The 72,089-nt window shown below is 37.3% G+C and overlaps 1 protein-coding gene across 1 annotated transcript; it reads left to right on the forward strand.

Moving 5' to 3' along the window:
- Positions 1-10,216: 10,216 nt before the first annotated feature.
- TRHR (thyrotropin releasing hormone receptor) lies at positions 10,217-52,856 on the forward strand (the record flags this gene model as incomplete). Its single annotated transcript, XM_081266805.1, has 3 exons — positions 10,217-10,354; positions 10,822-11,689; positions 52,449-52,856. The coding sequence occupies exons 2-3, from the start codon at positions 10,901-10,903 to the stop codon at positions 52,854-52,856; spliced, it is 1,197 nt and encodes a 398-aa protein (XP_081122931.1). The 5' UTR covers positions 10,217-10,354; positions 10,822-10,900.
- Positions 52,857-72,089: the final 19,233 nt, after the last annotated feature.

Below are 72,089 nucleotides of genomic sequence, written 5' to 3' on the forward strand. Positions count from 1 at the left end.
AAGGAAGCACTTCAAGTGTGAGCAGATGAACAGGTGAACCTTCATACTGAAGGTGAGAAATCACTCTGTAACGTGGCCTCTTAAGCTATACCCCCCATTTTCTCCTGCCATTTTTTAAAAATATTTTTAGTTGTACATGGACACAATACCTTTATTTTATTGATTTTTTTAAAATTTTTATGTGGTGTTGAGGATAGAACCCATTGCCTCACATGTGTGAGGTAAGTGCTCCACCACTGAGCTACAACTCCAGACCCCACCATTTTTTTTTTTTTCACAGAAGCTTCCCTAGAAGACTGGAGAATTTAAGAGGAAAATATAATAAAATATTTCAAAAATGTTTTGCTTTAAAGGAAATTACTCCCAAGATTTTATAAACTAAAAATCTGCCCTAACATTTTTTTTTTAAATATTGCCAATTGCTAAAGTGTGCTATTTCACATTTTGGCAGATGTTCTTTACCTATTCAAATAAACTACCATTTCCCATCTTGGTCACTCCAACAAGCCCTCATCCCATCTACCTTCTCCAAAGGTGTCTACCACCTGTGGAATTGTCAGAAAGCCTTTCCTCAAGGGGATGGATCCATTCTGCACCCCAGGGCTAGGATGATCTCATCAGTAATACCAATAATCCAGTTAACAGTACCAACCTAAAAATTTAGTGACTGGATTTTTTTCACAACTACTATTTTACTTTTTAAAAAAACCTGACATTAATCTTCTATGCTCTCTTTTCTGTCTTAAGATACTACCTAAGTCAACATGGATAAGAAGAAGGTGGTTTTATTACAATATTATTTGTTGTATGAATATGTGACTGAATCCTTAAATAATTGACTTAAAATGTAATTCATAGATTAGCTTTGATGAGTGATAGATGCATAGCAGGAACTCAATCCAGTACAGGTACGTAATAAAAGCTTAATATATTTACTACTCAACACAGTGAGATTGTGATAAATAAAAGTGGCATTATTAAATTTATTAGAATGTCATTTAACACATCTAAAGTGATATATAAATTATAACATATCTCTTGCTCTATCCAATGAACTTTTTGGTGGTTTGGTTAACACACATCTCTATAGAGACTCTAGTGTCACATCACCAAGAAGACATCAAATTACTTAGTTTCAAAGTGCATGATTCACAAAGTGATAGAAACAAAAAAGAAATATAAAAACCCACAGTTATCTTTGTGTATTCTACATTGTTATCTCATTAATTGATAGAACAAGTGGGCAGAAAAATCAATAGGGATACTGAATACTTAACACTATCCATCATCTTGAACTAATCGATATTTATAGAACACGCCAAGGCAGAACATATGGAAACTTCTCTAAGATAAAACATGTGATAGGACATAAAATAAGTCAATAAATTAAAGAGGATCTAAATCATATAGAGTGTGTTTTCTGTCCACAATTGAATTAAAGTACAAATCAATAACAAAAACATTTCTGGAAAATCTACAAATATATGTAAATTAAATAGCACACTTCTAAAGTCTTAAAAGTGCACTAAAAAGTAGAAAATCTAATGAATTCAATGAAAAATATAACATCAAAATTAATAGAACTCAACTAGACCAATTTTAAGAGGGAAATTTATAATTCTAAAGACTTATACTAAAAACAGAAAGTTTTAAAATCTGGGATCTAAGCATCCAACAAAAGAAATGAATTGAAGCCAAAGAAAGAATGAGAGGAACAATAAAGATCAAATTCATTTGAAATAGAAAGTGAACAGAAAACAATGAAACTAAAATTTGGTGGGTTTTTTTGTGCACATTATTTTAATGAAATAGATCATCCTCTAGCTACATTTATCTAGAAAAAAGGAAAAGTTGCAAAAACTGCTAATAGCAAAGATAAGTAGGAGCATCATTATAGATCCTACAGACATTATAAAGATAAAAGGAAAGCCAGGTAAGGTGATACACGCCCATAATGCTAGCTACTTGAGAGGTTGAGGCAGGCTGAGAGCTAGAAGAGCCTGAATTTGGCAATTTAGCAAGATCCTGTCTCAAAATAAAATTAAAAGGGTGGGATGTGTAGCTCAGAAGTAGAGCTCTTGCCTAGCATACATAAGGCGCTGGGTTCAATTCCAACTAACACACACATGCACTTACACACATGCACATGTGAACACACACAAGATAGATGACTATTATAAAAATTTAATGAAAGTAAAATAAATAACCTTAGGTGAACTGGATAAATTTATTGAAAGATTAAAATATACAAAACTTCTTTTAAAAAAAGACATGAGTAGACCAATATTAATAAAGAAATTAGATTTGTAATTAAAAGCCTTCTTACAAAGAACACAGTGTTCAGATGGTTTCACTGTTTAATTTTATAAAATACTTAAAAAAGTATATCAGTCCAATAAAAATATTTCAAAATCTAGAGGTAGCAGGGAGACTTATCGATTATTTTATCAAGCCTGTATTGCCCTCTTAAAAAAGTACACAAAGGGGGCTGGGGATGTGGCTCAAGCGGTAGCGCGCTCGCCTGGCATGCGTGCGGCCCGGGTTCGATCCTCAGCACCACATACCAACAAAGATGTTGTGTCCGCCGAGAACTAAAAATAAATATTAAAAATTCTCTCTCTCTCTCTCCTCTCTCACTCTCTCTTTAAAAAAAAAAAAAAGTACACAAAGATATTTCAAGAAAAAAAATGTGATTAAAATGAATCATAAACATATATACAAAAATCTTTGGCAAAATATCAGTGAGGGCTGGGGAGGTAGCTTAGTAGTACAGCATAGCATGTGCCTAGTATGTGCTAAAACTCTGGGTTCTACCCCCAGCACTAAAAAACAAACAAACAAACAAAACCAGCATATCTAGTATTATGCGCAAGAATGCATTTGAAACTCAGCCAATGCAATTTAAAACATTAATAGAATTTTTACAAAGAAGAGAATATAATTATATCCATAGATATGACAAACACAAAATTCAATACCCATTCATGACAAAAAAAAAAAAAACTCAAGAAGAAAAAGAATGAAGAATTTCCTTAGATTAAAATGGGGCTTCTGAGTAAAAGTTAGAATATACTTATGGTAAGAGACTAAAGTTTTCCTCTATTACTGGGTTCAAGAGAAGAGTGCACATTCTTACCATTAGTATTGAACACTGTAGAAGAGTTCCTGGTCAGTGTGATGAGACAAGAATAAGTAAATCAAAGGAAGAGATTGGGAAAGAAGTTTAACTGTTCTTATTAACAGACATCATTACCATGCACATAGATTATCCTAAAAATTCTCTTAGAGTACTGGATATGAAGTCAATATATAAAAATAGTACTGTATTTTCATATACTAGCAGTGAAGAATGGGAAGCTAAAATTATACACAGACACATGTACATATAAACATATATGTAATTTAATATCCAAGTGTGAAATATTAGGTAATGTTACAAAATATGTTTAAGACCTGTGCATTAAAATTTATTATTCTTGAGAAAAATCAGAGTACTTCTATCTAAATGGAAAAGGATATTCTTGTAGTGGATCAGAAGAATTAATATTATAAAAATGAGAAAATATTTCCACTAACATTTTACATGTGTATATATTAAAAGTTTTATTAATGGAAGTTTCATAGAAAACAAAACCTGGAAACAATACAAATATACAATGACAAGTGAATGAATAAACAAAATATGATATGTCCATAAATGTATGCAATGGAATATTATGCAGCAATAAAAGGAATAAATTACTGATTCTTGCAACAACTATTGCATGAATATATTTTAAATTAGTTAATTGAAAAAAGTCAAACACATAAGAATATACACTATGTAATTCCACTTGGTGAAACTCTTCAAAGACAAATATAATCTAGAGATGGAAGGCTGAAGAATGGTTACTTAAATACAGAATTGTTCAGGGGACAAAGAACTGACTGGGAAGAAATATAAGAATGCTTTTAAGGTGAGGGAAACTTTCTGTATTTTAATTGTAATAAGACTAGAAAAATTATAAAATTATACACTCAAAAATGAATTATTTTTGCTGTTTGTAACTTGAACTTCATTCAAGTTGCTTTTTTAACAAATTAAAAATATGCATTTATTTGATTCTTGGCATTTTCCTAGAGCTCTGAGAAGCAGTGCATTGTAGGTGTGTGTCTGCATACACAGATATATCTATAACATAATAAAAAATAAGAACCGACGTGATTCTGCAATCTGCATTTGGGGTAAAATTGGGGGTTCATAACCCACTTCAATCTAATGTATGAAGTATGATATGTCAAGAGCTTTGTAAAGTTGTGAACAACCAATTAAAAAAAAGAAAAAATAAATTAAAAAAAATAAAAAATAAGAACAGGAGAGCAATCATTGGTCAAATACTATGTTGATGAGTTTAGTTGAGGGGGAAATGTTAAGGTTTACAGAACTATTCATGTAGGGATAAAAATTTGAATTTCAAGTTTTCAGAAGCCAGAGTAACAAAACATGATCAGCCAGAAAAATTAAGTATACAATAGCTTCATTGTAGTAAATGTCCAAATTACTTGAATTTTTAAAATTAAGCTTAAATAGTATTTCATAAAACATGCAATAAATCAAAGTAATCGAGAGCTCCAAAATCAGACAATTTGACTAAAATTCTACTTTTTTTAAACTTCTGTGTAGGTTGGATTCCCACATGACACTTTAGGGAAACTTTTATAAACAGTGTTAACCCTTCCTGCACACGCTGTTCATCTGCCAGGTAACAAACAGTACATACTGCAGAATGAAAGCAGTTACGTACGTGTGTTGGTTCATTTTCATTTTTAAGTTGAGTTCTGATGTGCTTTGTTTTCATAGAAGATCCTTTTTTCTCCTCAAACATGGACACTAGGCAATATAAAAGTATATACATTAGAGAGATGGTAAAAGTAGCTTGTGTCCAAAGCAGGTATTGACATACAGCATTTTTACCTTTCAGAGTAAATGAGACTTCATGGCTTTTCCAATAAGCAAAAACAAAACTTTATAATCCTATTACATAGAGCATTTTTCATTTGTTGATCAAAAGCTAGCCAATTTTCTCTGGCTAATATCTCAATTTCAGTAAAAATTAATTTTGACATTTTTCCTATTGAGTTTGCCAAATGCCTCCTTCTTCTCCAGGGTCTGTGATAAAGCCTACACCTGAGCAGTGGAAGTTAAGGATCCTTCATCTAGTATCTAGGTGACTCAGCATCAAATCCTGTGTTGACATTGTTTTGGACTTCCAGAACTCAATTCACTGGGATTGAGATTTTGATCATGGTTTCATTGTCTGCTCCACATTCAGCTTTTCTAAAACCTAGAAACTAGCATAGTTCATACAACTTCTCCCAGGCACCCTAGTCTTGTGCCAGTGCTCTCTGTTGCCATAGTTTTCAATGCTGTCATCTTTTGAAATCTCAGCAAATTACTTGCACCCAGTTCATCTGCCAGGTAACAAACAGTACATACTGCAGAATGAGCCCTCTCACATACCACATACCATCAATTTCTCATCTCCAAAACAAATTTAGCTGATTTGACTTATTAGTTTTCAACTTTTATTGTACATACCAAGAATGGGCTTACTTCCTAACCAAGAAGAAAATCTGTGAGATGAAACCAAGTATCTGTGGTGAAATCTCTCCCACTGATTCTGAAATTCAGACAGGGATGAGGAAGCTGAAGATAAAGTAAAGTAAGTGATACAAAAATACAAGGGTCTATGAAAAGATTCAGTGGTAATGTTTTAATGCAATATTTTTTAAAAACAAAATTAATACAGAATAATCCATAGTAAACAAAATATATAAATGTTAAGTAAAGGACCAGTACTTAGAGCCTGTGGCAAAAGGGAAAATTTATAATACCGAGTCTATCTTTATTTAAAATTTTGATGATTTATTCATCATAGACACTTTTACACTAAATTTGATACTTTAAATTTTTTTCAACAAAATATTAATCATCTTGATTACTGAGGTTTTTGACATCCTCCTAAATTTTGTCCTCTCCTTATACTGGTCTGTGTCAATCAAACCAGTGTCTAAGCCAGATGTTTTATTATCAGCAGATTTCCTGATCCTGGGGCTGCTTGAATGTAATTAATATTTTGTTTTCTGAAAATCCCCCACCTGTCAAGCCAAGCCAATCATGATAGTACAAGACAGAGAGTGATAGAAGATCAAGTCAATTGCTTTTGCCCAAAATCCCTGTCTCTTTCTCAGGCTCTGATCCTAGAAAATACACCTATACACAAAATATGGAGGCAGACTAGGCTGATATATGTATTTTTAAAACTTCTCTAAGAGATTCCGATTGATCATTGCTCCCCAAACCCTATCAGAACCACTAAGCTATATCATTAAGTACACTTCTACTCAAAGTGTAGTCCGACAGCATCAAACATCACCTGGGAATTTATAAAAAGTACTTACACTCTAGCTTCATTTTTGATCTACAGAAGCATACAATTGGGGGTAGTGGCAGGTGTCTGGGTTTTAAAAAGCTCTCCAGGTGATTCAAACAGATGCAGACCAAAGTGTGAGAAATGCTGATAGTATGTTATAATTTGGATCTGGAATGTCCCCCAAGGGCTCATGTGTTGAAGGTTTGGTTCCCAATGCAGCAATATTCAGAGGTGGGGCTTTTAGAGAGTAATTGGCTTATAAGGGACCGGATTTCATCAATGGATTAATCCATCAATGGATTCAGAAGTCAACCAGCTATAGGAAGGTGATAGAATGGAAACTTGAGTAGGTGGGGCCTAGTCAGAGGAAGTAGGTCACCAGGGGTGTGCTCTACAAGGGTATATTCTGCTCCTGACCCCTTCCTTTTTGCCCCCTAACCACGATGAGGTAAACAACTTTGCTCTCTCTTGCCCTTTTACCTGGAACCAATGGAGTCAGGAACTGACAATGGACTGAAACCTCTCCCCTGGGGAGGAGTGGTGGTGGAGAAAGGGGATGTCCTGGATGGGCATCCAAAGACATTCTTACAGGGGAGCCTGTGAAATCTGATGTTCTTCTCAATGCCAGCCTAGGGGTATGTAGTCAAGAAGGCCTATGCAAAGGTGCAAGGTCAGAGACCACAGGCCTTAGAAAGTGGATTTGAAAAGTATAGGCAATGTTGTGATTTGCCATCTATATATAGTTCTAGGTGCAACTTACCTGCTTTTTTTCAAAACAGATACCCCATGACCTTTTTTTTCCAAAGAGGCATTTAATCTAGTCAGAAATACTAAAAGACAGAGACCATAGTTGGCTAAAATTTAAGATATTATTGTGAGGAAAAAGAATCTCAACTCAAATGTAAAGTTCATTCAAATTTTACCCTATTTTGGTGTGGTTCATTGAATATAGGGAATATATATTAGATATTTCCTAATGGAGGTTTACAAACAAAAACTTACCATAGGAATCCTAATTACTTAGAAAATATAATTTTGCAAAGTTCATGAAGTTGGACCATAATAAACCGGCAAGTCTGGGAAGGTAAAATCAGAAATGTGACCTGTCCAGAGTGGAAAGCACAAGAAAAGGAGGAGGAGGAGGAGCCAAGGTCAGTGTCAGTCACCTTAGCACAAGAGAGACTAGATACCTGGCCTGGGTGTCATCAGTGACTCTCATCACATTGTTACAACTCTGCACGGCCAAAGTAGAATCATAAAATCACCCCTGCAATCCCCAAATCCTTGCCTTTTTCCACAGCTGAGACTTGTACAACCTGTCACCTCTAACCAGAATGTCTTTTCACTCTCCCCACATATCAGAAGAGCTATGCTTTCCTTCAAGACTGTCCTCAGGTGTTGCCTTGCTTGGGAACCCTCTCTGTCCCTCAGTTCACTGTCTTCACGCCTGATATGTGCCTTCCCTTCATAACCAAACCCTCTGAGCATGATTTTAGTTCTGCTTCTCTCAACATTCATGATTTATCTGAAGATAAACATGAAATTTTATGTCCTACTGCCTGGACATTAAAGTGCATAGTAAGAGCTTAACTACTGTGCCTTAAAAGAATAGAGACCCATAATATTAAAACAGAATAAAAGTGCTGAAAAAATCAGTAAAGAAGATTTGAAGTAGGAGTGGAATTGAAAAGGCAAATAGCACTGTAGATGTTCACTCTGCTCATCTTTTTTAATGATATGTAGCGTAGAAATCAGACCATACTACTTAAGTGGCTGAAGGTTGATTAAAATCGCTGGGAGAATGAGAAGGGAAGATATGATTTATCAAGCAGGACTTTCAAGGGATATTGTGAGTTGGAGGCAGTAGGGTCAAGGGGAAGTAGGGAGGTGATGCCTTTATTGTAGGAAGTATTTTTTTTTTTTATTCCAACTAGCAGAGAATTAGGCAAGAAGCAACTATTCGGAGTAACCTCTGTCCTCTAGGCCATGGGGAATGGTAAAGGGGTATCCATCTCCAGTCACAGAAAGTCAGGAAAAGTTCTACTTAGAATAAAAGAATTTGCATTTGGCTAGTATCCTCCCTTGATTCTCTCAGGAACATGGGTATGATACAGGGGCCATGCTCCCGTGGCAACAGGGGCTTGGTATGCATGTCAGCCTGAAGCTAGCATGTATGGCAGATAAGAGGGAGGTGGCTTGGTGTGAAGAAGATAGGAGAGGACACATTCTGTCTTCTACAAAGACCCCTACAATCTCAGACCCTCAGCCACTACTCAGCCTCAGGTGACTGTTTCTAAGCAGGAATGAGGACCCATGAAGGCTAGACCTTTCCAATTTTATGAGAAAAATTCTAATTTAGTATTCAATTTCTATCCCAATTTTTAAAAGGTAAAAAATGATCCAATTATTTTAAATCATATTGAGCCTGTCTTGTGCAGGCCAAACATTACATGTCTGATGTGACTTACGGGTCATTAATTTATACCTACAGATAATATGGAAGAAGACATGGGTACCCAAGGATTACTGTGTAGTTCAGAGGGTAGGAGTCACTTGATATGATCCAGAACGTCACCTTCTCTCTTTACTATCTGACTTGAGATTTTTTTTTTTTATATTGTTAGAGTCCTGTCTACTCAAAATGGACTCTTCTACTGACATCTTCTAGAGGGAAGAGCATCTGAACTTTTTTAAAATAATCAGTTCACCACACAGGAAATCTTGCTAAGGGATATTTTCATTGTAAGTTCAGATAAAAGTAAATGAACATTAATATTTGGTGCATTCAGTTGGTGTCTAAAGAAAAAAGACATGTTTTCTGTGCTTCATGAAAAGGTACAGATTTGCCCATGGGCTATTTTAGAGAAATAAAAATACAGCCAAATTACACTATTCTTTAAAAAATGGATCTATAAAGTTCCATTTCAGACATGTGGTAACAGAGTGACACTGGGCTAGAATTCTATTAGATGATTTTCCACCTAGAATTAAATCAAGACAAACCATGGCCAGGTATTCATGTGCTTGGTAGTCCTGAGGATCGAAGAAAGGGGAAAGGCACCCAGAGCAGTTAGAGCCAGAGCTGAAAGCCAAACTCAACATATCATGTGCAGGTTTCAATCGATGCTTTTAGCTTGAATCATTTTTTTAAAATTATAATTTTATAATCCTCAGAAGATTACAGTGGGAATGGTTTGAAATCAATTTTAACTCATTTTCCATTCATACAATATTAGAAGAGAGAGCTGATTTTACTGATTCCATGGAGAAACATTCTCAGAGTTTCTATAGTAGAGAAAAAAGCTGGTTTCGGTGCAGACAGATATTTCAAGCTTCAAGGGCTGTGTCTAGACTGAACAGGTTTTGCTACCCCCCCCCGCCCCAAATCCTGTCAGGCAAGGAATGGGATGATATTTCAGGGCAGCTCAGGTACTGGAGTTTCTGCAGAACTTAGAGGATCAGCAACTACAAGACAAGCTGCTTCCGGACCCCTTGCCTGTGATTTCAGCCTTTCCCATTGAGAACTGTATTACCAACACACTTAAAAGTAAATCCTTCAAGAGGAGAAGATTATAAATCAGCCAGAACTGACAGGCACAAGTGAGAGAGTGTGTGAGTGTGTGTGTGTGTGTGTGCGCGCGTGTGCGTGCGCGCTCATATGTGTGTTTGAGCCAGAGCGCGTGTGAGCTCTCATTAGGGGACGATCTATGATTTGACAGCCTAGCGGCTGCTCCTGCTGCTGCTTCTGCTGCTGCTGCGTCTGCATGGTCTGTCATGAGTTGAAAAGGGCTGCGAGGGTTGAGAGGAACTGCAGCTCTGAAGGCTGAATGCTGCTAAGTGGTCTCCCTGTCAGTGTAGAGGAGATTTTCTGCAGGATTAGAAACTTGGACCTATTACCACTTCATCTACCCGGAAAAGCAGGCAGTGCGAGAGAGGAAAAGGTAAGAAAAGAAATTATTCTCTGTTGAGTGTGGGGGACGGGGGACATGGGAAATTGTAGTTTTGAAGCCTTACTGTTGTATACCAAAGAGATCTTAACCTCTGAGAGCAAGCGAGGCCACAGCTAAATTCCTACCGAGCTTGACCCTGGAGCTTCTTGCCTTCACACACCCCGTACCCTTTCTTCTTTATTATACTTTTCCCAAGGATGTGCGAGGTTTCTTTGTATTTATTTTTAGCTAGCATATATTGTTTAGTTTTTCTCTTGGGCACTATTTCAAAACAGGGGGCTTTCTCTGTTTCCTTTTTCTTAAGCATTTTCCTTGATAAAGAGGAAACTGATCCTACACTAGTTGCAATAAAAGAAGTTTTCCAAAGTGCATAGGAACCCTGTGACTGTGGGAAAACAAGGTGAAAGGAGAGGGAGAGAGAGTTGCCTGTGAATGAACATGTACATAACCTTTCACAGGGGCTAGAACCACTGCCATAAAGGTGGACGCTGAAAGATGTTTTAAGAAGTGCTTCAGAGAAACTTCAAGCCAGGAAAGATGGAGAATGAAACAGTAAGTGAACTGAACCAAACCCAGCTTCAACCACAAGCCGTGGTGGCCCTAGAATACCAAGTGGTCACCATCTTACTTGTGCTCATTATTTGTGGTCTGGGCATCGTGGGAAACATCATGGTGGTCTTGGTGGTCATGAGAACCAAGCACATGAGGACCCCCACAAACTGCTATCTCGTGAGTCTGGCAGTGGCCGATCTCATGGTCCTGGTGGCTGCCGGCCTCCCCAACATAACAGACAGTATTTATGGTTCCTGGGTCTATGGCTACGTCGGATGCCTCTGCATTACTTACCTCCAGTACTTGGGAATTAATGCATCCTCCTGCTCGATCACAGCTTTTACCATTGAAAGGTACATAGCAATCTGTCACCCCATCAAAGCCCAGTTTCTCTGCACATTTTCCAGAGCCAAAAAGATCATCATCTTTGTCTGGGCTTTCACCTCCATCTACTGCATGCTCTGGTTTTTCTTGCTGGATCTCAACATTAGCACCTACAAAGATGCTATTGTGGTGTCCTGTGGCTACAAGATCTCCAGGAATTACTACTCACCTATTTACCTAATGGACTTTGGTGTCTTTTATGTGGTGCCAATGATCCTGGCCACTGTCCTCTATGGATTCATAGCAAGAATCCTATTCTTAAATCCCATTCCTTCTGACCCTAAAGAAAACTCGAAGACATGGAAAAATGACTCAACCCATCAGAACAAGAATTTGAGTTTAAATACCTCTAACAGATGTTTCAACAGCACAGTATCTTCAAGGAAGCAGGTAAGCAAAGCTGAACCTCCAAGTCAATAGAGGAAATGAGGAATAAAGTTCCTTGTGAGATGGGATCAACTTTGCCCTACTTAGCTGATGGGAAACCAAAATGCAATCATGCAAATGTTTCACAGTGTAAGCCTCTGCTTTACATATTAAATCCATCTCTAAAGCAAATGGAGATCTAAAAATAGATGGGGGAAAATTCAATAGCACACCAGTAGATATCAGTTCAGGTACTATTAAGATATAAGGAACTGTTAATAGAAACTCTAGAAATCCACCTTTAAAATATTTGTGCCTCTATGGAAATGTTATCAGAATATTTGGGCCATTTCTGGCTTCTATAGGAAAAAATTCTATTGCATGACAAAGGATTAACTTTAAGAATTCTATTGCACCACAAAGTTAACAAGAGAGTTTAGAGAGTAATTGAGTCAAAATAATGAAACTTTTCTTGCTATTCTATAGTTACCCACAACTGAGATACATAACTGAGTCATCTGGACATAATTTTGTTCATCTTCCTGGGGGGGGGGGGGTGTATTCTCTTACCTTTTCCTCTAGATCCCTCCAAGGTGTCCCAGGTTGCAGAAGCTAAAAAAGCATTTTGTTCAGGAAATGTTCTAACAAAAGGGCCAACATTAAGCTGAATTCAATATAAAGAAGTAAAATTTTCTTAAATGTTTGTTTTTCTGACCAAGCTTAACTAAAAACCCCTTTATTCTTTCAGATAACCAGAATGCCCATTTTCTTATGACTGAACGTGGTTTTGTTAGCAAATGAGGTGTAACTTCATTACAGTAGATACTATTTATAAGACAATATAAGAATAAAATGTTTTTACATTATGCACACATTTATATATATTTACACAATGGTTCTAAGCACTTACAAACTTAGCTTTTAGATCCTTTCCTTCTTTGTTGAACATAATAAACAAATGATAAACATGTATTGTCATTGCTAAAAGAGAAAACATGAAATGAAAAATACTAGTTCTTTCAAGTGGCTTGAATCCCACCCCACCCCACCCCACCTGCCGATGCCCCTTTCTCTCTCTCTTTCTCCTGCAAGGAATACAGTGTGCATAGATAGAACCTGAGTGTACTTTTTAAAGTACAAATATGGATCATTCACACTAGGACTTCTTAAGTTCTAGGCTAGCTAATATATGAAGAATTGTAACTGAATATATATGCATACATATATATATATATATACATATATAAATACACACTACTAAAATGTAGATGCTTTAGACATTTAGATAGACACAAAATAATTAATAAACTATAACAAAAAAACTTATGCAACATTATAAATGATACTGCAATTCTTGATTCAGATAACATTTATTATTAAAGCCACCCAGATTAATAGAAGACCTGAGCAATTATTTCTAGTTCTTAGATTCCCGTTGCTTTGGATCTAGCAATGCTACCTAATAGGTGTGTTTAGCCCTTTACTACCCCAAATTTGAATAATTAAAACGTAGAAAGATCTGTTGATCATCTGCTCAGACAAATATTAAGAATGCAATAAGAGAGTAAAGAATATGTGCATCTCAATTAGAAACCAAACATGGGTTAACATTTGCAGCAAAGACAGTCAGTGAGAAAATTCATTCATTAGACTCCAATTTATACTCTTGTTATAAATTCTAGAAAAGAAAACGTTTGTCTGGTCTAACGTCCTTTCTTTCAATTACAGTCATTAGTACCTATCAGCATTAATAATGCACTTTAAATTGCTAATTAGGTTACATGTTCACAGTGTTACTTCAAAGCTATCTTTATAGAGGCTGTGTGATAGAAGAAAAAGGTAAAGATTTGGCTCCAAACAACTCCAGACTTAAATGCCAGAATCCCAGTCAACCTATATGACCTTGGAAAAATGGGACTCTCTGAGCTTGTTTCTTCACAATAGCAACATCAGGATCTGTGTGAGGGTCCAGTGAATTATCTTATAAACACACCTAAAGTGGAATAATGACTAACACCTCAGTGCTAATTATGTTCCTTTCCACCTTTTAAAATATCTTGTGCAACTCTATGGGAACTATGATTTGTTCTTTAAAATATTCATTCACTGTTAAAGATTATTTGTTGAGCCAATACATAAACGGTATAGTAAGTTCTCTAAAGAACTTTTCGGAGCATTTGGAGATGTATTCAGAACATTGGGGGTTGTCACCATACCATCAGTGTCAGCAACTAGGAGTGAGGGATGCCAAATGTCACACCATGTGTAAGACAGCCCTGCACCATGATGAAGTGGACCATTATAAATACCAATAACACCCTGGTTGAGAAACACGGGATGACATATAAATCAATAGGAGTGTGTTTAAGTGTGTCATGTAATTCAATCTTGATTATAGATGGGATGGGAGTTTGGATAGGGTGGCAGGGATCATAGAAGTCTACATGGAAGATGTGGCATTTGAAAAGCAAAAGTGAGAGGGAGAGCACTCCATGCAAAAGAGACACGACATGGTGGCTGGATTAAAAACGGTATAGGTTCGAAAAGAGGACAAGAAGGGGCACAAAAAGTAGGGTCAACTTGGTTGACTTTAAATGAATAATGTGTTTGAGGAGACAGTAAAAATAAGATTGAATTGATAGAAATATCTATGAGAGAGAAAGAGAAACCTGGAGGACCCAATCATGACACACACAGAGAGGAATCTGAATCTAATGCAGAAGCAACAAAAGATGTGAGTACTGAGCAGGGAACAGCAAAGATGAAAGTGGTGTCTGAATGTGAGATATCTGACAGCTACAGGCAAAGGCAGTTCTGAAGGCCTACAGGCTGGTGGCAGAAAGACCTCTATGGAGGCTATTAGTAGTGATGCAGGCTTAAGTAGTAAGATCCTCTATCAGGAGAATTTAAATTAAGATATAACCCAAGAGGCATTTCAAAGAAAGAATGAGTGGACTATGAAAACATTAGACACAAAGGATGAAGAGAAGGCAATTCAATATGACACCAGAGTTCCACATTTGGAAGAATGGTGTCACCCTTTGTGAATGAGAACGTAAGCTAGGAAGGGAAGTTAGTTTGGGCCAAAAGGAGTGACCCATGATCTGCATTTTCCCTTTTCTGAAACAGTTCTTTTCTTAAATTTTCGTAAGTTTCAAACCTCTAACTTCTATAACCCAAGGAATTTTAATATTTTTTTCTACATATTTTCTTTTAGGCAAGTTTAATTTACATTTTAATAAATACTCTTCTGGGCCAGGTCTTTCTAACCAAGTTATTAAAGTCTAATATGCATAGCCTAAAGGAGCTACATTTTTAAAAGGAAATAAGAGAGCATTTATCTGTAAAGGACAAATATGAGTTTTTGTTTGCTTATTTATTTTTAACTCACATCCCTCACATAGCAACCCCAGGCCAGAAATCTCTTTCTTCCTCTTTTTTAGAGATTCAATTATATTTTAGGAAACCACCTTAATATCAGGTAAAATCAATAAAGTAAATCACTCAAATTTATGATTTGAAAATGAGTAGAAAAAAGAATTATCTGACTGATTAAATATTTTGCGTTATAATTGGACGTTTTGATTTTGAAGGGGCACAGTTTAAATGACCACATTTGTTATATTCCAGCTCTGTGTATACAATGCCAAAAGATCCCTTAGCTCCGTGAGCATTATGTAGATAAAACATCTCTATCATTGACTGTATAAGTCTGTTTAATTGGTTGGTTCTTTTGGTATTTTGAAAGCACAAAACACCGGAACCTCTTGGTAAAAGACTATAATGTGAATACTTACTTCAATTTGAATATTTGTTTCCACAGGATGCAGGGATATGTACTCAGACTGTCTTAGAGATCAGGTTTCCAATTTTTATTTTCAGTGGAATCTCTGGTGTCTTTTTTCTTTTCTTATAGTATAACTCTAGGGAAACAAGAGCAGTCCTAATAGAGGATCAAAGAACTTATGGCAAAAAATTTATTAGTGGCTTTATTTGACAAATCAATCCTTACAAGTAGCGATTTTTATTCCTATAAAATGCTTTAAAGATTTCTACCCAACTAGAAAGAAGGTTGATAGCCCAAGAAACAAAAACTTCCCTTTTTAAAGCAATATATGCCTTTTTGGTGATGATATTAAATTAACCATGTGTATTATAGAAAACAGAAAACTAGGGAAAAGGAGAAAAAAACAAAAAAAGGCATCTCTTACCCCTCCTCTCAAAGACCAAAATCATTACCACATTGTCGTGTCTCTTCCTGTTTTCGTCGGATCATTTTTTAGATTGTGATAGTCAGAATATAGATACACTTGCTTCCTGCTTTGTCATACAATATGATGGGATTATTATTCTCAAAGAGAACACACAGAGTAAAAGAAACTGATTAGGTCCATTACTCTAAACCTCAGTTTTCTCATCATTAAAATGGGCAAAACAATTACCTCTTACCTCGCAGATTTACTGCTGAGATCAAATAAGACATATCAGAAAAAACTCATATTTGCTCTCTTCCTGTTTAATTAGATCGTCTTCTCTCCTGCCTGTGATCCTCAATGACCCCATCTCGTGCCTTCATGACCCTCTCTTAAGCCATCCCTGTTCACAGGCTGTGCTTGAAGAATGCTGAAATAATGAAATGGCTTGGATTTGTCCTCCCTTTTCATCTCCCTCTAATTTCTGACTACAGTGCTACTTAACTTCTTAAAATCTTAAACAAGGAAAATTCCTGTGGACACAAAGGAAAAGAGCCAGGCTGGTGGAATGTCAGGCAGCAGAGCTGGTATTTGGGAGTACAAAATCCTTTAGGCTGTGTGACTTACACAGCAGCCAACTCCACCTCCATCCTAGGGAACTCCTGCTCCTTGCCCTCCAGGCAGCTTAACCAGTGATGAACTTTTCAAGGCAGAAAGACTGGAGTCTGCAGCATTGGCCCTAAATCAGAGCCTACCCTAGTTTAAGGGCCCATCTTTCATTTTTAACTGTTTTATTTGTTCTGATTGTCTGGGTTCAACTATATCCTTAATAGCATAAAGATCTATACGAAGTTGGAAAAAAAGTACAGTGTTGTCACTTAGCACACAGGTAGCAAAACATGCTATTTTATTTTCATTTATAAAACTTGGCTTTCCACTTTCCAATTCACATCTTGTATAAGGAAAGACTTCTCACATATCCCATAAATTGACTAAATGATAATCCTTTGCAGTAATGTGCTTTGGGTCTTTTGTCTTAGCTGAACAGATCTTGTTTATTCCCAATTTTAGATTTTCAGCTTTGCACCATAATTCTACCGGTAGAGAAAAATAAATTTTCTTACATGGCTACAGAAAAAGAAAACCTGCACTCTTACAGAATTCTCGATTTGGCCACATAAAAATATATCTGAAAACCAGTTAACCTTGAAAATTAGAAACTATTTTATAAAGCATCTCATGAATTCTTCAAAATGCAGATATCCCAAATTCCCGACAGGCAAAGCCTGGGCTGTAACTAACATTTTAGCCTCCTTTGCTCTTTTATAAATAAGCTGAGGGAAAGGTGAAAGGTGTAAAGCTGGAGTTGGGTTGGCATTATGTAAAATTTAACAGTAGGTCATTTAATGTCCTCTGCAATTTTATTAAACACTCATAACTCCAAGGGCACCTGCCCTGCCCTAGGTATGAAGGTTGCAGGGGATATGAAGACAAACTCTTCCCCTGCAAGGAATCCATGCTGGCTGTATCTACTAGTAATCTCTTTTCACAAAAGAGAACATGCAGAGTGAGGGGAGAAGTGAAACGGGAGACAGCTTCATGGAGCACCTGATTTGAGCTGCACCTGTAGAAAAGGGCTAAATGTTGGAAAATGGTAATAAGGAGATAGGGAGCAAAGAGAGGAAGACAATTCAACAGAAAGGAGGAGGAGTAGATGGGAGATGACTGGGTATGTTCAGAATGGTCTTCATATGGTTGGAGTAGATTATGGTAGGGGATTATCTGGGGAGAGAAATCTGAGCTATGCTGTGGCCCCTGCTGTGCACATGCCTGCCCCCTCCTAGCCTTACCTGTACATTCTTCATACTTCTTCTATACACATGTTGACATCAACCACCTATGAGTCCCCAGGACATAGTTCTAGAAAACACATCGCCTGGTCTTCATATGCAATTACCTTTTGGATGTCACGTAATAACATCAAATCCATAGACCTCTATCTCTTTCTCTCTTATTTTACATTCTCAAGCCAGAATCCTGGGAGTCCTTCAAAAGGCCTTTTTTTTTTTTTTTCCCCATTACCGGTCACTCAAATCTAAGCAATAGGCAGTTCTGGTCGTTCTGGCTAATAGTGTTGGTAGCTGACCTGCTTCTCCACCCACACTGCCAGTGCCCCAGTTCACCACCTCTCGCCACCCCATTTCAGCACACAACTTTCCAGCCCCTCCAACTCTAGTTCCTCTCTCCCCACAAGTCATTCTGCATGATGCTGACTGAGGGAATCTCTCCAACACAGATATATATTATCAAAATAATCTTTAGAGTCCCCTGAGACCTAGAGTTTAAACTTCCCATCACAAAGAAGATCTTGGCCATTCCCTACATTTTCAGCTTTATCTTTTCATGGCTCTCTCAACTTACACTTTATGCTCCAGTAACATTGAATGATTGGTAGTTCTCTGAACATGCTATGCTCTCTCAGCTGGAACACCCTTTATCTGGCAAACTCCAAATTATCTTTCAAGTCTCAATTCAAATTATGCCCCATTGCACCCCATCAAGACTTCCCCGAATTTCTCAAGCAGGTTTATACAGCTAAATCCCTAACTCAAACTATATAAGTTAGGTGTTCTTCCTATGCATTCATTGTAGTTTGCATATGTTTCTGGTTTAGTAATTCTTATGTATCATAGTTATTAGCCTGTCTTGTCTTCCCTATACCCACTAGCATCCTTAAGAGTAAGGTCTTGTGTTCCCAGTACCTACTGCACTGAATTTGGTATACACTTGGATCCCCAACATGTACATACCCAGCCAGGGAGTACAGGCTTTGCAAGAACAGGTTGTTAGTCTTCCTTCCCAACTCTGCAGTCAGTGCCATCATGATGCTTGCTTCAAGTTGGCTGTGGTTGGATTATTTACACTACAGAAATCGGTAAATGTAATGATCCAGCCAGCCCTCATTTTTTTGTGGAGAGATGATTGTTAAATATTTACCAGCACACTCCTCTTTGTGTGGTTATATCTCTAACAAGTAATCATTTATATATAATAAATGAAAGATAAATGCCTGCATACTTGGAGGCTTGGTCAAGTCAAAACTGTTTTGCTTCCTGAGAAAAGTGCTGTTTATTTGGGCAATATCTTTATCCTTATCCAGTCCTGTCTTTTTGTTGTTGTTGTTGTTGTTTTCCCTTTCCATCAGTACTTTATTTTTTTTTTGTTTCTTTTTTTTTTATTGGTTGTTCAAAACATTACAAAGCTCTTGACATATCATATTTCATACATTAGATTCAAGTGGGTTATGAACTCCCATTTTTACCCCGTATACAGATTGCAGAATCACATTGATTACACATCCACATTTTTACATAATGCCATATTAGTGACTGCTGTATTCTGCTACCTTTCCTATCCTCTATTATCCCCCCTCCACTCCCCTCCCATCTTCTCTCTCTACCCTATCTACTGTAATTCATTTCTCTCCTTGTTTTTTTTCCGTTCCCCTCACAACCTCTTATATGTAATTTTGTATAACAATGAGGGTCTCCTTCCATTTCCATGCAATTTCCCTTTTCTCTCCCTTTCCCTCCCACCTCATGTCTCTGTTTAATGTTAATCTTTTCCTCCTGCTCTTCCTCCCTGCTCTGTTCTTAGTTGCTCTCCTTATATCAAAGAAGACATTTGGCATTTGTTTTTTAGGGATTGGCTAGCTTCACTTAGCATAATCTGCTCAGTCCTGTCTTTTAACAAGTCCTTTTTGCATTACAAACTAACCAAAGTGCAACTAACCTGTGTGATAGTGATTAAGTGAGTAGATAAGAACTTTTAGGAAGATTTCTCCCCACCACACAGGTCAGGCTGACTTAGAAACATGGCAGACTCAGATAATAATTCTCTTTGTTATAAAAAAAAAAAAAAATCATTCTGTCTTTCTTGTGAGACAGTGTTGGCCAGAGGGATTATGAGGCAGAGCAGAGGCAACCCAGGGAAGGAAAACAATATGAGCACAGGTTTAAAGATGATAATAAATTTATTTGAGTGTCCCATGTGACTAATTTTCCTAAAATGATTTGCACACATCATTTTATTTTTTAAATCTCCAATTCTCTCTGGCTTTCAAAGTCCTATAAAATATTACCCTTTATCATTGTTCTGGCTTTGCTTACTCTTTATCTGTTTAATTTAATAAACATTTTTTAAGTGTCAGTTTCATGCCAAGCACTATTCTGGAGAACCAAATGATAGTCACTATCTTGTGGAACTTACAGTGATATACAAAAGATTGACATGAAAAAATAAGCGGGAAGCCTGAAGTTAGTTTGTAAGGTGTATGGAAGAGGCAACAACAGTGTGGATGACCATAACCTCAGGATGGAGAGCACGCCTCCTATGGAGCAAGACTCACTCCCACTCTTGAAGAAGCATACAAAACTCCCACTCTTGAAGCCAGCATACAAAACCAAGACCTTCACACCAGTAAGTAGTCATTCACAAAACCAAGTTGAGCACAGAGTAAGACCATGAAAGGCCCTGCAAGTCATCTGAAGGCATCTAAATTTGGTTTTTAGGTACCGGGCAACCACTGAAAGCCTTTCATACTCACAATGACAAATGCAACTTGACTCTTGGGAGCTTTGCTCTTAAAATTGTTTGATGGAGCCAGCCCAGAACCAGAGAAACAGGGATGAAGCTATTGTAATCTAGGCAAAAAGCAAGGAAGGCTTGAGTTAGGGGGTAGGTAGAGATGGTTAGGAAGGAATATAGATGAGAAATATTAAGGTGGCAAATTCAGTAGGGTTTAATGATTAATTTGATAGATAAAGAAAAGAGATTTTCCTAAAGGGAATTCTGGATTCTGAACTGGGGTAGGCAGTGGTATTATTAATTATGGCACAGAATACAAGGGAAGAATGGTCTTACCTAATTTCATTTCTTTCTCCAAAATCAAACATATCACCAAGAATCTCCAAGCTCATTTGTACCTTGTGACTTTGCTCATGTAATTTCTCTCTCCTCTTAAAGCCTTCCCCACTCTTGACACTTTCATACTTTTCTAAAATATTCAGTTAAGCTTTCAAGCTCAGCCTGCAATTAGATCAAGAGGTTCCAAGCACTGGACATACACTGGAGGTCAGTTGAGCATGAGCTCTAGAGTCAAAGTTTGAGCTCCAGGACTTCTGGTGTGACAGAACATGACAGAGGGGTATGGCCAAGCACAGCTTCTCATAGTGACCATGAACCTCAGGGCGGGGGGTGGAGTTAAGTGGGGGAGAACAGTATATGCCCTAAAGAGGCATACTCCCAGTGATCTACTCCTTCCAATTAGGCTCCACCTCCTACAATTTCTACCACTTCCCAACAGTTCGTTCAATTATGACTCCATCAGTGGATTGCTCTATTGATGATCCAAACACTTCCCAAAGCCCTATCTCTGGACATTGCCATATTGGCAATCAAGCCTTCAACACATGAGCCTTAGGGGAACATCTCACATACAAACTATAATACAATCTCTATATCTTTGGGTAAGTTATTTTATTTCTTGATTCTTTAGTTTGTTCATAGGTAAAATGGGATACTAATAATATCTATAGGGTTGCTATGAGGAAATACTTAAACACTAAAAAATTCATACTTACTACATGTAAATTACATACTATATTTTAAGTACTATTTATTCATTCCTTATTCATGAAATATCAAAAATATATACTGGTATAGAGGTTATAACAGAGGTAGATTTTGAGCTCCTATCATGTGCTCAAAATTAGCTCAAAATCTACAATAAGAAGTCACACTCATAACAGCAGCTAAATATCATTGACTAGTAGTTTAAATAGATGTTTATTTTTTTAAACTAGATGGTTTAAAAAAAAAAGATTTTAACCCAGCACTCCTGTTACAAACCTTTTATAATTTCAACCTGGAGGGCAAAAACAAGTAAATAAAAATGAGATCGGTGGGGCTGCGGTTGTGGCTCAGTGGTAGAGCTCTCACCTAGCACATGCGAGGTCTTGGGTTTGATCCTCAGCACCACATAAAAATAAATAAATAAAATAAAGGTATTCATAACTACAACTAAAAAATAAATATTTTTAAATGAGATTGGTGGAGGTTAAAGTAAATTTCTTAGAGATGGTAACATGAAGTAAGTGTAGAGATGGAAATGATTTTAAAAAGTGAAAGAAGAGAGGTCATTTCAAATAAAGGGGGAAAGGGAAGAATCATTTCAACAGGAAAAAAAATCTTAGAATTACAATAAGTATATTCTATCTAAGGAAAGGTGGTGGATATAAGTCAATGTTTATTTTAAGAAAAAATAGGAAGTAAATTCAGAGGATATACATGCTGAGATTGGATCAATAAAACCAAGTCACCATCAACACCCACCTTTTTGGTTCCTTCATAATGCCATTGAGCACTGTCAGAGAAATTCACATTCAATAAAATGTGACACTTCACTGTTGAAGCTTCTATTCCAAATGAGTCTTCACTATCTGTGCTATCTATTTGCAGAACCATAATCAGTTCCCTCTTTTCATTTCTTAAGTGTCAATTTCAAATATACCTACTCTCCTCAAATCATTTTACCTGGAATTCTTTCTTCTGAAATCCCTCTCACAGCCAACCTCTCCTTTCTATTACTACTGCCTTAATCCCAGACTCCTTGTTTTTTCCTCTGTACTGTAAGCAGAGTACAAAGTTGTACAGTACAAAGTTGCCTTGCCAAACTTGTGGAAGCTCCCTAACTAATCTCCCTGACTTTTAATCCCATCTTCCAACTCATCTCCCAGAGTGCTGCCAGAATTATCTAAAATGCAAGCCATACCATCACAATAGTATTTGAAAATCTCCAATATTCTTATTTCTTATACACTGAATTCCAAGTCATTATCATGGCATACTCAGACATTTATGATCCTAATTAATTTCCCAAACCCATTCCCCTATCCTCTGCAGGCAATTCCTTCACTGATATACTCTATCATGCTTCCAAGCCAGTGTGTTTACTCCCTAATCTTAACATTCTGTAGCTCCTTCTAGGACTTCCAATCTACTAATAAGTCACTTCTCAAAACAGGTTTTTCTGACTTCCAACTGGCAGGATTTGGGCTTTCTTTCTTGGATTTGTAGCACTTTATACTTTCATATGTATGGTCACGTTGCTGTTAAGAAAAATTGATCAAATATCTACATCTCCTACCAGATTCTACCTTCCACAGTGGCAGAAACATTATCCCATCCATTTTGTGTCCATGATGGTTTTCATGCTGCTTATGAACATAATATTAAGTGACTAAACTAGTAAAGCCTGGGTGTAAAATATAAAGAAAATTAAATGATCAAATAGGACCCTTAAGATTTTTTTTTCAGGGGACTGAAAATGGTGGAATTATTGACAAAATGTTGAAGAAGAGAGTTTAAAGCACTGTCAGAAATATTCATTTAAGATAAGGCATCACATGTGGGAGCTGGAAATATTAGATTGTGAGTGGCCAGCATTGGAGACATGGATTTTGGAATCATTAAGATAATGGAAAGAAGGCATGACTAGGATTGAATTCAGAAAGAGGGAAGGCCAAAGTAACAAAAACTGCAGTCTAGAAAAATTTAAGACTTAAGAGGCTAAAAGAGGATAGAAGACAAGTAAAAATGAAGACTGGTTCCCCTCAGAACATAGCCAGTGGGGTAAGGACAGAGTTTTAGTGGATGTTTCCTGTTGAGAAGGACAGTGAAGAAAAAAAAAGGAGCCAAGAAGTAAAGGAAGATGCAGTTAAAAAAAAATAAGTAGATGTATATGAACCAGAACTCGTGGCCTGGCCACTGGGGTCAAACACCACATTTCAGAGTGGTATGGTGGCATGTGAGAAGAACTCGAATAAATTCAAAGTTGAATTAACTCTGAAAATTAGACAAGACCAAAATCCATATACACAAGGAATAGAATGAATAATTCGAACACTGACAGCCATGTTTAATTGAATACAAATAGATAATATTTTGGAAAAGAAAATATTGTAACCCTTCATAAAGAGCCCTGATGACTTTTGTCGGTGCCCCTTGGATGAATCATCGTGAACATAACTGTAGAGTTTCTGCAAGTGAATGAAGCATGCTGTGCCCTTCCATTCAGAGCCATTGCTGCTTGAGTTTTATGGGGATTTACGATATTGGGAGAATTTGGTGTATTTTCTGCAGGCAGCAGTGCTTAGCTTAGAAAACAAGGAAGTGATTCAGTGAGAGAGGTGGCACCACTGTGAGAGGAGAGGCCAGGTGAATGCAGAGCACTCCATGAATTTTAAAAGATCATTTGTACCGTGGAGTGATCCTTCCACTGCCAGTGCGTGGGAGTGACATCCTGCCATGCTTCCTCTGATAGGAGCTCCACAATGTGACTGATTCTGTTTGGCAAACGTTTGAAAAGTTATGCAGACATAAAATTTGGGTGACAGAGGGTGAGAAAAAGGAATGCACTTAAACATTTGTGGTTTTATCACAAAAGATAGAATGAGGTTTAGATTCGGGACCAATGCATAAGAGAAATATTTCACTAGAGATTATAAAGTACTAGGATGGACCTCCAGGGATTTCTTTAGGAATCAGTTAGGCATCTCTCTCCATAAGTTAAGAGCAATCAAATCAATTCTTCTGTATAGACCCACCACAGTGCATGATGGAGGTGCTATCCTGGATCAAGCTTGGTCTGGTTAACTTGTTACTTTCCCTCTGGAGGGCATTGTTACATGAGAAGGTGAAACAGGAAAGGAAGGAACAGGGAATAAATTCAGGACACATTTGCATTTCCTCACCTCTGATTTAATTGAAAATCTATTATAGACCAGGTATTGTGGTAGGCACTAGTATAAAAAAAAATCAGAAAGTTTCTGCTCATGAGAAGATTGCAGTTTAGTAGAACAAAAACATGGAAAAGTAAAGTGATAAAGCCTTAGAAGAATAAGTGGTATTATAGTAAAAAACATACATTAATGGCTCTGGACCTAGATGGCTTGGTGAGAGGTAGGCAACAGAAAAATATTCGAGAAACTAGGACTCCTAAGCTCAGCCTTGTGAATTAATAGTTATTTTGTAGATGAAGAAGGGAAGGAAGATGGTTTCTGCAATGGAACTCTATGGATGAAGACCAGAAGTCTAGAAAGAATACAATCAGTTCTGAGAACTGCCAGCAGCCCCTTAAGTCTGGGCAGCAAAAGAGGAGAAGAATAAAATAAGGAGAAGCAGGAAATAGATTTTTCTATAGTATAAGATTTTGAGAAGATTCTAAAGGCTATGAAAAGTCATTGAGAGAAGGCAAGGCAAATGTGTCATAATCCAATCCAAGTTTGAGGAAGATCATTCTGTCTTCAATGTAGACAAAGAATTGACTCAACGTTAGTTAGGAGAGGACTGCAACACACACACACACACACACACACACACACACACACACACACACACAAGCAAGATCATGTGAATCATCCTGCAAAGGCAAAATACAATAAAGTAAGCCACAGTGAGGATAGAAAGAAAGACACCAATGCATTGGAACAGAATCAATAGAGTTCCTGTGAGCAGATGTAGAGAGAAAAGAGTCAAAGGTGACACTGGAGCCAATGATAGAAAGTAGTGTGACAGTGGAGAGATTGAATTTTGAAATCTAGTTCCTTGGGGTCAAAGCCAGAGTTGGCCCCTGACTGTATAATGTGGCCAATGAATTTATAACCTTGAGCTCCAGTTTGCATATCTGTAAAAAAAAAATGACAGGTTTTTAGGACTTGATGCAAAAACCTATATAAAGTACATCTCACAGTACCTAGAACATGGTAATAGTAAATGTTAGCTACAGCTCTTCTTAATTGAATAATATAACTTAGCTACACATGGACAATAAGGAGAGGAAAATAGATTTCAATGGAATGGACATGTTTAGTTTTGCCTGTGTTGTATTTTAAATGTCTGTAGTCACCAGGGTCGAGTTATAGATTCATAGCACAGAAAAAAGATCTCCAAACAATTAGTATACAGTTGGTTTGTGGATAACACCAGATTAGATGCTATCACTGAAGAAGGTTTTGTGGTACAGAACCTTGGAGTAGCTAGAATGGGGTGAAGAGCCTGTTCAAATAGAGAAAAGAAATAGCCACAGACGGTGCAAGAAAACCAGGAAAGAAGAAAGCAGAGTCACAGAAACCCAAGGAAGAGACTATCTCAGCAATGATCATTAGAAAATAGTAATGATAAGGACTAAAAACCATCCAAGGGGGCACTGGTGACCTCTGTGGGTGCAGTGTCCTTAAAGTGTTGGGGGAAATAAATCAAATTTCATACAGCTGACTAATAATGAATGGGGAGAAACTGGGAAGAGTAACAGTAGACAAGCCACAGAGAAATAAGGCCAGGCATTCTTGATTGTTTTATTTTGATTTACATAAGATAGAAAAACCTTAGCCTTTTACATCTTGATGAGAAAGAGATAGTGGAGTGGGAAGAATTCTCTGTGGATACACGAGGAAGACTCAGTATTGATGAGGTGTATTTCCTGAGGAGGTGAAAGGGATACAACTCCTCCTCAGTAGGAACTGTGTCTGATTCATTGAGCCATCTGCAGACCCACACAGTGTCTTAAACATGGAAGTATATGTGAAATAAATGTGTGTCATTAAGTAAAAAGATAAACAAGTCAATAAAAAAGCATGAATACAACAGGAAAAGAGATAAAGATGATCCTGGTTGCAGATCAATCTTAGATTATGGGTCAGAAAGTGGCGAGTTCTTACAAACTGGTAAAATGGAGGGTCCTCAATTAAGGGTACTGAGGGTGATGGCAAGAAGAGGGGGCATTGGGAGAGACCTGAGTGTTCATTGTAGGAAGTGAGAGAAGGAATTGATAGATACGCGGATAAACAGGCTAAGTCCCATGGCTGTTTAGAAAAAAAAAAAATGAACTGATGAGGTAGTAGTAAGTGATAGGTTATCCAAATTTCTTAGTGGTTTCTAAACACCTCTCAGTGGGTCTGTTCTGGGACTCATTCTCAATAAACCATATTCAGATGAACCATTTCACTGACCAAAAACTAGCTGGCATTGTCCCTAACTAAGATTGTTTCCTTTCTGCAGCAGTGAATGACACATTCACATCAAGCAGCATTTCACAAGTAACGCTTTCTCCCCCTTCACTGAGACAAGATTCTTCTGAGAGAGGTCCAGACTGGGTCAGATTGGATGGATTACAGCAGGGTGGTTTATTTATTTATTTATTTATTTATTTATTTATTTATTTATTTATTTAATTTGCTAAAAAGTTCAGCCTGAAGTCATGACTCCAGATCAATCGAAGCTTTGTGCCTCAATAAAACTTACTCAAAAACACTGTGAGCAGTACCAGCTCACAAGCGGTAATTCTTTTCCACAATTTTGAGCCAGGTCCCTCCTTTATCAGCATTCCCAGAAGACACGTCTGATGTGCACAATCTGTTTTTTCCTTCTGCTCTAATACCTTGTTTTGGTTTTTTTTTCCACTTTATCTTTGGAGAATTCTGGAAGTACACTTAGAAGCAATTAGTCTTGGGGAAAAAGCAACACACTCCATTTTGCCCACAGTTCTTGACTTCACTTTGCTATTGACTTTACCTCAAAGGAATGTGGCATCATGGGGTCCAGATTCTTTTAATAAATAGGGATCAGCAAGCTCAAGAGTGCTTGAAGCCTCCTACATAAGCAAGCATGTTGGTTTCTTTGTGCTTCACCAAAACCTTTGAGAGCACTAAAGGCAAAAGGCAGAAAGGAGCTCTCTCTCCATGCACTGGTCTCACTTCTGCATCACGGGATGTTTGTTTATTCCCGAGGGGTGCTCTCCAATCTAAAGGAGTCTGTGTCAGCCACTCAAAATCCAATGCAGACCCAAAAGCCAGACAGGTGGAAAACTGCTATTATCGACCGTGGCTTTTAAGCTAATGAATAACAGTTTCTGTTCCTGGATCCTCCTCAACTTCACCCTTGTCCTCAGAATAATTAATTAAAAGACGTTATTAAATCACATTGATATCCACGTATATGCATGCTACAAATAGAGAAAGCAATTTTGATTTTTTTTATTATTATTTTTTAAGTCATGAATACTGCAGCACCAGAAGAAATCTCATGTACTTATTAGGCACCTATAGTCAAAAAATATAAACTTCTGGGCATTGATAAAATGAATTATTTCAAGTAACTTTTAGTGGTCATTAAGAAGGTCGTGGTAGCATAAAGGAAGATCCATTAATTTTTGCAAACTGCCACCTGCATGTAAGCCCACTGTCAGATAATTCTGCTGTCTTTTAAAGAGTTACTGGGAAAAAAAAAAAAAAAAGCTTTTATCATTAGAATTCTGTTCATTTGGCAAGGTCACCTTTCTGTCTCAGCCAGACTGACCCCACATGATCTCCAATATTGAGGGTAGAGAGCCAGGTTATTTGGTAACAATGAGAAATGTAAAGTATTCTTTGAAAAACACCAACAATTTTTCACAAAGACAACTTGAAGAATGATGATTAGCAAGCATAAAATTCAAGAAACCATTTTCCCTAAAATAGAAGTGTCTTCATTCAGAAGTAAAATCTCCTGGAAAACTATTCCTTTGGAGCATTGGGAGAAATGCTGTATGCAAAAAGCTTTTGAAAGGAGTAGTCATTTCCTTGTGTCATATCTAGCCAATATGTCGTGTGCTTGTCATGTTTACGGGCACCATGAAAAGATGAGCATTTAATATCTTTATAATGTATTATACATTGTTATCAACATTTATTTCACCCCAAAACCATAGAGGCACAGACCTTTTCCTCTCTCGGCAGCAGAGTCACATCACAACATTAATTCTTAAGATGCATCCAACATTGTAGACTCTCTAGAGCATGGAGACTCTTGAAAATGTCCCCAAATGAGTCTTACAAGCCTCTTTAAAACTTTCTCACCCACGTTCAAGAACCACAGTGTAAACATTCTCACTTAGATTCTTCCATTAATATGCACCAGACTTTTCTGATGGTCTTCTAGCAATGCAACCTTGGAAACAGCCTGTCTCATTTGAATAGGCTCCAGTCTGGATTAACTTTTATTATTCAGGCCTTACTATGTGCCAGGCATGATGTTAAAGAATTTTCACACATTATCTCATTTGCATCTAAGACACAGGCATAATTTATCTTCTCAGTTTTAAAAATGAGGGGCCTGAGATTTGACAACATTGAGCTCAAAGTCACTCATTCAAGAAAAACTGACGAGCAAAGAATCTAAGCTTAGCCTCTAATTCAAAGCCTCCGACAGCAACATTTTATTCTACATCCTCACACACTTGCCCTTAGTACTAATATCTCAGAATGGGTTACAGAGTGGGCTCTATCTGCCCAAGAAAAGGGAACTTTTCCTTATATACATGACAGCTAAATTCATTCTTTCTTTCCACAAAAATGTGTTGAAACCTGCTTGAATGTTGCAGGCAGTGCCTTAGGGCTTGGGAAACAACAATGAACAAATAAGACAAAGATCTCTGTCCCATGGAGCTGTTTTTTTAAGAGGAAGGAAAGAGAAAGGATATCAAAAAATGAATGCACATATTATATTGAATCATAGCACATAAGATTGTGGAGATAAAACAGGAAAACAGGGGGATAAGGAGATGTTGAAGTAGGAAAGGTATCATTTTAAATAGGGCAGTTAGAGATATTCAATGGCCTGTTTTCAAAGTATGGTGGTGTTTTGATCCTATATCAAAACTATACCAAAGCAGGCACTGACAAATGTCATTTATAAATTAATGCTTGAAACTCAACCAAGTTTTTTTGATTGAGGCAATGCTAAAACACCAGGTTGACCTACAAAGGTCATTTGGCTTTAATGCACAGGAAGTATATTTTTAATGATACTATTCAGTTACATTTCATAAACTTTTCTAACATTCATTCTAAAAGAAAATGCATTCTGTGTTCTAGTTCAGAGCTGAAACATTCCCCAGTGCTGGAATAAGGTCTGTTAGGTAGGTCAGCAGTGAAGAAAAGTTTGTGATAAATGTTCCTTTACCTAAATATTAGGTTAGCTCTCTTCATTTCCAAAAGAGAAAGAATGACAATCTCTACCCAGTCCTCATCTATGAACGCTTTAGGAAGAGATAGGATGAGACACTATTCTGATTGATTCAAATCCCAGTTTATCATTTGTGAGTGGCATGAGTTTCTTCATTTATAATGGAGATAATGATAGTACCTTCTTGCTAACACAATAGTCAAAATGAGTAATGAGTGTTTTCTGTTATTAGTTTCAAAAAATAGCTTTCATTTCTCTGGAATTCACTGTGTTCCATGCACTGGTATGAGCCCTTATAGCACAGCATGTATCCATGCCACAACCCTATGAAATAGGTAAAATTTATGTCCCCATTTTGCATAAGGAAACACTGTGACTTAGAAATGGTGACAGCCCCAGGTTTAACAACCTGTAAGTGTTGTAGCCAGGACAACAGCCCAAAGTGGCTGGAAGAGAAAAGGAAAGCCTTTCCCACTGTAATGAGAAGAGTGTGATAGAGAAGCCAAGGAAATGGTTTCCCGCAGGGCCATGAGGCCACCTGCTGTAATCCGTAGATGGGCCCTCTCCTAGAGCCTTCCGTGCTGGCTTCTACATGACCTCTGATTTTGGCATTCTTTTTTTTTTTTTCTTCTTTTTTTTTTTTTTATTGGTTGTTCACAACATTACAAAGCTCTTGACATAACCCACTTCATACATTGGACTGAAGTGGGTTATGAACCCCCAATTTTACCCCAAATGCAGCTTGCAGAGTCACATCGGTTACACTTCCACATTTTTACATAATGTCCTATTGGTAATTGTTGTATTCTGCTACCTTTCCTATCCCCTACTATCCCCCCTCCCCTCCCCTCCCAACTTCTCTCTCTACCCCATCTACTGTAATTCATTTCTCTCCTTGTTTATTTTCCCATTCCCTCACAACCTCTTGTATGTAATTTTGTATAGCAATGAGGGTCTCCCTTCATTTCCATGCAATTTCCCTTTTCTCACCCTTTCCCTCCCATCTCATGTCTCTGTTTAATGTTAATCTTTTCTTCCTACTCTTCCTCCCTGCTCTGTTCATAGTTGCTCTCATTATATCAAAGACGACATTTGGTATTTGTTTTTTAGGGATTGGCTAGCTTCACTAAGCATAATCTGCTCTAGTGCCATCCATTTCCCTGCAAATTCTATGATTTTGTCATTTTTTATTGCTGCATAGTACTCCATTGTGTATAGATGCCACATTTTTTTTATCCATTCATCTACTGAGGGGCATCTGGGTTGGTTCCACAGTCTAGCAATTGTGAATTGTGCTGCTATGAACATCGATGTGGCAGTATCCCTGTAGCATGCTCTTTTAAGGTCTTCAGGGAATAGTCCAAGAAGGGCAATAGCAGGGTCAAATGGTGGTTCCATTCCCATCTTTCCCAGGAATCTCCAAACTGCTTTCCAAATTGGCCGCACCAATTTGCAGTCCCACCAGCAATGTACAAGTGTGCCCTTTTCTCCACAACCTCTCCAGCACTTATTGTTGTGATTTTGGCATTCTTAAAGGTCCTCATCTTTTGGAAAAGTAGACACCAAGATTATTAAAAGCACGGTGCTACCATGATATTTTTAGGAGTTAGTGGAGTAGCAATGCTAATGACGATTTTGTCATGAGAAAAATCAAATTTTAAATCAAAACTTTGGTCCAAGAGTTGAGAACCACAATTATTTGGTTCAAATTTCTCATGGATTCATTGGTAATTAGATAGACAACTTGGAAAAAATAACCATAAATCACAGTAGTAGTTTGAAATAGGTCATATGTCACTGTTCTGATTTATTAAATGTTCAAATTTTCCATTGGTTGACAAACTATGGCCATGGACCTGCAGCTCCGCTGCTTGTTTTTCTAAATAAAGTGTTGACAGAACTTAAATGGCCATGTCCATATATTTATGTGTTGTTTGTTTTCTTACCACAATGGCAGACCTGATTAGTATGATGTGACTGAATGTCACAGAGGCCAAAATATTTACTACCAGGCCCTTTACAGCAAAAGTTTGCTGACTCCTGAACTATTCCTGTTTCAGAGTTTACTTGTGAAAACGTACACCTAGTACAGGTACTGGTGCATGAGAAGTGCTCAGTAAATAAATGGCAGAAACATATTAAATAAATAAAACCAAAAGAGCAAACGGCAAGCTTATCACAAGCAGCCTAAATTAGCAACTAATATATCCCTTCCTTCATCTTAACTCTGTATCCCCTAGATAAAATGCTTTTCCCATTACATTTGAGAATCCTTGATTTCAACAGGCTCTAAAAGACAAATTTATAATCTATAGATGCAGAATGACATCGAGAGAAATAACTTTCTGCAAAGAGAAACCACAAATGATTGAATGTGACAGCCGGCAGATAAGACAGAACAAAAATACCTGTCAGAATGAGATTTGTACCTTTTGGAGGCAAATCCCATTTCACTTTAGTATATATTAACACAGTATCAATCAACATCTAGTAACGGGAAATGAACTCAGCATAAATCATATTAAGTTAGACTCTCCTTGGCTATTTAATTTTCCTAAGTTCTTTATGACAATATAGCCAACAACTTTGTATTTTTCAGAATAACAGACTGTCCCTCAGAAAAATGGTCTTTGCCATAATTTACCTGATCTGTCATGTCTCTTTTGAGAAAGAATCTTCACATATCGATTTTTAATTTTTAACGGCAAGCATTTTTTTTTAATGCTAAACCCTGATTTGGGGTTATAGATAAAAATATGTATGAAACGTTACTCCTGCTAACAAGATTTTATGTAACAAAAAAGAAAGAAGACAGAAGATAATAATGACATTAACAGCCTCCAGGGACTCCATGGAGTCAGTAGTGCTTAGAAGGGCATTGGTGAATGATTTCCTCATTCATCTATTCATTAATTTCCTGAATATTTATTGCCCCTATCACATGCCAGACCCTCACATTGCTCCTCCCAGGCAGAGTAGTGTAGGGATTCCCAAGGAGTCATCACTCTATAGGGGAAAGAGACAATGCACAGGTACACCTGTCCAGACTGTGACTCTGAGCACAAGCAGAATAAAGAGGGAGACGTGAGGGAGAATAGCTCAGGTAAGGATCAGTATCCCCCACTCTCTCTAGAAATATTAACTTATTTGGACCTCTCTATATCTATCTATCTATCTATCTATCTATCTATCTATCAACAGGAAGAAAATCCCTAGCCTATAAATTTATAAAGATTAAATATTTCAATGAGGTCCCTGGTGCTATGGTTAAGATATATTAAGTGTTCTAAAAAATATTATTATTATTATTATCAAAAAGTGTTATGTTATTTGACTACATCCTCCACATTTCCCCAATGGTAAGAAATCTACCCCCCCACACACACACACACGAAATTTCAAAAAAAAAAACTAATTATCATTTATTGAGGACTATACTCTATGCTTTGCATAAATTTCCTCACTTATTTTTCACACCTACTCATACTTCATGAATATACTGCGATTTAGAAGAATGAACTGTCTTGCCTGGTTTCATACAAACAGTAAGCAGCAGAACTAGAATGAGAAGCCACACATGTCTGCCTTTGGAGCCCTAACCACTGAACAGTACCACAAAGCAGATGAGTCCATATCATTCATACTAATAATTTGTCAGCACCTGCTGATTTGCTTCATGTACTTTGTAGAGGCCAGTGGTTTCCTAGTCAAAAAAGTAAGAAGCAGATAAGACAAACTTCATTCTGTCTGTTAGATGAACAAAGTGATAAAAGTGATAAACAAAGTGATAAAAGTGATAAAGCTGTCACTCCTTACTGAGGAGGTAGATTTCAAGACAGGATAAAGAACACAACAGCCCCTCATTTTAGAAAGGTATAGCACATGTTACAATGTGTTTTCTTGTTCTGCTTTCAGTTAATCCTCATACATATGTGGGATATCTTCTCACATGTTAAATGCAGAACCTTCTGGAGGACAATGGGTAAAAGGCATTTTCAAAAGGCAAAACTTAAAACCAAGAGTTTTGATTTTGAATCACATTTGTAGCTCATCAAAAAGCTAAAGTCAGTGAAAAAAGACTGAATTTATGGTTTTCTGAAGGCAAGAAGCATACCTCCCTCCTTTTGGCTATCTCCAGGAGTTCTTTAAAAGACAGCTAAGAAATTAGCTCTCTAACTCCAGACAGGCCCAAGCCATGGTACATGCTGTCTCCCCTGGGAGAGACACAGGTGCAGAAGGAGTTGGCCGCTTCCCAGGTAATCTCAGATCCTCGGACAAGGGCCTCTGTCCAAAAGTGTTAGTAACAAGACAACTAAATGCCCACAGAATATTTGACACACTGAGAGTTTTACTTCTAGTTAGGAATCACCATCACCTTCTGTCCTCTCCATCATTCACAGTTTATATTTTAAAAATACCGGCTCTGATTTCTCAGATCCCACTGTGCTAGTACCTGTATCTCAGTCTGCAGTATCACCCTTCCTGGATCTCATAGCCAGAGAAGCACAGAGGAATAAAAAGGGATAGAAAATATCACCCTGGAAAAAGATCAGTATCTTCAGAGAATTGTTAGAGCTACTAGCTGGAGTCTCAGCTCAGAGTTGCCAAGATGCCCCATTTAGAATTTCTAAGGTCTGGTTCCTAACAGAAAAATGACCAGGAGCAGCAGTAACCATGCCCTAAAGAGCAAAAATAAGAAACTAAAGCCAGATGTATTACAGCAGGCTTTTCCTCATGCTTGGCTCTTTACCAGTAATTCACCTGGAAGAGAGAACACTTAGAAAAGGCTGAGTAGTGAACCCAGCCTCCAGCAGCGAACTGTACCATTCTTTCAGCATGACTCCTAAAACATTCAGAATGACATTTTATTTTCAAAATTCGCATGTTATTGTAATTTGAATCCTAATTCTGCCAGCTGAGTTTTTCTTTTCTCAGCATGTTTCCAAATATCCACCTCCTGTGCACAAGAAAACATCTAAGCCACAGGAGAGAAGCCAGCCTCTCATCATGCGGAATTATCAGACTCCATAATCGATACTGTAGCCTCCGCACCACAATAGTAGCCAATATTGCAGCAACTTTTACATCGAATCTGGAGACTGAGTACAAGCTCTCAGCTATTTCCCACTATTAGCAGAAAAAAAAAAAAAACCTGAATTCAAGAAGGTTTTAAAAATATGTGTGTTCCAGCAGGACTTAATGTCACAGTGTGAATAGGAATATCTTTGCTAAGTGCTTTCCACATAAACCCTTGTGTGGACATTAGAATTAGTTTTTATTGTCCCTGTTCCCCTTCCACATATAGCTTCCACCAATTCCAAACCTTAAGCCCCAATTTTGCTTTAGGTTTTGCAAGCATCAGGAAAAGAATTTCCTCCCCATAGTCAAGGTATTTGGCAAAGAGCAAAAGAAAACATGGGAGTCAAATACACATACAAATACACCCTATAAAGATAGGGTGGCTTTCAATCATTAGTCTTTTAGTCTTTCTGACCTCAGTCTTATCTTTTGTAAAATGCAGGAAAAGTAGGACTGCTATGAAGAAAATGCCAAGAACTTTGCCTGGTACATGGTCGATATTTCATATGTCATAATTCTCTTCCTCCCTTCCATTTTCTAATTCATGTTGCCAAATTAAAATACCTTCAATTACCATCCTGATTTATTCCATTCTAGATTGCAACATCTTAAGAAAACACTGTACCATTCCCAACAACATACACTTTCAAAGCTTCTCAGAAAGCAAGGCTTATCATCACTTGAGGTCTCTTACACTGAGAAATCTTGGTATGTCAGCATTCAATCCGGGTTCCACTAGCGGGATTCATTTCAAAGTCCATCACTTTCCCCCATTCTTTGTGTGTTTTTTTTATCTCTAACTTCATTCCTGAAAGAAAGTGCAGGCTTAGAAGGGCCATACAACATCAGACTTGAGTGCAGAGGTCTGCCTGTTTCCCAAAGAAATACTTTCACACTTGTTTAGATATGCTTAGTTGTTTTGTTGGAGAACTCTGGGTGTCACAGAGGGTCACATCATGTACTGTGCAGCAATATGTCATCATTTAATTCAACTCTTTGCTGTGCTCTGGTGTCTTCCCTGTGGCAGTACCAACTTGTGACCTTGCATGTAGGTCCCCTGGCATAGACTCCCCTCAAATATTCTTCTTGAGAAAGAGCTCTGCCTGCCTTCCTCAGCACCCTCTAGAAGGGTGGAGGCAAATAGCTTTTATCCATTTCCCTGTATGCGCCACACTTATAATTTCATACTTTAAGAATCCTGTATCATTGTCCCCCTTAAGCCCTACTTCTTGGTGAAGCATTACCCACTGCAGCCAATGTTTCTCTACTGTGAATCTCTGCTAATATTTTCATGTAATTTTTAATCAGAGTAGAGCCCAGAAAACCCTTGAAAATTCTTGCCAGAATGGCTATTCTGAATGGGACACTCTGATTTAGTAATGACAGGTGGAGTCCAGAATCCATGCATTAGTATCCCTGGATGGCTTCTTGTCAAGAAATCCATACGTAATGCACAGGAAAGAGTCTGTCAGTCTGTGACCTCTCCACCATGAATCACCACCCGGATTTTATTCACTTTTATTGTACTTTAACTGACTTTGAGTTGATTCCAAGCCCGTTTCTGGCCCCATCATTCAAAATTTAAACCCCACCAATGATCTCACTGAATGGTATGAAGTGCCCCACGTTGAGTATAGCTGTCTTTTGAAAACTGAATTCCAGACTTAAGTCAAAACAAAGCAGAGCAATCTGCAAGAAGAAAGTCCCAAATCCCCCAGTCAGTGGGAAAGCTTGGCTAACTTCAGATTTATTTAATTATCAAGTCAAGTTTATCTTTCAGTGGGCTCAATTAATACAACAGATTGCAAAAGGCCATTTATCACTTTGCTGAGGGCTATCTAAGAGCAAAATATCCCCAGTCACTGAACGCTTTTGTTAATATGCAGAAAGCCAGAAAACACAAACAGAGTCCAAATACAGAATGTATTGTTACCCTTTAAAGGATGGCATTAGAATATTAAGGACTGTTTCATATTCATTAACCCAAAAAAGTTTCCAAAAGGAAATGCACTCTGAAAACGAAAGTATTCCAGCCAGAGGAAATGCAAGAACTACAGCACTTCACTGATTTAAAAATCCTAAACCACACATAGTTCCACAATTACATCTTAACATTTGACAAAACTAAGTATTTACTCAATAATAATGCAACTGTGCATTGAGCACTTACTATGTGGCAGGCTTATGTACTAAGGACTCCTTCCAAGTATTTTTGCATCAGAGATGTCACAGAAGTTTGGTGTTGATTTACGTACTTCATGAAGTCAAAAATAGCTTTGGCATTGTACCGGGTAGGATCCAAAATTGATGTTGATGTTCATAAATTAAAATTACCTGCTACGATGCCCTTGAAAAGCACACAGTATACAAGAGGCAAATAGTCTTCAAATACAAGTTTAATGATGTGGTTGTCACCTCCCGTTACATGACTTTGCTTTTTTAGCACAAATGCTTCTTTCACTCTCCTTGAAATTGCCTGGAAAATTAGGCAAGGTTCAGACATAAGCCATGTGTCCTGCCTAGTGTCCTCAGAGGCAGAGATGAACTGTGAAATCAAGGTTCTGGATGCAAATTCCAACTCGTTCTTCTTTGCCTTCTAAGCTTTGTCACTCAACAACACATAGAAAATGTTCAGAATAGAAAAATGGTCAGAATAGAAAATGCTCAGAAACCACAGCCTTATCTCCAAGACAAAAATAATAGCAAAAGTATCTGAATCATATACAGAATCAAAATTCAGATGTTCTTCTGAGTCAGTACAAGAATTCCAACTAAATCACCTAGGGAACTGGGCATGAATCAAATCCTTATGACTAATAAGCTGACCTCTGGCAATTAATTAAAATGTCCCCAGTTCCCATGTAACCAGAACCTAATAAATGACTTGCTATTAATTGGGGTATAGTCCAAGAAATAGAACTTTCCATTATTTCATTGGATTATTTTTGCAATTTCAATTTTCTTGTTTGCTTATTTCCCCAGGAAAGAGATTGGCATGAAGGACTCCTAACTGCCCTGTTATGACAACTTTTCCTCCTCCCTAATCAGTACTCTCTAAATGTAGTACTCCAATTTGAAGCAAAAAACACATAAAGGATTCCAAGCTTACCAATAATTCTTGGCAACAATATTATCCCTTCCAAATAGTTTATAAACAATCTTTGCAGCAAGTAGAAGTCTTCAACTCAATAAATATGTTGATATCTATAATTATCTGTAAACAAATAAGACCTAGAGTCAAAAGTTCTTAGTTCAATAACTAGCTTTGCTACTCATATATGTACTTCTCTGAGCTCAGTGTCCATTTCCAATGTTCAATGTCATGAAGTACTTTCCCTGCAAATTCCAAAAGAAATTAACAATTAACTGCTGTCTGAACTCCATTAGGGACTTAAGGGGTTGATGAGAAAGGTAGCATTTTGTCATGCATTGTCTTGATCTCATAAATGTGGCAAAGAAAGAAAGGGCAGATACTGAAAGGAAAAAAAAAAAAAGCAATTCCACCTCTACAGTTGAGCAGATGCTGACCCCACTACTTTTGCTGGATGCTCACCCTATTCTAGAACACAGCTCTAGCTCTTCCAATTGTCTTCTTCGTCCTTCTCCTGGATCATAAATGTCCACCTCTGTAAGTGTTCCCTGTGCAAACAGAAAAGTTGTATTGTCTTCCATCTCTGAAAATGTAAATTTAACCAACACACTTTGTCCCCCTCTGGCAAGCCCTCCATTTCTCTGCTCCCCTTACTAACAAAACTTTTAAAAGATGCGTTTATAATGACCATCTTCATTTCTCCCATTCTTTCCTTAACCCATTCCAAAAAGGTTTGTTGACAAATAAAGCTTTTATTCATAAAACAAACAATAATTTCATCTCCCAATTCCCATTTCCTCTTAGTCATGTTTTTCTGTCTGATAGTTATTTCCAGTTTTCAAGAGTAGTGTAAGAATACATCCCACCTGGGGTTTTGTTTTTTTCTTTAGGCTACCTTTCCTGAGTACTTATACCTCTTTAAAATCAGTTAGTATTTTATACTGGATATTTTAATAATAATTATCTCTCAAAATTTCTTCTAAGATTAAAGGAGTGTTTGATATTTTTGGATACTTTATATCTTAAAAGGGAATATGCAAACCAGCAACTCTACCCCTACGAAGTAAAATAAGAAGAAATAAAAGACAAGATAAAAAAAAACATACATTCATATAAAATTGCACACAGATATACATAACAATATTGTTCATTATAAGTAAAAAGTGGAAATAAATGCATAAATAAATGTGAATATACATACTTTGGAATATTATTCAGCTATAAAAATAAATAAAGTATCAATGTGTGCTACAATGTGCTTCACCATATAAACATTATGCTAAGTGAAAGAAGTCAGGTAGAATCAAAAGATTGCATGATTTCACTCATATAAAATGCTCAAAATAGGCAAATTTATGGATGTGACATAGGTTAGTAGTTGCCTAGATCTGGGGGAGGCGGGAAAGTTGGAGCAGTATTAATGGGTACTAAGTTTCTTTTTCAAATAATGAAAATGATCTAAAATTTGATGGTGATGATGGTTTAATAACTCTGTGAATATACTAAAATCTCTTGAATTATGCATTATAAGTGGGTGAATTTAATTATTTATCAATTATATCTCAGTAAAGCAATATACAGTAATATATATAACCAGTCATAAGGCAAGCCCATAGCATGGATCCTTGTTGTGCTATGCTGAGAATGGCACTACACTCCTGTGGACATCCTCCAAAATTTCACATGATAATTAAATATAATGCAGCATCCTGAAAGGAATCTTAGAATAGGAAACACACACACACACACACACACACACACACACACAAACATTAGGGGGAAAATTAATTAAAGCTCAGTAAGATCCAGAGTTAACTCACTTTATATAACTCCATATAAAACTATCAACAAGTTCATTAATGGGACAAACATGTCATGCTAAGGAAGAGATTAATAATACAGGGGCTTTGGTGTGAGACACATAGAAACTATTTGCATTATCTTTACAACATCCTAATTAATCTAACACTCTTCTAAAAAAGGCAATATACAAATGTTAGTTAATAGTTTCAGACCTTTTATTAAGAATTATAGCACTATTAACACAGATAGTAGTTACTAATACAAGATTCCTCCTCTGACTAGAATAAAGAACATAAACTGTTTTTCCATGGAGCACACACATGAAGAGTTGTACTTGTGCCCACTTGTGGAACTGTAATCTTTTTTCTTAAATTTTTTTTATTGGTTGTTCACAACATTACAAAGCTCTTGACATATCATATTTCATACATTAGATTGAAGTGGGTTATGAACCCCCAATTTTACCCCAAATGCAGATTGCAGAATCACGTCGGTTACACATCCACAATTTTACATAATGCCCTATTAGTAATTGTTGTATTCTGCTACCTTTCCTATCCCCTACTATCCCCCCTCCTCTCCCCTCCCATCTTCTCTCTCTACCCCATCTACTGTAATTCATTTCTCTCCTTGTTTATTTTCCCATTCCCCTCACAACCTCTTATATGAAATTTTGTATAGTAATGAGGGTCTCCCTTCATTTCCATGCAATTTCCCTTTTCTCTCCCTTTCCCTCCCATCTCATGTCTCAGTTTAATGTTAATCTTTTCTTCCTGCTCTTCCTACCTGCTTTGTTCATAGTTGCTTTCATTATATCAAAGAAGACATTTGGTATTTGTTTTTTAGGGATTGGCTAGCTTCACTAAGCATAATCTGCTCTAGTGCCATCCATTTCCCTGCAAATTCTATGATTTTGTCATTTTTTATTGCTGCATAGTACTCCATTGTGTATAGATGCCACATTTTTTTAATCCATTCATCTATTGAAGGGCATCTGGGTTGGTTCCACAGTCTAGCTATTGTGAATTGTGCTGCTATGAACATCGATGTGGCAGTATCCCTGTAGCATGCTCTTTTAAGGTCTTCAGGGAATAGTCCGAGAAGGGCAATAGCAGGGTCAAATGGTGGTTCCATTCCCAGCTTTCCCAGGAATCTCCAAACTGCTTTCCAAATTGGCCGCACCAATTTGCAGTCCCACCAGCAATGTACAAGTGCACCCTTTTCTCCACATCCTCGCCAGCACTTGTTGTTGTTGGACTTTATAGTGGCTGCCAATCTTACTGGAGTGAGATGGTATCTTAGGGTGGTTTTAAATTGCATTTCTCTGACTGCTAGAGATGGTGAGCATTTTTTCATGTACTTGTTGATTGATTGTATATCCTCCTCTGAGAAGTGTCTGTTCAGGTCCTTGGCCCATTTGTTGATTGGGTTATTTGTTATCTTATTGTCTAATTTTTTGAGTTCTTTGTATACTCTGGATATTAGGGCTCTATCTGAAGTGTGAGGAGTAAAAATTTCTTCCCAGGATGTAGGCTCCCTATTTACCTCTCTTATTGTTTCTCTTGCTGAGAAAAAACTTTTTAGTTTAAGTAAGTCCCATTTGTTTATTCTTGTTATTAACTCTTGTGCTATGGGTGTCCTATTAAGGAATTTGGAGCCCGACCCCACAATATGTAGATCGGAGCCAACTTTTTCTTCTATCAGATGCAGAGTCTCTGATTTGATATCAAGCTCCTTGATCCATTTTGAGTTAACTTTTGTGCATGGAGAGAGAAAGGGATTCAGTTTCATTTTGTTGCATATGGATTTCTAGTTTTCCCAACACCATTTGTTGAAGATGCTATCCTTCCTCCATTGCATGCTTTTAGCCCCTTTATCAAATATAAGATAGTTGTAACTTTGTGGATTAGTCTCTGTGTCCTCTATTCTATACCATTGGTCCACCCGCCTGTTTTGGTACCAGTACCATGCTGTTTTTGTCACTATTGCTCTGTAATATAGTTTGAAATCTGGTATCGCTATACTGCCTGATCCACACTTCCTGTTTAGAATTGCTTTTGCTATTCTGGGTCTTTTATTTTTCCATATGAATTTCATGATTGCTTTATCTATTTCTACAAGAAATGCCGTTGGGATTTTGATTGGCATTGCATTAAACCTATAGAGAATTTTTGGTAATATCGCCATTTTGATGATGTTAGTTCTGCCTATCCATGAACAGGGTATATTTTTCCATCTTCTAAGATCTTCTTCTATTTCTCTCTTTAGGGTTCTGTAGTTTTCATTGTATAAATCTTTCACCTCTTTTGTTAGGTTGATTCCCAAGTATTTTATTTTTTTTTTGAGGATATTGTGAATGGAGTGTTTTTCCTCATTTCCGTTTCAGAAGTTTTGTCGCTGATATACAGAAATGCCTTTGATTTATGCGTGTTGATTTTATATCCTGCCACTTTGCTGAATTCATTTATTAGTTCTAGTAGTTTCTTTGTAGACCCTTTTGGGTCTTCTAGGTATAGAATCATGTTATCTGCAAATAGTGATGATTTAAGTTCTTCTTTTCCTATTTTTATGCCTTTAATTTCTTTCGTCTAATTGCTCTGGCCATTGTTTCGAGAACTATATTGACTAGAAGTGGTGATAGAGGGCATCCCTGTCTTGTTCCAGATTTTAGAGGGAATGCCTTTAACTTTTGTCCATTCAGAATGATGCTAGCCTGAGGCTTAGCATAGATAGCTTTTACAATGTCAAGGTAAGTTCCTGTTATCCCTAGTTTTCCTAATGTTTTGAACATAAAGGGATGCTGTACTTTGTCGAATGCATCTATCGAGATGATCATATGGTTCTTATCTTTAAGTCTATTGATGTGGTGAATAACATTATTGATTTCCGTATATTGAACCATCCTTGCATCCCAGGGATGAATCCTACTTGATCATGGTGCACAATTTTTTTGATGTGTTTTTGTATTCGATTCGCCAGAATTTTATTGAGGATTTTTGCATCTAGGTTCATTAGAGATATTGGTCTGTAGTTTTCTTTCTTTGAGGTGTCTTTGCCTAGTTTCGGAATCAGGGTGATGTTGGCCTCATAGAATGAATTTGGAAGAGCTCCCTTTTTTTCTATTTCCTGAAATAACTTGAAAAGTATTGGTATTAATTCTTCTTTAAAGGTTTTGTAAAACTCCGCTGTATACCCATCCGGTCCTGGGCTTTTCTTGGTTGGTAGTCTTTTGATGGCTTCTTCAATTTCATCCATTGATATTGGATTGTTCAAATTGTGTGTATCATCCTGACTCAGTCTGGGCAAATCATATGGCTTAAGAAATTTATCGATGTCTTCACTATCTTCTATTTTATTGGAATATAGGTTTTCAAAATAATTTCTAATTGTCTTCTGTATTTTTGTAGCATCTGTTGTGATATTGCCTTTTTCATCCCGTATGTTAGTAATTTGAGTTCTCTCTATTCTTCTCTTCGTTAGCATGGCTAAAGGTCTGTCGATCTTATTTATTTTTTCGAAGAACCAACTTTTAGTTTTGTTAATTTTTTCAATAGTTTCTTTTGTTTCAATTTCATTGATTTCGGCTCTGATTTTAATTATTTCTTGCCTTCTGCTACATTTGCTGTTGTTTTGCTCTTTCTTTTCTAGGGCTTTGAGATGAAGTGTGAGCTCATTTATTTGTTGGTTTTTTCTTTTTTTGAGGAGTGACCACCAGACGATGAATTTTCCTCTTAAAATTGCTTTCATTGTGTCCCATAGATTCTGATATGTTGTGTCTGTATTTTCATTTATCTCTAAGACTTTTTTGATTTCCTCCTTTATGTCTTCTGTAATCCACTGATCATTCAGTAACATATTGTTCATTTTCCATGTGATGTAGGATTTTTCCTTCCTTCTTTTATCATTGATTGCCAGTTTCATTCCATTATGATCAGATAAAATGCAAGGTATTATCTCCACCCCTTTATATTTACTGAGGGTTGCCCTATGGCATAATATATGGTCTATTTTTGAGAAGGATCCATGTGCTGCTGAGAAAAAGTATATCCATTTGATGATGGTTGATATATTCTATATATGTCAGTTAAGTCTAGGTTATTGATTGTGATATTGAGTTCTATGGTTTCTTTATTCAACTTTTGTTTGGAGGGGCTGTCCAATGGTGAGAGAGGTGTCTTGAAGTCACCCATAATTATTGTGTTGTGGTCTATTTGATTCTTGAACTTGAGGAGAATTTGTTTTATGAATGTCGCAGCACCATTATTTGGTGCATAAATATTGATAATTCTTATGTCTTGTTGGTGAATGGTTCCTTTTAACAGTATATAATGTCCTTCTTTATCCCTTTTGATTAACTTAGTCTTGAAGTCGATTTTATTCGATATGAGGATGGCTACCCCTGCTTGCTTACGAGGACCGTGTGCATGGTATATTTTTTCCCATCCTATCACCTTCAGCCTGTTTATGTCTTTTCCAATCAGATGTGTCTCCTGGAGGCAGCATATTGTTGGATTTGTTTTTTTAATCCATGATACCAGCCTATGTTGCTTTATTGGAGAGTTTAAGCCATTAACATTGAGAGGTACTATTGATATATGGTTTGTACGTCCATCCATGTTTGATTATTTATCCTTTTTTAAAAAAATTTAGTTTGTTTCTCCATGATTATCTTTCCCCTCGCCCTCTGTCTTTACCAAGGCACTTCCTACTGATGGTTTTGGTTATTGTCTTTCATTTCTTCCTCGTGTAGTGTTTTGCTCAAAATGCTTTGCAATGCTGGTTTTCTGGCTGCAAATTCTTTTAACTTTTGTTTATCATGAAAGATTTTTATTTCGTTGTCATACCTGAAGCTTAATTTTGCTGGATACAGAATTCTTGGTTGCCATCCATTGTCTTTCAGTGTTTGAAATACATTGTTCCATGACCTTCTTGCTTTCAGTGTCTGTGATGAAAAATCCGTTGTTAACCTTATTGGTTTACCCCTGAATGTAATCTGTCTCCTTTCTCTTGTAGCTTTTAATATTTTCTCTTTGTTCTGTATATTGGATATCTTCATAACAATGTGTCTTGGCATTGGTCTACTGTGATTTTGTGTGCTCGGTGTCCTGTATGCATCTTCAATTTGTATATCTGTTTCCTTTTTTATTTCTGGAAAGTTTTCTGTAATTATTTCATTCAGCAGGTTACTCATTCCCTTGGTTTGAATCTCTGTACCTTCTTCTATCCCGATGACTCGTAAGTTTGGTTTTTTTATGTTATCCCATAACTCTTGGATGTTTTTCTCGTGATTTTTTACCAGCCTTTCTGAGTTGGCTAGACTCTTTTCAAGATGATATATTTTGTCTTCATTATCTGACGTTCTGGCTTCTACTTGCTCCACTCTGTTAGTGATACTCTCAATTGAGTTTTTAATTTGGTTTATCGTTTCCTTCATTTCTAGAATTATTGTTTGATTATTTTTTATAATCTCTATCTCCTGATAAAGATGCTTAACTTCTTCTTTTATCTGTTTATGTAATTCATTCTCAACGTGTTCTTTCGCTGCTTGAACTTGCTGTCTTGTATTCTCTTTAAGGTTCCATTCCATCTGTCTAAGGTGTTCCTTGAGTTCTTTATATGACCATTTTTCTGATGACTCTAGGTCCTCCTGAATATTTAGGCTGTCCTGCATTGTTTGTACTCCTTTTCTTCCTTGCTTTTTGAAGCTGCTCATGTTACTTCTTGTTCTGTTTGACTGATGAGTTACTGTTTACTCCTATAAATTTATTAGATGCTTGTGAGGAAAGGTATTAGGGGGGAAGGGAAGAAGTCACTAAAGAGAATGAGAGTAAGCAGGTAGAATTCAAGGAAGGGGGGATAAGATAATTGAAAAGAAATGAAAAGACAAAAGAAGAAAAAAATAGGAAATAAAAAAAGAAAAAAAATTTAAAAAAAATTAAAAAAAATTAAAATTAAAATTAGAAGAAAAAAAATTTTTTAAAAATGTAAAAAAAAATTTAAAAAAACAACATGAAAGAAAAATGAAAATGAAAGAAAAACCCAAATCAAAAAAAAGAGAAAAGAAGAAAGAAAAAAAAAACTAATAAATGCAGTCTTAGAGTTTGATTAACTTCTCTTCCAGTAGGTGGCGCTGTTCCTACCAGGCCAAGTTTCTCCTGTCAATACACGGGAACCAATCACTGTGCAGCAGCTCCTCCCAGACTGGGCGAGTCTCCACTCCTGAGTGCCTAGGGCCTCCTCTTGTGTCTAGTCACTTCCCACTTTTCCTCTAGCCAGGCCCCTCTCACGGGTGCAGCGAATTTTACTTGCCTTCCGGTAGCCACGCCCCCGGTAGCTGGTGCAAGAGACCTCAGCTCTCAGCACTGGTGGGAGCGGTAGTTCCGCGCCTCGGGCCACCTCTGATTCCCTGGGTCTGGCTATCGTGCTCACGGGAGAGCTGGGAGGGGCCCTTACGGGAGAGCTGGGAGGGGCCCTTAAGGTTTCCCCGATGTGTGGAGAGGGAAGGTTAGGGAATTACACACCTGTAGCCGCAGGTTTCAATGAAGTTATCTCCTCGGCCGCAGTCTGGTGACGTCAGTTCTCTGCCATGGTGGTATCTCTTGCAAATGGCGACAGTTTGTTTCCCTTTGCCGGGCGACCAATGCAACAGGTGGGTCCTTACTGTCTCTCCCAAGCCCCGTTTCAAACCTGTGGCCACTACCTATGAAGGCTCGGTAGGCATTTACCTCCATAGGATGAGAAGGGCTGACCAGTTGTTTCAGCCGGATGGATTAGTGCTGAGTCACAGCTGTTTGTCTGAGGGAAGCAGGAGAACGGGAGCTTGAATTCAGCCTATCCGGGCTCAGTGTGTGTTCTGAGAGGCCCAGACTGTTCGCCCCAGATCCACGTCAGCTCAGCATTGCCTAGTGATCCTTAATTTTTAGCATCTATTGATGAGTATTACTATATCTTTTTTGGCGAACTCACACGCTTTGGGGACACAACTCGGCTGATGCATCTTTAGGTCATAGTCCCCTCAGATTTTCCTAAAATCTTAGGTTGCCACAGTGTTAGAGTTGTGGCTAGATCCTAAAGTCACCGTAAACCTCGGGCGGTGACAAAGCAGCAGGGACCGTGAACGAGGCGAGGCAGTGTCTGTAATCTTAATTTTAGCAATCAGATAGAAATCTATCCAATTCACGTCTTTAAAAATGAAATTGTAGAATAGAATCTTTATCTAGTTGCTAAAGAAGGACTGAATCTGAATTCTCTTATGAGAATTGCTTGCCATTCATTGTATTATTTAAATACAGTAAAGAGTAAAAGACATACGGCCATGCTTAATGCTTAACATCAAAATTGCCAGGTGATCCTCACAAAGAAGATAACCCTTAGCCATGTTGTTAAAGGACAGAGATCTATCCCACCAAGATCCACCCTCTTTAAATATCATGTTTGCATCAATTGATTTTCACAGTCACATCTGCTTGCAGACAGTGTACTCTGAACAAATGGCTGCCTGCTTCCACATTGACTAAAATGGCTCCACAGAGCAGGGGTTTTCAGGACTCATCACTCTGCCCTGCAGCTGTAGTTCATTTGGCAGCAGTGTCTCTCCTTCTGCCCTAATACTTCGGGCTAGATACTCCTCATCACCTCATCATATATATATATAACATCTTTTGTAGTGGTTTTCACAGCTTCCTAGGGAAAGAACTCCACTTCTTTACATGTTCTGCAATTGAAACTTGCATGCTAAGTTATTTCTTGGCTCCATAATACAACCCACTAACATGCTTCCAGATAGTTACACACACCAAATCTTACCAGAGACAAACTTTCTGTCTCTCTGTACCTTAAGATTTTGGCAAGGGCAAGAAAGTCCTTCCTAAACACGCTTCTAGTCCAAATCCAGACTAGTAGTTCTCATTGCACCCAAACTTCCTGCTATCTGAGCATTTGTCACACTGTATTGTAACTGCCCACCAGATTTAAGGTGCATGAAGGCATTGGCAATATCTCTCTAGATCACTGCTGCGTCATCAAGAGCCAGCATGTTAGTACACACAGTAGGGATGCATGGAACAAATGGATAAATTCCTTCTCAATCATTACAACAGCTGTGGGTGTAACTGTGGCCAAGCACTTCCTGAGTATGTGTGGCATTCTGGGTTCCAACCCCAGTACTAAAAAAAAAAAAAAAAAAAAAAAAAGCTTTTCCAGGCTTGGTGGCATGCTTGTAGTGTCAGCTACAGTCTGAGACAGGAGTTTGAGACCAACCCAGGCAGCAATAGAGACTTCATCTCAAAAACAGAATCAAAACAAAATAAAACATTGTGGTGGTGCACACCTGTAATCCCAGTAGCTCAGGAGGCTGAGGAGGAGGATCATGAATTCAAAGCTAGCCTCAGCAACTTAGTGAGTTGCTGAGCAACTCAGCAAGACCCTGTCTCTGGATAAAATATTTAAAAAGAGCTTGAGATGTGGCTCATTGGTTAAGCACTCCTGCTACAATCCCCAGTACCCAAAACTAAAATAAAATAGAAGCTGTATGATCACTCCTCCTTCCCCCAATTTGTCATGATGTTTCTGAAGACTTGTAAGCCTTAGCACAGAGAATGAAAAACAATTGCCCAATTTCAAACCTACATTTTCATCACTTTATTTTGGATAACGAATAACACCAGAAATAAAATCCTAATAACTACAGTGAAATTAATTTGGCATGAAAAATCATCTCTGGAATATTTTCTTTCTAGGTATTTATTCTTATACTGAGAAAAAGCTGTTAAAATCTAAGCAGGAAATCTATTAAAACTTGTGGACATTTTAGAATCTGATTAAACCTAATCAAAGATATTTGAAATAAACTAAGAAAATTATGGGTATGTTTGAATATATTCACTATCATCTCACTGGAGACAAGTTTCCTCTTAGTCTTAGATACATCATTGTTATCTGCTTCATTTTATACCTCCTTAAAATTCTTCTATTTCAAACAAAAAGTTTAAATATATCGAGGCTTCATGTTACTAACTATCTAACCTTCATTTAAGAGAGATTTTTTAATATTAAAAAATAAAACCTTTGCCAGATTCTTCTCACAGTACATTGGGAGTACTAAAACTTAGAAAATGATCATGGTTACATAGTCTGAAATAATGCCTTCCATGCCCAAATTTATTCAACTTTTCTGAGGCCTGCTTCCTGTCACAGGTTGTACTAAATCCCTGAGAGCAGAGAAGTGAATATAAATTTACCTCTGCCCTGAAGAATCTCACCATTTGTTGGGAGAAATGAACAAATTCAGATCATTGCAATGAAATGTTTGGTGGTGATGTCAAAATATGCATGGGAGGCTACAGAAGCACACAGGAGACAGACTACTTGAGACAGGTTGTCCTTTTATAACACAATGAAAGTTGCCCCCTGCATTGATATTAGTGAAAAAATGCAGGCAGGTGTTACATACAGATTCAATGTTTCACCTGACAGTTGTAGAGAAAAATGTAAAGCCGATGAAGTTCAACTTTTCTTCTGAAATTTGGTACAATAAATGTGTTGGGTTTATACTTAGAAGAAGTTAAATGTTTCGATGACCCTAATGGGAACAACACAGTAAAAATCTCTTTGTTGAAATACAAAAGACTTTCATGAGGGGGTGGGAGCGATTTAGGAAGGAAAGGAGCATGCCCTTTCACTTGGATAGACTTGGGTTTGAATAACACTCCTGATACTGCACATGTGTTTTTAGAGAAGTTGCATAAACTCTCTAAAACTTCAACTTTCTAAACTTCTTTATATGCAAAATAAAGCTAAAACTAATTTACCCATGAAGTTATTATAAGCATTTAATAAATGCTAGTTATATAGTACTTATCAGATTACCTGGGCCATCTTTAAAGGATTCAAATGTGACAATAGCAATCTAACTGTAAATCAAGGCAAGGATTCCAGTATAGGATCCTTAGTTCCTGGCAGGGAGTAAAGTGCTGATCCCATTATAGAGGATCTGGAGTACTAGACAGGGGATAAAGACAGGGCTGTGGGTGACCTTGAAGATTATGGTGATAATGACAGTGAGGTGACGACCACCATAGTTCCCCTCAAAGCTCAGAATATTTGTCACTGAGTAGAGTCTTGGATTTCCTAGGACCAACTAAATATTTATGTACAATCTTAAAAGTCTACTTCAGAAAAATCAGGTTCCAGTTAGCCTGCAAACTGTGTGGATACTCCCAAACTCAAAAAGAACTCCGAATCACTGGAATGTGTCATCTGTGTGAATCTCATCTTCCCAAAGAACACCTTCTCTATTCCAGTGGTAAAATATGGATGGTTAGTATCTTCTAGGCACTGAGTCAGAAACAAAGTTCAGCCAGCAGTGAGTGAGATGGGATGGGGCCGGCCTGGGACACATTCCTGGAGAGCAGAAAGAGTTGGAAGACAGTGAGAAAGTGACTCTGGAAGCAGAGCAGACACTGTACCTTGAGACTAGATGGATATCTCACCAATGTCATTGCAGGGAAATAGGAGGAAGAAGAGTGATTCAAAAAGGAATGAAGTCTGTGTGCCCATAGGAGAAGTCTGGGGGGAAATTCCATCTGGAGAGCTGAGGAAGGAGGCAAGCTATCACTAAAGATCAAGGAAGAAGAGCAACAAGAGGGTAGCATTGTTCCACAATACAGAACTCATGGGGATCTCTTAGATGGGATGCAAGAGGAATAGTCAAGTGTCAGACAAAGCCCAAGATCAGAAGACTCAGAAGGCTGGGGGAGCAAGGCAGACACCCAGCACAGGGAACCAGGGCTTCTATTACCAGGTTTACATATAAGGGTGGGAACCGAGGAGATATTAATGGCAGAGTAAATCTCTAAATGCAAAATGTTTATTTCTACACTAAAGAAAATTTAAAAGCCATAAGGGCAGGATAATCCCTCTCAATGCCAGAACAAAATGGTAGCTGCTGGTGGGGACTTTGTTGCAGTAGTTGAAATTAAAAGCAATAAGGGAAGAAAAAGATCGGTTCATTCTATTTTGATGGTTTTCACATTCAGCCCCTCTAGGAAGTTGGGCCTGAGGAAACTGAAATCTTTCAAACTCTGTGAGAGATTGAAAATTTATTTTTAAATGTATAAATTGTTGCTTTTAAGGAAAAGCAACCAAAGATGATCAGTAGCATAGTTTTCATGCATCTCATGTAGATGAAGTATTATGGTCCTTTATATTGTCATAAATTAAAGGATAACATTTCCATGGTGTTTTACAGTTTTCAAGTCCCAACACACTCATTATTTCATTTTATTCCTCAAAAACCTTATGAAGTAAATGAAACTTTATGAAGTAAATGAAATGATCAGGCAAATATGCAGATATACAAATGAATACGCAGATTAATGACTTAAGGTATTAAAACCTCCTGTGGAGTCAGACCCAGATAACGTAACTCTGAGTACCGTCCAATCCCCAACATTTTACTGAGAACTGAGGTAAGAGAAGAATCTGTTAAATTATGCCCTTTGATAATCTTATCCCTGGTGACATTAGATATTAACCTTCTTCTACGTATTGTCCCACCTCTTATGCTTTGCTTTTTTTTTGGGGGGGGGTAAAATTCCAGAATTTTACTCTGTCCTACACCTCCCTCTAACCTGAAAGGAATCTGAGCAATGACGGGAGCAAAAGCTTGGGATTCAGGCTGACGTGAATTCCAATTCCAGCTCTAAGACTCCACAACTTTCACCAAGGAATTTTTCAACTTGTTTTCTATTATTTAAAAAAAAATATGGTGGCCACTATTGTTGTGGAGGGTAATTAAGCTTTTTGAATGTGATAACAAATATAAAACACGTGGTACATAGTAGACATTTAATGACCATTGCGTTTTTGCCTTCTCTTTTTCACACTATTATTTAGGAAGGCAATATTGACTACATCTTGCAGATGAGCTATAAGAAAGATAAATTCTTAGGACCACACATAAGGCAAGAAGAGATGGACTTGGACCTCTATCTCCTAAGGCTCATTACTGACACTTTCAGTATTCTGTCCTAACATCTTCTTAATCCAACTTTAACTCCAGCCGGTGCTATAGTGGATGGGCCTTGTCTACAGACAACATTCCACTTTAGGCATTCCCTGTTCCCTATGTATCTCCTCTTCTCTGCCTCAAGTTTCTCTCTATCATCCCTAGGAATTCCAAGCAAGAAAGTCATGGAAGTACAGAGGGTTTCAAATCCCTTTGGGCACATTTTAAGACTGCCAGTGGATAAATGCCCCAGACTCTCTTCTTTCAGACCCATGATTTGTTCTGAAATGCATTGAGTTTGGTGGGCTGCATTTTCCTACAGAGTAAACCATCTCAATAGCCTTCCCTATTTTGACTTTTCCTCTCCTATCACATTTTTCTTACATCCTCAATCCTGCTTTCTGGGTTCACCTCCCAAATGAATGACTTACACCTAAGTCCTTGTCTCAGACTTCATCTTGGGAAACCAAAGCTTGGGTAGAGAGAGGGAGAACTATTTGGCTTTGCTCTCATTGATGTTTGTGCTGCGTTTTGTCTTTTTCTGCACAGGTCACCAAGATGCTGGCAGTGGTTGTAATTCTGTTTGCCCTTTTATGGATGCCCTACAGGACTCTTGTGGTTGTCAACTCATTTCTCTCCAGTCCTTTCCAAGAAAATTGGTTCTTGCTCTTTTGCAGAATTTGCATTTATCTCAACAGTGCCATCAACCCAGTGATTTACAACCTCATGTCCCAGAAATTCCGTGCAGCCTTCAGAAAGCTCTGCAACTGCAAGCAGAAGCCAACAGAAAAGCCTGCTAACTACAGTGTGGCCCTAAATTACAGTGTCATCAAGGAGTCAGACCATTTCAGCACAGAGCTTGATGATATCACTGTCACTGACACTTACTTATCTGCTACAAAAGTGTCTTTTGATGACACCTGCTTGGCTTCTGAGGTAACCTTTAGCCAAAGTTGATTGATGAATTAGATGAAAATGGACCACAAAGTAAATGAGAATCCCTGCAGTTATCCACAAAAGACAGAAAACAGCGAATGCTCAAATGTGAAGAGACAGCAGATAGCCTTTCCACTGCTCTCCCAAGTCCTGAGAATGATTCAGATTTTTCTTCTTACAAAACTAGTATCTCAAAAATATGGGGGCAGATCTGTGAAATAGCTAAATGGGGAAAACTGAGAGTGTGGCCCCTTTTGTTTAATTTGGAAAATCAATTTTGTATAAAAGTTTCAATAAAATTCAGACATCAAGTTGAGTGCAGTGGCACCCACCTATAATCCCAGTGTCTCAAGAGGCTGAGGCAGGACGATTATGAGTTCAAAGCCAGCTTTACCAATTTAGAGAGACCCTAAGCAATTCAGAGAGAACTTCTCTCTAAATAAAATATTTCAAAAAGGGTTGGGGATGTGACTCAGTGGTTAAGCGCCCCTGGTTCAATCCCAAGGACCAAAAAGAAAAAAAATCCAGACATCAAGTTTAAATTATTCCTAATTATGTTACCAAATGTGAGCCCTCCAAATTATTTATATACTCGGTAATTTGGCAACATGCAGATTTTTAAATGTTTTCATTAGGTATTTTACTTTAACAAAGTACAGTTATTTCATGAATATCTGAAAGTATAGGGTAATATAAGGAAAAACATTTATTCATTGAGTAAAAATGATATTTCTGACCAACATGTTGACTATATTGAAAATGTTGTTTATAAAATTTGGAAGTAATTTTTATATCTTACAGAGTAAAATAATCATTAAACTTTAATGTAAAATAAACCTCAAAATAACCAAAATTATAAATTGAGGAGACATATTGATTTGATTTGGAGATGAACCAGCTCTTATCAACTATTTAATGCTCCTAAGTGATGGATGAGGCAGGAGCAATATTCACATTAAATAGCAGTGAACACACAAACTAATATATAATTAATATTGACATATAACAGCCAACACAAGACCAAGTATTTAAAATAAGGTTTTAACTTTTTCTCTGAAACTTTTAAGGAAGAAAATCCTTTCTGAACATTCTTGTGTATAAACTACTGAGCCATGTCAAGAGAATCCTTCTAACTGAATCAAGCATAAAAGTCTGAAACATTCTCAAAGTTATAGTTGTTATTCCAAGTCAGCCAAAATCTGGCTATTACACTTCAAGACAAGGACTCCCACTGAGCATTGTAGTCTATGGATTTTAACATGTCTGAAATTGTCTTTTCTTCCTGTCTGCTTGTCATTAGTAGTTTTTTGGTTTTTTTTTTTCAAAATCTAGTGACATTTTGTTTACCGATTCTAAATCAAAACAACTTGAAAGTCTATTGATTTTATTTTTAATTGAGTTAAAACTGATATCATCCTATCATCAGTATCTTATATTTATAGTTTTGACTTAGACCTGCTATTCCAGGGATTATTAGACAAGTGTATATGTGACTCTTCCCCGGACATTTGTCAGCCCTGCTTTAATACCTTTTAAATGACTCACCTACTGAGATTTGGTCAATCAGCATCTCAAAGGGTATAAACTACCTGTGGTGATGGTTCAGTATTCACTGATTTTTTAATAACTGGATCTAAAAGTACCTGTACTTTTAAGCAACGCATAGACTAGTGTCTTCGCTCTACAGCCTATATTCCTATTTCATGGAGATTTTTCTGGAACCTAATTGCTAAGGATGACTACCTGTCTCCACCTTCTGTGCTAAAATACTACTTCATGGAGAGTCTGTCATCCAGAATCTCATTCCAGAATATGCTTCTGAAACTTTGCCTCATCTACTCCAGGAAGACATTCTATCATTGTATCAGTAAGTAAATGCAAACAAAGATTTATAGAAAATACCCTAAAGTCTAACTGCATGTGACTGAATAATCAACTTTAACTGAATTTTCATCCTGGATTAAATATTAGTCTTGGAATCATATAAATAGAACACTAAAGTGACCCAGTCCCAAATCTTACAAGCATATATGCAAATACATACAAATACATACACATGTGTACATAAATTGCTTAACAAAGGGGATTGGAATATATTATATTTTTTTAATTAGGGCAAAGAACCAATATTATTGAGTATCTATGTCTTAGGCATGCTAGGGTAAGTACTGAAATCAACATTATCTTCACCACAGTATCACTAGAATTGTGATTTCTCTGATGATAAGACCAGGAATCAGGCATTCATTCTCTAAATAGTATAGCTACTAAGGAGGACAAATGGAGAAAATATGTTTTCTTTTTTAAAGCTGACATACTAATTAAATTCTTATGACCTGATGGCCTAATTACACACACACACACACACACACACACACACACACACACACACATCTATATATATATCTTTGAAGAATGATAATATCAAATGTTGAAAAAAATATGATCAGTTTTACTTGATATACAGAACATAATATACTCCTTTGACATTTTGAAATTTAATATATGGGCTCAGATTTTCCATTTTAATTTTTAAAAAGTTATTCACTAATAATCTGTTAGTTTTAGACTATAAGGGAAATTCAAAAGAATGTAGTTCATGCTGTTTTATCTCTTAAGCAAATGCCATTATAACATTAAATGTTCCTGTATAATGTCCAATAGCAAGTTGGATTTACACAGAAGAGATATAACATTCTAAAATATTCTTTACCACACTAAACTAAATCACAAAGTGTTTCCATAAATAATTAAAACAATATGCTGTTGCATGAAAAATAAAGTGGTAAATAAAAAACTGTTGGTGGAATGAAGTAATGTTATTAAGAGATTCCCTTAATAAAATTCCTTGAGGCATTTTATTACTTCCAACTTTATTAATTAATTGCTGAGTATTATTGGTTACATCTTCTACCTGAAATATGTGAATATGGGGTAAAGATCATGAATAGGGCAAGTGAACATAAATTCCCTCTTTGGATTTCTTCATCAATATTGTGAGTATATTTCTGAAGTTTAACATACAACTCAAATATTCTCAAAGCCAAGAATAAATAGAAAAAGTCCAAACTCTATAATCACTCTTAAAGAGATTAAATAAACAGAACCAAGCACCTTGATAATCAATGAAAAGAAATGACCGATTAGAGCTAAACTAGAGAAGTCTCAGTACACTATAGCTATAAAAACCTAGTACAGTGTAACTAAGTCTTAAGTGGATACTTGAATTGTTATATTTCCAGACTCTGTTGGAATAATAAGGACAATGTTTTGGTAAACGTGGGTTTACACAGTTTGAGACTGCTCTTAAAAAATGAAAGAGTTACATCATTCTACAGTTTGTTAAATCTGTAAACATAATAGAAGAGAAAGACATTAACTTTTTAGTAGAAAAGATTTTAAATGAGTAACCTGCGATTCTACAAATTGTATAAATATATTCAGTATTATTTTTGCCTCTTGACTGCAAGTCACAGAGGGAGTGGAATATTTGTGTATGAAATAAGGAAACTAGATGTAAATCACTGAGCACTCAAGAGCAAGGAGTTCATCCCAAGTTCAAAGAAAATTCTTTCAAATGTTTGGAATCATTTGTTCCCTTACGAAGGAGAGCACCATCATAAAAATCTCTAGCAATTAATCTTCTGTTTCTTTAGCTGTCTACAGTAAATAGTCATCAAAACCAAGATTTGACTGAGCAAATTTGTTGTCAGGATAATACAAAAGAGGAAGTCCTATAGAGCCCTGTAGTGATGGGTATTTTTTCCTTTTCTCCCCCTCCCAATCAAACGCTCCTTCCTCTGTGAGCTTCAGTTTTCTAGGAGCAGGAAGATTCATCCAACTTCATTCAAGACTAAAACTGGACATCAAATATATTAAGTAAAACTCTTAAGTGTTCTTCAAATTTATTTATGTATGAGAAAATGTCTTTCTATGAAAGTTTTTTTTCCTAAATCACTTTTAAATTATGGAAAAAAGTAGTGCTTCTGAAATTTCTATTAACGATGTCCTCATTTACGTGATAGGACTCAGGTGGAATTGAGCTGCTTAATATAGCCTTTTTTGTTTTTAAACAGAGAACTAGGCACAGGCTTTGCATTTCATAGGTTTCAGTCAAAAACCAGCAGCAGAACACTCAATAGATGCAAAACTGCTAAGGGGACCTATGGAAGAAAACAAAAGGTATTTCCCATCCTTACAAAGCTCACAATCCAGTAAGAGAAACAAGACCCATATAATACCACCTCAAAGATATAACTGTGGGTACTAATTAGAATATGAGTTGGAGATTTTAGAGATACATTTTAAGGAAGCAATTATTAGTGTATTGGCAATGTCTTAAGATGATATCATATACAGATCATTTACATATTCTGATTCTATTTTATAAACTATAATTAGAAAATCCATCCATTTTAATTTTTAACTTCACTGACCACAGTCAAATAAGACCTGATAATATTTTCCTTGTATGTTTGGTCTATAAGTTATGATCTCAAATCACTCAGGACCTAGCCTCATTACAAGAGTTATACTTTGGGGGAAAATTTTGTTACTGAGATGACAAAATAACTCCGACTATTAACATAGTTAGCACCAAATGAACTTCACTAATGCAAACTAAATCTATGTGGTTCCTATTTTAATATTCAAATAATCTCTTCTGACAAAAGTAATCATGAATATTTTTACACAATATCATCAGGCCTATTTACATTCTTCCACGCCAAGCACATTCATGGTAAATTCAATATAAGTTGATTAATTTACATTTTGGGAATTACATCTTGAAAAAAAATTTTTAAAGGCCAGATAAAGTAGTACAGTAAAGATAGCACATTGTCCAGAACCTTCAAAGCTGAATGTAGCAAGAAAACAAGATCGTTTTAATGGCCAATAAGCAGCAAATCCACATAATGACTGCCTACAAGTCCTCATGGAGGAACATCTAGGTCAAGCCCACACTACAGACTCTCAACTGGAATAATGGAAATGCAAGCACTTTAAAAATTATAAAAGTTAAAAGGATGAGATAAACAATAGAGTCAGCTTGAACTCCTGCAATCCTATGAGTGATTATTTCATTCTTCAAAGAAGAATGGCCTTAATTCTTGTGCATGTAGCTGTTCTCTGCCAAAAAAGAACACGAACTCCCTGAAAAAGAGCTGATTGATAAAGATGGACCCTTTTCAGGAAGAAAAACACGGATGCAATATGACAGTAGAGTAAAATTCCACCTGACAAGAGGTCTGAATGCAGATGTCTGTAAGAATACTCTATACTCCTGCAACAGCAAAAAGATGCCCCAGTAAGAAAGCAGAGTATTTACGTACTAGCCCCAGATCATAAACCACCCACCCCTGCTTTGATACACAGAATTAGCTGGGAGCTCATCTTAAAATGTGCTTTTTTTTTTTAAGTTTTCTTTTTGTCCCTGACACTAGAGATTTTCACTTACTCGGTGATTTTGATATCTGTAGTTCTCTGAGCACACCTCAAAAACCTCTGGTTTCTGAGCCCCATGTGGAACCTCCAAGGCTTTTAGTTATCCCAAAATTTATAAAGAAAACTCCTTGAGGGCAAGTCTATTTCATCTTTGAATTCTACAAATTATCTAAACTTGGATTATGTCCCTGAGATTCTGTTAAATGAATAAATAATGAATTCCAAACCAAGAAATGTATTCTAAAATTGTGATGATGCCAAATTTGCCCATAGAGATCTATCTTCACAACAAAGTAACTTGTTTGATTTGTTTCTATTTCTTTAAATGGTTCTACTGGCTCAGTGAAAGGTACTACATTGCATGCCAGATGATGGTCAGAACAATCCCTTACGTAAATCATGTGGGACAATTTCAATAGCACTCTCATTTTCATAACCTAATTTAATAATGAGAAAAAAAAGGAGAGTAAAACTTTGCCTCTTCAAGATCACTATTTAGGGAGAGCAACACTGACACAGAGTCAGATAATAAAATCAAAATACATAATTGGAAGCCAAACTGTGATTTCAGACTATAAGCAACTGAATTCTTCAGAGGGAAGGAGACTTCAGGGAGGCCTGGAGTAGCTAAGAGAACTTTCTAGAGAAACTAGGGTCTTTTTCAAGGATAGATTGATTTAGATAGTTAAAGGAAAGACAATCCATGTAAGAGAAATAAGACAAATGAGGGCAGGGAAACACAAATAAATCATGTTCAGTGCAAGTTCAATTCAACAGGGATAGACAAAAGAAGGCAATTAGTTGAAAGGAAAAATAAAGGAAGGAAAGAAACTATCTATACTTGGTGAGGAAATATTCACTCACACCCAAGAGTAGAAAGTAGAAATGTATATAAATAAACTATGTTGATTTCCTGAACTTTGTGAATTTCATCTATTATCTATAGTAAACATAGTATACTATTTGTCTTGTAAGTGTTAAATTCTAAAAGTATTCTTGTAGTCCTAATTTTCCAAGTGAAAAATACATATGTATCTCTTTTCTATATTATATTGTTATCATATATTGAAAAGTATTTATATATGTGTATATTGTTCAGAGGTCCCTGGCAACTCTGAAATTATCTGATTATGCCAAATATAGAGATCAGAGCTAGCTTGGGGACCTAGGCCCTTTGTGAACCTAAACTTCAACAATAAACATGAAACTGAAAAACACATAGTGTTAGCTTCAGATTACTGTGACAACCTTGACTTGCATGTTGCTTATGATGTGCCTCTGAATGTCTTGGCTTCCTTCTACCAGTTTTGCTGACTGGCTTCATCACTTGGGAAATATTAACCATTGCATCCTTGTGGGACAGTCTTCTTTAAGAAAGTGCAGTATTATGTGCTCTACCATGGGAAACTGTGTGTCTGCTTCAATATGTGTATGGCAAACAATAAAGCATCAAACTGAAATATTTGTCTCTTTCACTTTCTTCTTCCTCTGAATTGTTTCATTTTGGGTGATACTCAACCCTAAATCATTTGACCAAAATATTTCATTTTAATTCAGTACCATCCAGTACATACCAAGAATCCTGGGTTTGTAAAATAAGCAATACACAAATATACTTTAAATTTTTATAATTAATTTAATGTGTATTAGAACAAATATGACTAGCTCATCAAATCCATACCGAGTTTCATTAATGTTGATATAAATGAAGGCAAAATTCATATGAGAGGTAACAAGAAGTTGAAGGCTGGGCAGCACTATTCAAAGCAATTGCTTCAAATGTCTCTTACTGTCACTTTTTGGACAACAGCAAATACTAAACTCTGATACTTGTGCGTTATTGTAAAGCAGATTGTTCCACTGCCTTTGTAATTCCAAATAATCTTTGACTTGCCTGGAATAGGTGAGATAGAAATGCCTGGACTATAAAGCTTAGCTCTATGTAGAAGCAAACTTGTCTGGTCCCTGGGCTACTGCTCTGGTAGACTTCATTTGAAAAGGTTCATTTGGATCTGGTTAAGGAGATTCCTGCTTAAGTAAATCCCAAGCTTTGTTTGAATGAACCCATTCTTTCACACTTGAAGACATGGGGAAAATATAAAATATACTTGAGACACTGTAACATCCAGGGAACAAGAGAAGATTCTTTTAAATGCCTCAAGCATAGCCCTATCCCTAACACTTCCAAAGAATTTTTCCTTATGTTGCAATGTGCAGCACCTCAAGCTCTATAAATTTTTCTCAGTTTTCTCTGATAATTAATTTCATGGGATTTTTTTGTCTAATAGCATATCACTCTTTTCTAGGATTTCTAAAAATGCTACAAAATCAATAAGAGTCTTTTTTCTCCCCTCACCACAGTCAGCAAAGCACAGTACCTGGAACAGAGTGGACCATCCACAAATCTTTGTTAATGATTGCAAACAAATGGGTTTATTAAAGAATTAACTTTAATAAGCAGGAAGCACTGTATATCACATATAATAATCACAAAGGGTATATAGATAGCATGTAGACACTGAGAGATCTTAGGTCTCCTCAAGATGTCCACTCATTTCTGTTACTCTTATAATATCTTCCACTTCATGATTCTGTAAAGGAACACCTGTGCGGGGGAACTGTGGACTAGATGCACAAAGAACAGACACACACACACACACACACACACACACACACACACACACACAGCAGGTGCAGACAGACAGAAGGATGGCAGACAAAAGGAATACCTATCCCTCTCTGCAGTCATCTTTAATAACCCCAAAATTAACATATTACCCACCACCAGCGATTACACTTTGACCAGTATTCCTTTAACCCTGAGTGCTAGCTAACTGAGATAAGGTTCAGGTTAATGCAAACACAGAGCCTCTCTCCTTCAAAGGATGTCACTATGTAAACCAGGTAGTGCATAGTTATCTTAATAACCTCAGCAGGGAATAGCTGGGCATTCCATTCGTGGGAATCAGGGCACCCATTATGGCTCCCCACCCCCACCCCCGGAGTTTGCTCACCTTGCTCACGGGGGAATGCTTCCCTGTCTATTTCCACAGACAGAATACCTACGTGATTCAAGTATATCCCCTGTGACATGAGGATCCATGAATGTGTACCCACTTCACAAGCTGCCCATTCTACTGATAAAAGTTGACATAATGTAGATGTATCTATGCAAATCACAAGTAGCAGCCACTTGAGGTGCCTGCTACCACTTCTCCTTTTGGCTCAGTGGTTTCAGCACAGCTATGGTGGACAGTTCCACACATAGCATCACTCTGCCTGTCCTTTAACCAAAGTGACTGCATTACTGCCTCACCATCTTCTCCAAAGCTGTGGAAAGTCACTCGGTGGAAACACAGGTAGCCAAGAATTTCAAGGCAGTTAATATAGGAACAACATTCAAGCAAAGGGGAATGAAACCAATGGACAACTGTTCTAGTCTCTCATTTTCTTGTGTAATAACTCTGAGGTACCTTCAAAATGACTCTTCAAAGGGTCCTCACATGACTGTGCTTCCATTCTCCATCCCAGAAACTAGCTCAAATACACACCCTTCATTGACATTTCTTCCTTCCTGTTCTAGTGTCCAAATTCCTTCACTTCCGCTTCCTGAAGTAACCTACAAAATGTGCCATCTGTACCCAAATCCTTGCTTCATGTTTGAGCTACCCTCAATACTACAATTTTTTAAAGCAAAATGTCATATAAGTGGTAGTCAGAAATATATTTTTGTCTTGAGAATTGAAAATCAGAAAATGACTCTTAGAACAAATCTCCTTGATTTCCAATCAGACATTGCCCTCAGAAATCTTGGAGAATTGATATGGAATATGTATGTTAGCTATTACACTCTTGATAGAGCACAAATGTCATGCATTACAGGAAAAAAAGTTATTTCTCTGTATTCCTGAACCATAAAGGATTGTATCATTTCTATTCAATTTTGTTCTCCTCATTCTCTCTTACGTACTTTATGAGTATCTGACTCTTAGCAAATAAAATCATTGCATCTAAAATGGAGAGAAAAAACTAAATGATGAGTGGACTATGAGAATTAAATTAAATTATATTTAGAAGCAGTGACAAGATACATAGCCATGGTATCTACTTGTTTACAATGAAATGTCAGGAGTAAAATAATACTCTCAAATCAGAAAGTGCTTATTCAAAAATGGTAGTTAGTTGGGCTATGTCTTATTTTCAAACTAAGAAATTTTTCCTGAAAGCATGATAATAAAAATAAAAACATTATTTTCTTAACTTTTTCTGGTTTAAAATAATGGTAGTAGTATCTTCACAAAGTTTCTGTAAATCTAAAATTATTCCAAAAAATATGTTCGAAAATTATATATGTGTGTATGTGTATATATATAAACAAATTATATACAAATTATATATGTATATATTTTTATGTATGTACATATATTTTTATGTATGTACATATATTTTTATATATGCATATATATATATATATATATATATATATATATATATATATATATTATAACAAATGTTGATAATAGAAGTCCAGAAGGAAAGCAGTATAATCCAAAATGTTTCTCCTATAAATTCCAAATTATTTTGGCACCAAGATAAGATAGCTCTATTTTTTTTAAGGAAACATTAGTCAAATGACAAAATTATACAAATCTTCTCTTCAAAATGACTAACCATGTTCATAATTGTCAAATCATAATTCAAGTGCAGCAAGGCTCTTTTGCAAAAATCTTTTGAATCGCTCTCACTGGACTCAGTTAGCTTCATACTTATTATGTAGAAGCATAAGTCAGAAAAGTCCACCTTAACCCCAAATGTGTGTACTCAGCTTGCACTCGCATGCTCTCTCTCTCTGATTACAAAATTTTCAGAAATATAAGAAGTATAGAGTAAACCAACATTTTTCTTTCTTTGTGGCACAAACTACTCATCAGCTAAAATGTATTATGCACCTTCAATGTAAGCTCACTTTCATGTGTTACTGAAAGCTCATCATTGATTCCAAGGACTTCATTCTACCTTTCCCATGTTATCTTGAGACAAATTCCTCCATTGACAATTAAAATGCTATTTCAACTTTTCCCCCACGGTACACACCTTATGTGTCACTTCTTAAGTCCTGGATATGGTAGGTAACATGGTAGTGGCAACTTTCAAGTTTTATGGAAGACTAACGCTTGGGCTGAAGAAGACCAGGAAAACAGGCAACAAGAGCAATAACTGAGATGTTTGTTGGTTAGTTGATTTACCTTCTAAGTCCTATTTTTTTTTATTAGTTCATGTCTTTTATTAACTCATATACATTACTTGTCTTCTGGTTTATTGAGGGAGTAAGTCAGATAACACTTGCCACAATAATATATGTCAAAGTGGTTGGTGGTACACACTCCAGCACCATACTCATCTGGTGGCTAATTTTGCCATTTTCATCTATCTTCTAATATTCAGGACAGCCAACTTAACCTTCATTCTCTTATGCTCATTCTTCTTGGGAGTGGTATAAGACAACTTCTTCCTTTTATAAGCACCACCACAAAGCCTCAACACAAGAGGAAGGACTCCTTCTGAACATTGTTAAGAACATTGTTAGTCATTGAACATTGCTATACATAGTCACGGACATTGTTAGACATATCTTACATATTTGGGACGTTAATAAAAACTTAATATTGCTAGGTCTCATGATTGTCATGATAGAATTATATAGAGTGACACCTAGAAGACTAAGAGGGATTAAGGACTCAGTATCAAAATTGCTGCCTGCATAAAGCAAACACTCAAAAGAAGTTGAGGTGAGGTCTACCTATCTAGGGAAGCAAAGAGGAAATTTTGTCCAACAGGGAAATGGCATCCTCATAATTAATGGAAGGCAACAAATGGATAGTGATATGGAGACATTTACAGTTCCAGGGAATTCTCTCAGGATACACAGCATCTTTGCTGAATATGTTTGTGCATTTTGTTTTCATTTTTTATTTCAATTTGTTATATATGACAGCAGAATGTATTACAATTCATATTATACATATAGTGCAAAATTTTTCATATCTCTGGTTGTACACAGAGTCACACCATTTGTATCTTCATACATGTACTTAGGGTAATGATGTCCACCTCATTTCACCGTCTTTCCTACCCATGCCCCCTCCCTTCCTCTCCCTTCCCTTTCCCCTTTGCCCTTTTGAGAGTTCATCTAATTCTCTCATGCCCCCCCACCACTACATTATGAATCAGCAGCCTTAAATCAGAGAAAACATCTGGCATTTGGTTTTTTGGAATTGGCTAACTTCACTTAGCATTATATTCTCCAACTCCATCCATTTACCTGCAAATGCCATAATTTTATTCTCTTTTAATGCTGAATAATATTCCATTGTGTATATATACCACATTTTCCTTATCCATTCATCTACTAAAGGGCATCTATGTTGGTTCCACAGTTTAGCTATTGTGAATTATGCTGATATAATCATTGATGTGGCTGTGTTCCTGTAGTATGCTGTCTTTAAGTCCTTTAGGTATAGATCCAGGAATGGAATAGCTGGGTCAAATGGTGGTTCCATTCCCAGTTTCCCAAGGATTCTCCATACTGGTTTCCATATTGAATGCACCAATTGGCAATCCCACCAGCAATGTATCAGTGTGCCTTCTTCCCTACATTCTCAGCAATATTTATTGTTGTTTGTATTTTTAATAGCTACCATTCTGACTGGAATAAGATAAAATCTTAGAGTAGTTTTTATTTGCAATTCTGTAATTGCTAAAGATGTTGAATATTTTTTAATATACTTGTTGATTATACATCATCTTCTGAGAAGTGTCTCTTCAGTTCCCTGGCCCATTTATTGACTGAGTTATTTGTGTTTTTGGTGTTAAGATTTTTGAGTTCTTTATATATCCTAGAGATTAGTGCTCTACCCGATGTGCATGTGTTCCCAAATTATAGGCTCTCTATTCACTTTGCTGATTGTTTCTTGTGCTGAGAAGAAGGTTTTTAGTTTGAATCAATCCCCTTTACTGATTCTTGATATTAATTCTGGTGCTATAGGAGTCTTATTAAGGAAATTGAGGCCTAATCCAACATGATAGAGATTTGGGCCTACTTATTCTTCTAATAGATGCAGTGTTTCTGATTTAATTCCTAGGTTCTTGATCCACTTTGAATTAAGTTTTGTGTATGATGAGAGATAGGAGTTTAATTTCATTTTGTTGCATACAGATTTCCAATTTTCCCAGCACCATTTGTTGAAGAGGTTATCTTTTCTCCAATGTATGTTTTTGGTGCCTTTGTCTAAGATGACTTTAATTATGTGGGTTAATCTCTGTGTCCTCTATTGGTCTACAAGTCTATTTTGGTGCCAACACCATGCTGTTTTTGTTACTATTGCTCTGTAGTATACATTGTCTTCATTATCTGACATTTTGTCTTCCAAGTGATCTAATATGTTAGTGATGCTTTCTATTTAGTTTTTTATTTATTTTATTGTTTCCTTCATTTCAAGGATTTCTGATTATTGTTTGTTTTTTGTTTGTTTGTTTCAGAATCTCTATCTCTTTCTTGAAGTAATTTTTTGCTACCTGTATTTGCTCCCTTATCTCTTCATTGGTGTCATCAATGGATGCCTGTATTTGCTCTCTTATCTCTTTGTTGGAGTGATAAATTTTTGCCTGTATTTTCTCATTTAGGTCATTCTTTAATTCACAGATCATTGTAATTATGAATTCTGAACTCCTTCTCTGACATTTCATCAATTACACTGTCCATAGTTTCTGTTATTATAGTATCCTGGTTTTGGGGGAGGTACTTTTCTCCCATCTTTTTTCATGTTGCTTATGTAACTTCTTTTCTTGCAGTGTGGATCTCAGGTATTACAGTTTCTACCCTATAAACGTGTAGTATCTGTGCAGACTCACCTTGGTGTTGGGCTTCCAGACCCTGCCAGTGTTCCAGGATAGATGCTACTGCAACTATAGGAGGTGGCAGCAATAACAGGAGATAAATCGATATAGCACTGGAGGTGCCCCAAAATGCATGCAATGTCTTTCAGAGATAGGGTTGAAAGGGCAGACCTTATACTGGCTTTGGGATGCCTGCTCCAAGATGCAGCTGCTTCTTGGCCCTGTCTGTTGTCCCAAGGTTACTGCATGGGGAAGGCTATGGGGATGTATGGGGATGGCTGCAGTGTCTCAAGAAGGAAGTGGGTTAGATCTGGGCTCCTAGGTGGTGGTGGGGAGGTGTGGGAGCAACACAGACCCAAGCTTACACTGGGCCCTGGCTCCCACGCAGGTCAGTGAGGTGGGTATGGGCAGAGCCTGAGCAACCTCGGGTGTCAGCTGGTAGCAAGATGGACTTGGGCTTCTGTTTGTGCATTTTGACATTAACAAACTAGTAAGCATCTCCCTCTTGATTTTTATGCGCTTTGTCTAGAAACAGTGGCTGGTAGTCACCTTCCTGCTCTCCCCAGCCTTGAGTTTCACTCCTCCCTTACAAACCATCTTCATCCCCTCCCATGTGCAATGTACAATTCAAGGAGTTGAGACGCCAAGATTGGGTGAGAACATTTAACTCAAACATCGCTTGGTAATAACAATTACCGGAAATGTAGATTTAGAAGATGGCCGCTGCGTACGGGGGTTGCTGAAGTGCTGAGCCTGGTGCTCAGAGCAGCGGCTTTAATCGAGACTTCGCGCAGCTTGTTAGAGCTCCTTTCACCATTAATCTGTAGTGGTCCACCCGGCCAAGCAGCAGAATAAACAAAGAGATTGAAAAAGAGACTCTTGGCTCCCGGACGCTTTCCTACTCAGAGCCGCGGGCGCTTTGCGCCCATCTGCTTCCTCTCTCACTTCGCTCCCGGCAGAGAAGCTGAATGGGTAATCAGCAGTGGATTGTAAGTACCTGAGGCAAAGAAAGCTCAGTACACCCCGCCCTTTTTTTTTTTTTTTTAATATTGTCTATACAGGGAGAGTTAGTGGATTGGAATTGTTGGCGGGGCTGTGGTTTCAGGGCCGAAAATCCACTCCGCGGGAGCCGCCATTTGCTTTCTGCATGCTGTCTTGATGGCCCTGTCTACACAGTCCAGCTGCCGCATCTAGAGACTGCAACTGGGTTGCGTGCTGAGCCCTGTCCTCTGAAGGCTGGACCACGGCCTCAAGTGCCTCGGTCGCCTGTTCCCTGCTGCACCTTGGGGCAGAGCCTGGTCTGGGGTCATTCGGCATCCCCCTGCGAGGGGACCCGTGCTCTGGAGGAGGGGGCTGGAGAGGCGCGGCGGCAGCCGCTTGGGCCCTGGGAGCTAGGCACCAGGCCGAGGAGCAGCGGAGGCCGCGGCAGCGCTGCTAAGGTCACGGACAAGCGCAGCGCCCAAGAGTGCGGCCCAGAGGTGGAGGCGACGGCAGCAGGGTTTCAGTTCTAGAAAACTGGACTGGAAACAGAAGCAGCAGTTTGTATAACCCCAAGATCTTGCTTATGCCAGGAAACTGTAAGGGTAACATGAATATCATTGAGGAGGTCTAACATGGCGGCAGGCGCGGAGAGATCAAGTCTCTGACCTCTTCAACTGCGTGGGCATAGGGAGCTGTAATTATCTAAAGCCTATTTGCTCAGGATCACTAGGCAATGCTGAGCTGATGTGGAGCTAGGGCGTACACTTTGGGCCCCTCAGAAAACACACACTGAGCATGAATCTGCTGCATTTAAGCCCCGGATCGCCTGCTTCTCGTGACTCAGCACTAACGATCCCACTGAAATAACTAGTCGGCCCACCTGATCTCACAGAGGTAAAAGCCAACTGAGCACCATAGCCAGACCCAGGGAATCAGGAGTGACGTGGGACTAGCGGCGCAGAATCCCCGGCTATCGCTCCCACCTGGGCTGACAACAGAGGTCCCTTGCACCAGCTACCAGGGGAGTTGCTACCTGAGGGCAAACAAATTCACTGGGGGTCCTCAGCCCCAAGCCCTACAAACTTAGGGTCTGAGGGAGGCAAACAGAAAGGGTGTGCCCAGGCATCCATGAAAACAGGGCTCCCAGGAGCAGCAGGCCCGGCGTGTAGCCAGTAATGTGGTGAGCGTCACAGGTGAGCGGGGCCTGGCTTGAGGAACCACAAGAGAAGGACCTAGACACTCAGGACTGGAGACCCGCACAGTCTGGGAAGAAGAGCTGAGGCACAGTGATTGGTTCCCACCTATCAAGAGGAGAAGCCTGGCCCAGTGGGCATAGCTCCACCTACTGGAAGAGAAGTTAATCGAGCTCTATGACTGCATTTATTATTATTTTTTTTAATGATTATTATTAGTATTTTTATTTATTTTTGTTTATTCTCACTTTTTGTAGTTGATGTTGTTGTTGTTCTTTAACTTTCTTATTAATGGTTTCAATTTTTTTTAATTCTTTTTATTCTATTATTATTACTATTATTTTTTAAACTTCAATTTCCATTTTTTTACTATCATTATAATTTTTGTTTGTTTGTTTTAAATTTTTATTTTTTCGTTTTTTCTTTCTTTCTTTTCACTTTTCTTTCTTTTGTCTTTTCATTTCTTTTCAATTTTCTTATTCCCCCTCTCTTGAATTCCACCTGCCTACACTCACTCTCTTTAGTTACTTCTTCCCTTCCCTTCTAATACCTCTCCTCCCAAGCATCAAATAAATTTATAAGAGTAAACAGTAACTCAGCAGTCAAACAGAACAAGAAGTATCATGAGCATAAAAAAGCAAGGAAGAAAAGGAGTACAAACAATGAAAGACAGCCTAAATATTCAGGAGGACCTGGAGTCATCAGAAAAATGGCCATATAAAGAACTCAAGGAACACCTTAGACAGATGGAAAGGAACCTTAAAGATCACATTGAAAATGAATTACATAAACAGATAAAAGAAGAAGTTAAGCATCTTTATCAGGAGATAGAGATTATAAAAAAAAATCAAACAATAATTCTAGAAATGAAGGAAACGATAAACAAAATTAAAAACTCAATCGAGAATATCACTAACAAAGTGGAGCAAGTAGAAGCCAGAACGTCAGATAATGAAGAAAAAATATATCATCTTGAAAAGAGTCTAGCCAACTCAGATAGGCTGGTAAAAAATCATGAGAAAAACATCCAAGAGATTTGGGATAATTTAAAAAAACCAAACTTGCGAGTCATCGGGATAGAGGAAGGCACAGAGATTCATGCCAAGGGAATGAGTAACCTGCTGAAAGAAATAATTACAAAAAACTTTCCAGAAATAAAAAAGGAAACAGATATACAAATTGTAGATGCATACAGGACACCGAGCACACAAAATCACAGTAGACCAACGCCAAGACACATTGTTATGAAGCTATCCAATATACAGAACAAAGAGAAAATATTAAAAGCTACAAGAGAAAAGAGGCAGATTACATTTAGGGGTAAACCAATAAGGTTGACAACAGATTTCTCATCACAGACGCTGAAAGCGAGAAGATCCTGGAACAACGTATTTCAAACACTGAAAGACAATGGATGCCAACCAAGAATTCTGTATCCAGCAAAATTAAGCTTCAGATACAACAACGAAATAAAAATCTTTCATGATAAACAAAAGCTAAAAGAATTTGTAGCCAGAAAACCAGCATTGCAAAGCGTCTTGAGCAAAACTCTACACGAGGAAGAAATGGAAAACAATAACCAAAACCATCAGCGGGAAGTGCCTCGGTAAAGACAGAGGATGGGGGGAAAGCTAATCATGGAGAAACAAACTAAATTAGGAAAAAAAAAGAGATAAATAATCAAACATGGCAGGAAGTACAAACCATATATCAATAGTAACTCTAAACGTTAATGGCTTAAACTCTCCAATAAAGTGACATAGGCTGGTAACATGGATTAAAAAAACAAATCCAACAATATGCTGCCTCCAGGAGACACATCTGATTGGAAAAGACATACACAGGCTCAAGGTAAAAGGTTGGGAAAAAATATACCACACACACAGTCCTCGTAAGCAAGCAGGGGTGGCCATTCTCATATCAAATAAAATCGACTTCAAGACTAAGTTAATCAAAAGGGATAAGGAAGGACATTATATACTGTTAAAAGGAACCATTCACCAACAAGACATAACAATTATCAATATTTATGCACCAAATAATGGTGCTGCGACGTTCATAAAACAAACTCTCCTCAAGTTCAAGAATCAAATAGACCACAACACAATAATCATGGGTGACTTCAACACACCTCTCTCACCATTGGACAGATCCTCCAAACAAAAGTTGAATAAAGAAACTATAGAACTCAATATCACAATCAATAACCTAGACTTAACTGACATATATAGAATATATCAACCACCATCAAGTGGATATACTTTTTTCTCAGCAGCACATGGAACCTTCTCAAAAATAGATCATATATTATGCCATAGGGCAACCCTCAGTAAATATAAAGGGGTTGAGATAATACCATGCACTTTATCAGATCATAATGGAATGAAACTGGAAATCAATGATAAAAGAAGGAAGGAAAAATCCTACATCACATGGACAATGAACAATACGTTACTGAATGATCAATGGGTTACAGAAGACATAAAGGAGGAAATCAAAAAATTCTTAGAGATAAATGAAAATACAGACACAACATATCAGAATCTATGGGACACAATGAAAGCAGTTTTAAGAGGAAAATTCATCGTCTGGTGGTCACTCCTCAAAAAAAGAAAAAACCAACAAAAAAATGAGCTCACACTTCATCTCAAAGCCCTAGAAAAGGAAGAGCAAAACAACAGCAAATGTAGCAGAAGGCAAGAAATAATTAAAATCAGAGCGGAAATCAATGAAATGGAAACAAAAGAAACTATTGAAAAAATTAACAAAACAAAAAGCTGGTTCTTTGAAAAAATAAATAAGATCGACAGACCCCTAGCCACACTAACGAAGAGAAGAAGAGAGAGAACTCAAATTACTAACATACGGGATGAAAAAGGCAATATTACAACAGACGCTTCAGAAATACAGAAAACAATTAGAAATTATTTTGAAAACCTATACTCCAATAAAATAGAAGATAGTGAAGACATCGATAAATTCCTTAAGTCATATGATTTCCCCAGACTGAGTCAGGAGGAAACTCACAAGTTAAACAGACCAATATCAATAGATGAAATAGAAGAAGCAATCAAAAGACTTCCAACCAAGAAAAGCCCAGGACCGGATGGGTATATAGCGGAGTTCTACAAAACCTTTAAAGAAGAATTAATACCAATACTTTTCAAGTTATTTCAGGAAATAGAAAAAGAGGGAGCTCTTCCAAATTCATTCTATGAGGCCAACATCACCCTAATTCCGAAACCAGACAAAGACACCTCAAAGAAAGAAAACTACAGACCAATATCTCTAATGAACCTAGATGCAAAAATCCTCAATAAAATTCTGGCGAATCGGATACAAAGGTACATCAAAAAAATTGTGCACCATGATCAAGTAGGATTCATCCCTGGGATGCAAGGATGGTTCAATATACGGAAATCAATAAATGTTATTCACCACATCAATAGACTTAAAGATAAGAACCATATGATCATCTCAATAAATGCAGAAAAATCATTCGACAAAGTAAAACATCCCTTCATGTTCAAAACTCTAGAAAAACTAGGGATAACAGGAACATACCTCAATATTGTAAAAGCTATCTATGCTAAGCCTCAGGGTAGCATCATTCTTTTTTTTTTTTTTTAAAGAGAGAGTGAGAGAGGAGAGAGAGAGAGAATTTTTAATATTTATTTTTTAGTTCTCGGCGGACACAACATCTTTGTTGGTATGTGGTGCTGAGGATCGAACCCGGGCT

This window comes from Spermophilus citellus (assembly GCF_964194105.1).
Source record: "Spermophilus citellus genome assembly, chromosome: 14".
NCBI lineage: Eukaryota > Metazoa > Chordata > Mammalia > Rodentia > Sciuridae > Spermophilus > Spermophilus citellus.